Below are 72,089 nucleotides of genomic sequence, written 5' to 3' on the forward strand. Positions count from 1 at the left end.
TGATAAGGCTACAAAGGAAACGGGAGTGCCGCTCAAGAAGACATTAATTCTAAGGAAGGGAAGAGGAGTTTAGGAGGGAGAGTCGTTGGAGCCAGCGTTTGAAGGGTGATGTCCCTTCCAGCATGAAAGACCAGCACGAGCAGAAAGGACTGGACCGAGACAGACGGGGAGATTGGCGGCACGGCCCCAGGATGTCGGGAAGGCTGTTGTGGTTTGGAAGTGGCTTGGGAGAGTTGCAGAGAAAGATAAAGGGCGGCCTATGAAGAGCAGGCTAAGAGATCTGATGTTTATTTTAGAAAATGGGGCAGCATGGGCAAATTTTGGAACACAACGATTACATGATGACATACGCAATTTAGGATCATAACGCTGGCCCACGGTGGGCTTATGAGTCGGCTTTTCGTAACTAGGGTGAAATGCTCGAGGGAGCTGGCGTGTAAAGAGAGGAGGTTTCTTGAGCTCCGTGTGGGAAGTTTGCAGGTCAAGAGCAGGTGGCCACACTGGGTTGGCCTCTGGTGAGGGCAGGGGGCGGTGGGACATCATGGAGACAGTGCTTGTGTGTGTGTGTGTGTGTGTGTGTGTGTAAGAGTTTATATCACAAACAGAGAAGGGGGGGAGGCAAGGCCCCATAATCTCTTCTGAGGGCATGTCCCCAGTGACCTAAAAACTTCCTACCGGGCCCCATCTTCCAAAGTTCCATATCCCAACAGCAGCACCCTAGGGTTCACACATGGACCAATGGGCAAACCATAGCAGCATGGGGAATAAATGAGAAGAATACATTTGGGACCAATGATGAGGACATGGCAAGAATCTGGGTAAAACTAAAAATGCCTGATTTAAGACAACTACAGAGGACACAGGGCAGAAAGGAGAGAGGGTTCAGCTTCTGGGCAAGACGGGTGGATCAAGATCTCATCCACGCTGGAGAGGGAGAGACCAAGGCAAGGCCATTGCCAAGGCTAAGGCCAGCGCTCCTACTTCAGGGCCCAGAGGGTGCTTTTACCGCCAGCTGTGACTCCTGAAATAACTCAGGCTTCTAAGGGGAAGCTTAGAAGACTTGAAAATAAGCTTTAAGAAATACCGTAGGCCTTTCAACGTCTTACCGGAGCGTTAGCTGCCCATATTGGACTCCCCAGGGAATATCTGCTGTTGCCAAGGTCCGGACTCAGTCAAGTGTTGTGAACTTGGAGACCTCTAGAAGTTGTAGATGAGTTTGGGTGACAGAGATAGAAACGATGTCCAGGAGAAGTGAGAAACCCAAGGGCAGTGGTGACAGTGGCCTGAGGGTCACCAGGCAATTCTCCGTCCGAGTCAGCCATCTTGGGTCAGCATTCTTTGTGCGTGTCCTCCCTGAGCCTGCTTTTCTATGATGCTGGTGACACCACTAAGGATTGAGATAAATACTTGGTGCACATATTGATTCTTTTTATAAATGTGTTTTTAACTTGCTGGTAACTATGTGTTGATAGGGCCTAAAGCCTGCGATATGGAAGTACCACGGCTTCTCTGCATTAATAGGCAAATCAATAAATTTGAAATTGTCGCTCCCCCTCTTCGTGGAGGAACGACACAGGACCCTGCGCTGTTCTTTTGTCTGCTCGGCCCTCCCCGGGTTTGCTGCTGGTTCTTCCCGGGTTGGCTACTGTCCCTTCCACCTCCGTGGAAGGGCAGTTCCCCCTGGCCGCATTCCCCACTTCCGCAGGGGAGCGGCACACCGCCGGCCGGCTCTCTCGGGGGCTGCACAGGTGTTCCCCTTAGATGTTCCTCTTAGATGTTCCTGGTGCATGCCGTCTCTCTCCTCCTTTATAGTCCTCCTCCGCCAATCCCAACTCGGCTGCCCACACGCCGAGTACGCTGCTCTCCTCCAATCAGGAGCAAGTCCTACAGTTTATTGGCTGAACTGGAGGCAGCTGTGTAGAAGCTGTTTTCTTCTCTCCCAGCGCCATATTGTGGGAGAGCAGATGCATAGAATAAGTCTTAATTCCAGTAACTTAGTCTAGTCCGAGTTGCTCCCCACAGAAATGACCCCCAGTGAGGATTTTAATAAACAGGAAACGGGCAAGTGTTTTTTAGTTGGGAGAACAGTGTATCCTAAATACTGTTGTTGTCCAGAACCCTACACTTGGCTCACTTGCAAATGTGTCCTGTTAGTGCAATTTTCCACCCTCCACTAATACTACAATAATGGAAGCTACATCTTTGTTCATATCGTTATTATTTATGTAAATAGTTAGCCAAAATTACCGGGATACAACCACCTGTGCTAGGGGTACATGCACGTTTCTAAGGCTTCTGATATGAATTGTCTAATTGTACAGCAATTTACATTTCTACCAAATGGGGTGTGTGGATATTCGTATCTTTTGAGCAACTGGCAACAATGCTTAGGCCCCCAAATGACTGCTTTTGCTTATTTAGACCCAAAGAAAGCACTGAGGAGATATGTATAAAAACTCCCTCTACTAATATATTTATCTGAATATTCCCTATATTACCCGCTTCATTAAAAAAGTATCTTCCCATTTAATGTTCTGTTCCATATTGAATTTTGTGTTATGTGACTTCCAGATCCCTCTGAGTTTTGATGCCTGGACATTCGGAGTGACGCTGTTGAGTCGCCTGTGTGGGACTTGAAAAGGGTCAGAAACAACCGGCCGGCGCCGCAGCTCACTAGGCTAATCCTTCACTTGCGGCGCCGGCACCCTGGGTTCTAGTCCCGGTTGGGGTGCCAGGTTCTGTCCCGGTTGCCCCTTTCCAGTCCATCTCTCTGCTGTGGCCCGGGAAGGCAGTGGGGGATGGCCCAAGTCCTTGGGCCCTGCACCTGCATGGGAGACCAGGAGGAAGCACCTGGCTCCTGGCTTCAGATTGGCACAGCGCACCGGCTGTAGCAGCCATCTGGGGGGTGAGCCAACTCTCTCTCTCTCTCACTATCTAACTCTACCTGTCAAAAAAAGAAAGAAAGAAAGAAAGAAAGAAAGAAAGAAAGAAAGCAAGCAAGCAAGCAAAAAAAGAAAAGGGTCAGAAACAACCGATTCTGCCCACGTGTGCCTCCGCCCCACCTCCAGGCTCCTGATACAGGGGCGGCTCTCACTCTGGCCCTGCACCAGGACCCTGCAGGCTGCGATCTCCCAGCAGAGTGTTTGAGTGGCTCGGCAGTATGGCCTGGGGAGGTATAGTTTCACTAAGTTTCCTGTTGACGCTGGCCCAAGAGCCAGTCTTGCGGACCCCTGTCGTGTGAGAAAGGGCTAAGCCCCCCCCATCTGCACCTGGCAGGGATGGCGCCCTGGCCGCGTCTGAGCCGGCTTGGAGGTCCTTGGACCACCCTCGACCCTCGACCCTGGGACAGTGCCCCTTTCTTTATCTCAGAAATCAACCAGCTCCCCCGTCCCCTGAGGGCCTGGAAGAATTCTCACTGACCCTCAGAAAGCGGGGAACAGAGCTCCGGGTTGCAGGGGCTCTCTGTCTCCCCCACCCCCAGACTAAGTCCAGCCCGGCCTCCTTCAAATCAGAGAGGTGGCGGGGACTCCCGGGCAGCAGTGTGGCCCCCTGTGCCCAGCAGCAGCCCGGGAAGCCGGCCACACGTCCCGGCGCCTGTGCCCTCCGGGCGGATCCCTCCCTCTGCCCTCCCCTTCGTGTTTTCCATGTTTACTCCACACGCCCACCATGCAGAGTCACTCCAGCAACGCTCGCTCCTCTGTCCACGGGTGTTCCTGAGGTTTTCTTCCATGGCCACTTGTTCACCATCTTTTGGGCATTTCTAGTCCCATACCAAAGCAAAACCCAAGCAGATCATGAATTGGAATTAGCTTGCGTCTCATCCACCCAACTTCCCTTTCTTCCTTCCACTGAACTGGGACCCAGGGCCTGTGTTTAAACACTGGGGATAACTTTTTTTTTTTTTTTTTTTTTTTACAAGCCTCTAGCACTTAAGACTTCCACGTTCAACTTTAATATACCTGCTTTTAGCCGGCGCTGTGGCTCACTAGGCTAATCCTCTGCCTTGCGGCGCCGGCACACCGGGTTCTAGTCCTGGTCGGGCGCCGGATTCTGTCCCAGTTGCTCCTCTTCCAGGCCAGCTCTCTGCTGTGGCCAGGGAGTGCAGTGGAGGATGGCCCAGGTCCTTGGGCCCTGCACCCCATGGGAGACCAGGAGAAGCACCTGGCTCCTGCCTTCAGATCAGCGCGGTGTGCCGGCCACAGCGCGCCGGCCAAGGCAGCCATTGGAGGGTGAAACAACGGCAAAAGGAAGACCTTTCTCTCTGTCTCTCTCTCTCTCACTGTCCACGTTGCCTGTAAAAAATAAATATATACCTGCTTTTAAAAAACACCATGACCGCACCTGAAAACAAGGAGGTTTTGATTTCATGAAATACCCAGTCAGCATTCACATTCTCAGAAATAAAATAAAATAAATAAACCCCTGAGGGATGATAGGAATGAAGCCAAAAGCTTAGCTGAGGGGAGACATAAATGCGCATGTAACTGAAAGGCCTCCTGTTCCATTCTGTAAGAGAGATGTAGAAAGAGCCGCGGATTGTTCTGGAAGGAGACGTTCGTGCTGTTGGACTAGCAAGGAAACGTTAAGAACTTTTTAAGGGGGATCTGAGAAGAACTGGACATTATTGAGTCCTTGCAATGTGCCAGGCACTATTTTATGGACTTTAAATTTGTTGTCACCTTTAATGCTCAAACACACTCATGAGACATTGTTAACCCTTTCAGCAGCCAAGGAAGCCCAGGCTTAGGGAGGGGAGTAGTTGAGTCCCCGCTGGTTAATTACAGAGGAGGTTTCACTCCAAGGCCTGAAATCGTCCATCCTGGACGACGAGAGTTTTCCAGGAGAGCTCGGGTGTACGTGTACAGGTGAGCATGCGTGCTAGCGTGCATGGAGGGGTGGCTATAAACACCTGAGGTTTTCCTCTTCCAGGTAATATGCAGCCTTTATGTTCAGGGACAATGCAGACTTGTGAATTTCATATTATTTTAGAAATGAATGATTAAGTCAATACCATCCCTTTAAGGCACTGATTATTTACAAATTTTTGATGCATTCAGCACCCCTGGGTTAAGAGGCTGGGTTATATTGTTGTCTGGAGAATTGAAATGCCTACAAAATTGTTAGAAGACTGAATCCCAGATCTTTCCCATTAGAGGGACCTAAAGACAGTCCCTGGCCCCGCCCCCAGATTTCACAGGGATTGATGGCCCAAGTGATTGATGGCCCAAGTAATAAATGCTTGTCTTCAGAATCCTGAGCTAGGCATGGCCCCTTTTTTTCATGAATGAATTTCAAATTAATTTCTATAAAAAGATTAACAACTCAAATTTAATTAAATGTTATATTTTAAGTCTGTGAATAATATTGTTCAAGAAACACTTAATCATTTTATTTTGTTGTTTTGGATTAGCTATTTAAAGACAAAAGACTCCAGGCTCCAATTAGCGGCGGCCAAAAATTAATTTAAGTAACCTAATTGACTACTTGCTGTAAGCTACATACTGTCTTGGTGCTTAAATCATTTAATTCCTTGCAAAAACGTGTGTGAATTTCATACGCTCTTCTCAAACACTGCTAGATCCGTCTATTACCGGATACTCACTCAGCATCTCCCAGTGAGGCTTTGCCTTCGCACCTGCTGTGCCCACAGCACACACCCTCGGTGCTCGTGGTAACAGGCACCCAAGAAATGCTTGCTTTTGGTTTCTGGGGAATCCAAGCAAAACCAAGACCTGATTTTGTCCTTGAGAAGTTAATACTTGGGAATATTGACAATATGAACAAGACTCAGTGGAGAAGTGAAAGGTAATATATTTGATTAAAAATCAAATGAATGACTTAAGCCATGAGTGCAGAGGAGAGAATGAGGTCACTATTGATGCAAAAGTCGGGAAACTTCTTGGAAAAGAAGCAAATTGATCAGGCTGAATACCCTTGGCTTTGAAGGAAGGAGAAATGAGAAAGGAATGTGCAGAGAAGAAAGTGAAAAAAAATGGAGAGAAGAAGTCATGTGACATTTGATGCTTAGTACACATCCTATTGCTTCTGTGGGTGTTAGGTTTGTGTTTGCTTGTTTGTGTTTTGAGAGAGAGACACACAGACAGACAGAGCTCCGTCCTCTGGTTCATTCTCTAAATTCTCACAACAGTGGAGCTGGTCTGCAGCCAGGAGCCAGGAACTCCACCCAGGTCTCCCACATAGGTGTCAGGAACCCAATCATTATGGCCTCCGGGTTGGGTAGGGAGCCAGAGCGGGGTGTTGGACCTACATGTTCCAATTTGGGATGCTAGTGTCTTACTCCCTGGGGCAAATGCTCACTTCTATTGTTAGCTTGTACGTGGCCACGACTTGACTCTAATGCGGAGGAAGAATTGCGCCTGATGAGGATGACGGTGGTGATGGCAGTGTTCATCGCCCAGGTAACACCTGCTGACCTCTTCCTGTGACCCGGGAAGCCAGGCAAGCACTTACATGCATTAACTCATCTGCTCTTCATACAACTCCAGGAGGAAGCATACAGAGATACCCAGAGGCTGGGCAGCCCACGCTGTTCACTGCTCTCGTTGGCTGAGTGGGTCTTCTTCGCACTTCTCAAGTTGTTAATATGGGGTCTTTACAAACGAGCTGCCTGGTGCATTTCCAACTGTAGAGGTACTGATCCCTGACACTAAGGGTGTTTAACAGAGAGCGATACAGGGGAGAGGAGGAGTCAGATAAGAGTGGATTCTAGGGGGCCCCTGAAATAAAGTGGAGGGGTTAGGAAATGGGCCATCCTGAGAGATTCTGGAACCAAGTTTGCACAAAAGACCATCTGCCAGGAAGGACCTGACTTCTGCGTGAGTTGTCCAAGCTACTGACCACTCTCGGCCGCCGTAGGAAGGAGGAGAGTGCAACCAAGAATCCTAACAGCTGCTTTGTATGGGGCACCCCCCAGGTGTCAAAGCCTGGCACCGCCCTGCTTTGAGCAGCCCCATTTCCAGCTTCTAACACTGTGTTTGTTCCCCAGAGCCAATTTCTTGAAAGATGACACTCTGTTTCTCTTTTGCAATAATATAATCACCCTCTGAGTTTACCTGGTTTGTCTAAGTTGTGTTTTGCCCAAATAATTCATAAGTATATGTCAATCATTGGAGTCATTTATTTATTCAACAAATATTTACTGAAGATCTACTAGGTATTAGTACTTCTCTCACTAAACAAGAGAGACATAGCCCCTGCTCTTGTGGTATTCTTGATCTTACTGGGAGAACAAGCGTTCACCAAGGAATTAAAATCAAGAGTGGGGGATGCTTGGAAGAAGATATGCAAGGGCACTGGGGTAGCTTATGGTAGGCGGGAGGCCAAAGAAGTTAGGGGAGAACTGACTTCCTGCAGGTGATGCCATTTAAAACAAAACATGGAGGAGAACCAAGAATTAGGCAGGCTAAGGAGGTGAGTGTGTGTGTGTGTGTGTGTGTGTGTGAGAGAGAGAGAGAGAGAGAGAGAGAGAGAGAGAGAGAAAGAAAGAGAGAGAGAGAGAATGTGGAGGTATGAGAGAGGCTATGTGGAGGCGAGAGCACTGGCAAATGAAGGGAGGGAAAGGGGAGGTGGTGTTCTGGCCAGGAGAAAATTTATACAAAGGCCAAGGCAAGAGGTAAAGCCCAGTGCTCTCGAAGAACTGAGATGAGCCCAGCCCTGTAGCTGGGAAGAGCTTAGAAGCCACAGAACAGGAAGAGGAGCTGTGGCCGCAGGCCTTACACAGCACACGGAAGAGTGTGGACTTGATTCTCGGGGGTGGGAAGTGCTGGGGCTTTCGGCTGATAGGATGGGTTCACGTGTGCTTTTCTGAGCAGCCCTGACCGTGGGAGAGAGCCTGGGCTGCAGGAAGGCGGGCGTGAATGGAAGCACAGACATTGGATGGGAAGTTGTGGCAGCCATTCCTGGGAGAGAGACTGGGGGCAGGAGGGTGTGGGGCAGAGGCAGAGGAGAGGCAAGAGGAAGTGAGGAGGACGATCACCCCTGCGCGGGTCCCTGCCTTGTGCCAGGGCTCTGGCCCCAGCACCGCGTGGATCTCATGGCTCGTGTTATCTCTCCATCTTCTCTCTGTGAGCTACCCGGAAATACGGAGCAGGGAGATGGGTCATTGGCCAAAGAATTCATATTTGCTGTAACATTAACTCCCTAAATAGGTTCCTCAGGCAATCCCTAAAAAGTTTCACTCAGGAATTTATTATCCAAGAAATGAGAAGATTCTTTCCTTCCAAAAGACCCTACATCAGTAGGGACTAAAAATAAGCTCCATACATTCCTGGTGTCCATCCACCATTGAGATCAAAGTCCCCAAGGGTCAAGGGCTTGGATGATAACGACCATTCAGAGCCTGGGCAAACATTAACAGAGCACAGGTTCTGGTTCCGTGTAAGAAAGGACTTTTTAAGGAGGAAATGAGCTATTCTGGGGCCAAGCACTGCTGAATGCCAAGGACACAGCTCCAACGTCACCCTTACAATGGCAGCCCAGAGTCCACTCCATCCTCGCTCCCCCAGTACTGGGCCACGGTCAGCCACCTCCTCCTAGTCCATCTGACTACAAGAGCCCCGTGCCTGGTCAGATCTGTTCTTGTGGCCAGGCCCATGGAAGGCGCTCAAATATGGAACACCTGAATGCCCAAAGGAGAGAAGGAATGGCGAGATTTAGAGGTCGAGCAGCGACAGGACTGGGCTGTGGAGGAAATTCTAGCGATGGCTAAGCAGTTGCATGAGACCGAGGATCCTGTCTGTAGAAGCTGGGGCCCTGCTCAGCCATGAGCAAACCCTCGCCTACCCAGAAGCCCTCAGTGCTCTCCACCCTGGGCCTGGGCCTCCGTGATCTCTTTCCACACTGCAGACCCTGAGCCTCTGCTGCCCCACTGGCGGGGCGCCCACTTCCTCACCAGTTTTCCTCTCCAATCTTGATTTGGCAATCGGAGCAGCTGGTGGTTGTCTTGCAAGGGAGGCCCTGGGCGCTGTTTCACTCCTTCTCGCTCTGGGCTTTCCCATCAAGGACCAGCTGCCCCTCACACCCAGCCCTAAGCCAAGTCACAGTGGAGAAAGCAGGGTGTGAGGCCAGGGCCCCAGCCCTCTTCCAAAAACAGAGCATCAGTGTGTTTGGCGCCCCAGTCTGTGAGCTGTGTGCGTGCTGACGCGAGTCAAGGCTCTAGGTCAAGTCACAGGGGTCCTCCCTGAACGTCCTCCTACCAGCGTCACAGCAGCACTCAGCAGAAGACAGGTTTCAGGTGTAACCGGCTCTATTAGCTTCCTGTGGCGGCTGTGAACAAGATCACAGACGAGGTGCCTTGTAGGAACAGAACTGCATTCCGCCGCCGTCCCGGAGGCCGAAAGTCTGCACTTGGCTGTTGGCCGGCCACGGTCGCTCTGCAGGCTCCCTTGCCTTGTCCAGCTTCTGCCAGCTACAGGGCTTCCTGGGCTTGTGGCCACTTCACCCCCATCTCTACCTCTGTGATCACATTGCCTCCTTGTCTTCTGTCTCAATACTTCCTTTGCTGTGGCGCAGTGGGCAAAGCCGCTACCTGCAGTGCAGGCATCCCACCTCTGGGGAGTGAACCAGCAGATGGGAGACCTCTCTCTCTGCCTCTCTTTTACTCTGCCTTGCAAATAAATAATAAATAAATAAATAAATAAATAAATAAATCTCTTTTTTTAAAAAAAATAAAGAATAAGCATCCTCAACTTTTCAAACTTCCAATCCTCAACCTTTAACCGTCTTCAACTTCACTGATGATTTTCCAATGTTTAGGTCATTACAATTTGTAGAATGGATGTCCTCAAAAATCCTACCAGCTCCTAGAACATTCTTTTTATTGCTATTCAAATACAGTGACTCCACCCCAACCCCCCACACAAATGCCAGGCTCTTGGGAATCAAGTGTTTATATTTCAATATTTTCATGCGTTCAACAAACATGTGCAAGGCATCTTCAAAAAGTTCACAGAAAATGCATATTTTGAAAGAAAAAACTATGCATGGATTTCGAAAAGTTTTGGGGGCCAGTGCTTTGGCATAGTGGGTTAAGCAGTGCTGGCATCCCATACGGGCGCTGGTTCAAGAACTGGCTGCTCCACTTCTGATCCAGCTCTCTGCTATGGCCTGGGAAAGCAGTAGAAGGTGACCCAAGTCCTTGGGCCCCTGTACCCACATGGGAGACCTAGAAGAAGCTCCTGGTTTTGGATGGGCGCAGCTCCAGCTGCTGCGGCCAACTGGGGAGTGAATCAGCGGATGGAAGACCTCTCTCTCTCTCTCTCTCTGCTTCTCTCTCTGTATAACTCTGACTTTAAAATAAATAAATAAATAAATAAATCTATCTATCTTTAAAAAAAGTTTTGGCACCAAAATGAACTATCATTTCAGACCATTTTCCACTAACTTTTTTTTTTTTTTTAATTTGACAGGTAGAGTTATAGACAGTGAAAGAGAGAGACAGAAGGAAAGGTCTTCCTTCCATTGGTTCACCACCCAAATGGTTGCTACGGACAGAGCTATGCCGATCCAAAGCCAGGAGCCAGGTGCTTCTCCTGGTCTCCCATGCGGGTGCAGGGCCCAAGTACTCGGGCCATCCTCTACTGCACTCCCGGGCCACAGCAGAGAGCTGGACTGGAAGAGGAATGACCGGGACTAGAACCTGGCACCCATATGGGATGCCAGCACTGCAGGTAGAGAATTAGCCAAGTGAGCCACGGCACTGGCCCCTCCACAAACTTTTTGAAGTCTCCTCGTATTGACGCTGTATAACGACGCTGTACTAGGCTTTCACTCCAGATTCCTGCTCCCACTGAATCCCCACCTTACTTCCACTGGCTGCTGTCTTCTGTCTGTCTGTCTGACCTCTTGCAGGGTCGCTGTCCCTTCTCCTTTCTCCTATGCACCATAAACGCACAGCCGCTCAGTATGTAGACATTTACAGGAGACTGATGGTTTCAGAGTGGACGCAGTCCCCTGCATGAGACACAGCTTCTGATGAAAGGCAGTCACGGCTCCTTAAAAGTCCCTGTGCCTGGAACCATCTCCCTGGCCATCTTCCTCCCCAGAACCCGCTGTCTGCCTGGCCTGACGCGGGTCCCTCTGCTCCCCTCGTCCCGATTAGAGAAGTCACTCCAGAGCGCCCTGGCTTTCTGGCTGCCGAGGACGTCTCCTCGTCGTTGTTTTTGTAAACGTTTTCAGCTTCTTGGGCCTTCTGCACCAACCATCTCCCAAACGCTGAGCTACAAAAGAAAGCCGATAAAAGTTTTTTCCTACGCAAACCATCCTACATCCTTCACAAGCGCAAATATTAACCGAAATTTGCTAATTTTACTGTCCAGTTCATATTGTTAAGCAGAGTTCTTGCCCAATCCATCAATCTCCATACATAGAGGAAAGTCAGTCATCAAATATTTTATTCTTCCCTGGTCCTGTGCAAAGGTCCAGGGGTAACTTTAAAAAGATTCCCATTGCATTATTAACTGAGTGTAATCATTTCTCCCCCTATTTTTGTCCCCAAACACAAATAAATTATTTGTACCAATTATACAAAGGAAATACATGGAGCTGCACCTCAGGTCAACTGAGTTTTTCCTTTTAATATGAATTTTCCTGGAAGGGGGAGTTATAATGAATGGGTCAAAGATGAGAGTGTGAATATCTATCTATCTATCTATCCATCCATCCATCCATCTAACCATTTATCTATCTATCTGCCTGTCTATCTATCTACTTCTGTGTAGGTAGAAAATAAATATATGAATGAGTCCAGCGAGGAGTGCATTAACTCCTTGCTGTCTCCAGCAGGCACCAAGGCATGTGCACAAAGCAGGGATGTAAGTAAGTCACAACGTGCGTGTGCGTGATCAAAGTGGACGCCCTGGTGCTGCAGTGGGTCGAGCCGCTGCTTGCATCCCATATGAGAGTTCTAGATCAACTCCCGGCTGCTCCACTTCCGATCCAGCTCCCTGCTAATGTGCCTGGGAAGGCGGCCCAAGTGCCTTGATCCCTGCCACCCGTGTGGGAGGCCGGGCTGGAGTTGCTGGCTCTTGGACTCCACCCAATCCAGTCTTGGCTATTGCACCCATTTGAGGAGTGAATCAGCAGATACAAGATTTCTCTGTGTGTGTGTGCGTCTCACCCTTTCTCTGTTACTCTGTTTTTCAAATAAATAAACCTTTCTTTAAACAAGTGAATATTGTTCTTTACTTAAACACCATATTATGTATTGGTGCTGGGTTTCTTTTAATGAACCAATTCTGCTCCTAGTGCCAATTTTTAGAAACAGATAGTATTTATTGAAAATGTACTACAGACCCAATACTCAGTAGGCCTAATCCACAGCACAGCTTTTGTCTTCACAACAATCCTATGAAGCATTCTTTTTTTTTTAAGATTTATTTATTTATTTGAAAGTCAGAGTTACAAACAGAGAGAGGAGAGGCAGAGAGAGAGAGAGGTCTTCCATCCACTGGTTCACTCCCCAGTTGGCGGTAACAGCTGGAGCTGAGTGAGCCGATCTGAAGCCAGGAGCCAGGAGACTCTTCCGGGTCTCCCACGCAGGTGCAGGGGCCCAAGGACTTGGGCCATCCTCCACTGTTTTCCGAGGCCACAGCAGAGAGCTGGATTGGCAGTGGAGCATCTGGGACAAGAATTGGCGCCCATTTGGGATGCCGGCACTGCATGCAGCGGCTTTACCGGCTACACCGCAGTGCCGGTCCCAGAGGCGCTCACTCATTCTTATCCCCATTTATTGATGAGCACATTGAGGCTCTGGGAGAAGAACCTGGCCCGCAGCCTCCCCTGTGATGCCAGACAGATTCACCTCCCAGCCACACCCGACTTCCAAGCTGGCTTCTTGCTGTGCTACGTCCGCTCCCTTGACATGAATTCGCTTCCAGTTTTACTGTCTTGACTTTCTAACTTTATTTTGAAAACCAGATCATCTTTATTGCTTTCCTGGGGTGAGACATCTAGTGTTCCTGAACCTAAGATTCTGTGTCGCTCCCCCTCTTTGTGGAGGAGCGACACTGAACCCTGCCTAGGCTTCATATCCGAGTCACGGCACCATTATGTCGCTCCCCGTCTTCATGGAGGAACGACACAGGACCCTGAGCTGTTCTTTCGTCTGCTCGGCCCTTCCCGGGTTTGCTGCTGGTTCTTCCCGGGTTGGCTGCTGGTCCTTCCACCTCCGTGGAAGGGCGGTTCCCCCTGGCCGCTTTCCCCACTTCCGCGGGGGAGCGGCACACCGCCGGCCGGCTCTCTCGGGGGCTGCACAGGTGTTCCCCTTAGATGTTCCTGGTGCATGCCGTCTCTCTCCTCCTTTATAGTCCTCTTCCACCAATCCCAACTCTGCTACCCACACGCCGAGTATGCTGCTCTCCTCCAATCAGGATTAAGTCCTACAGTTTATTGGTTGAACTGGAGGCAGCTGTGTAGAAGCTGTTTCTCCCTTCTCAGCGCCATATTGTGGGAGAGCAGATGCATAGAATAAGTCTTAATTCCAGTAACTTAGTCTAGTCCGAGTTGCTCCCCACAATTCTGATCTGATCCTGTGGCTGTTTTTATTAAGCTCAGCGGGTCCTGCCCTATCCCGTTACAGGCAAAAGCAGAAAAGATGGCTTCCATGGCTGTCACGTGCTCTGTGATTGCATTAGCGTTGTTCTGTCCTGAAATGAGACGTGTGGGTACACTCTGAACCTCACTTATTTGCTCAGCTAGTTCTTTGCCCTCGATAGAATGTGAAGGTTGGCAGTTGCAAGTCCCAGTATAATTGTTTGCACATGAAAATTTTCAACAAAGTTTGGTTGAAACAAATAGATGCATCACAATATTTTTGAAAGAATAAATATGGCTCAAGAGTTCTTAAGACCTGGGAAGTTTGAAAGTAATTTCAGTTCCAAAAATGGTCAGCCAAATTTTTATGATTTGGTAAAAAAAAAATAGCACGTTGAAATGAGTTTCCAAGTGTTTTCCCAAATCTGGCCTCGTCGCCTGACTTTTTCAGACAAACGCACATGACTTATTTACGATCATCACCCTGAGAATGCTAATAACATTAACACTGGTCCAGAGGCCCCATGTTCTAGCCATGGTGATTTGTGCTTTATGCATTAATCTTTTTAAAAACTAATTATTTGAGATGGAGATTTCTAGCTCCTGGTTCAATCCCCAAAAGTCCACTACAGCCCCAGGGCCAGGGGCAGGAGCCAGGAGCTGGAAACTTAAACCAGGAGTCCCACGTGGGTTGTATGAGCTCTGTTACTTAAGCCATCACCGCTGTCTTCCAAGGTGTCCATTAGCAGGAAACTGGTGTCAGGAGCACTGTCCTCTGTTATGGGATGTGGGCATCTTAAGTATAGCCACTAGGCTGAACACTCTGCCTGCTTTATGTGTTTTTGCTGCTTGCATCTGGCCACTTTCTTTTCTTTTAATTATTTATTTGAAAGGCAGAATTACAGAGAAGCAGAGGCAGAGGCAGGGAGGGAGATTTCCCATCTGCTGGTTCACTCTTCAGATGGCTGCAATGGCCAGAGCTGGGCCGATCTGAAGCCAGGAGCCAGGAGTTTCTTCTGGGTCTCCCACGTGGGTGCAGGGGCCCAAGGACTTGGGTCATCTTCTACTGCTTTCCCAGGCCATAGCAGAGAGCTGGATTGAAAGCAGCCGGAACTCGAACTGGTGCCCATATGGGATGCCGGCCCTGCAGGTGGCGGCTTTACCTGCTGTGCCACTGCGCCAGCCCGAATATGCTTCTTCTTGAGAGCTGTGCTTTGTATTCTTGCGTCTTGCTTCCGGCTTGCTGCGAAAGTGGCACGGGAGAATGTTCTTAGGTGTTTCTTTAAACTCTCAGTTCTATCTGCAACAGAGAGGTCCGCTTCCACTGGTGAGAATAAATGCCCAGTGATGTCTCATCTGTCTCAAATAGAAGTCAACTTGACGGGGGCCAGTGCTGTGGCTTAGCTGTTTAATGCCCTGGCCTGAAGTGCCTGCATTTCATATGGCTGCCAGTTTGAGACCCGGCTGCTCCACTTCCAATCCAGCTCTCTGCTGTGGCCTGGGAAACAGTGGAAGATGACCCAAGTCCTTGGGCCTCTGCACTCACGTGGGAGACATGCTGGCTCCTGGCTTCAGATCGGCACAGCTCTAGCTGTTGCAGCCAATAGGGGAGTGAACCATCATCGGATGGAAGACCTCTCTCTCTCTCTCTCTGTCTTTCCTTCTCTTTCTGTGTAACTCTGACTTTCAAATAAATAAATAAATCTTTAAAATCTTAAAAAAAAAAAAAAAAAAACTTGACCTAAAAAAGGAACCACATGGCACCCAGGGTGGGGTAGACAGGCATGAGAACCGGGCTGGGCATCTGACCCCTCACAAGGGCCTTTACTGGGACTGCCGGAAGGGGGAATACGTGGGAGAAACAGCTGACTCACCACTCCAGCTTCCTGCTGATGGCAGAATGTATGACGCTGCAGATCTGTTCTCTGTTCTCTGTCCTCAGACTGAGGCCAACCTCAGGCCAACAATTCAAGAGCGTAATGGCTGTATGTTCCTTGAGCCAATGAACTTGGCCTTCCCAAACTAGTCAACATGGTGTCCTCCACTGAAATTCCCTCAAAGCAAAGCACATGGAGAGTGAAATGACACTGACAGTATTAATTATTAAGTTCCTAGGTGCAGGCAACACAACTATTTTTATTTACCAAGCCACTTTGCACTTGCAGCGAGTCCATCAGAGGAACAAAACCACTTCGTTGGCCCTGTGGTCCTGGACGAGGGTGATCTCACCCTCCAGGTGCACTGGGTAGTGTCTGGAGGCATCTGTGGTTATCACACTTGACATGGAAGCTGCCAAGCGCACTGGGATGCACAGCCGGCCCCCACAACAGGGAACTGTCCAGCCCCAAACGCAGCCGTGCCCAGGCTGAGAAGCCCTGCCTTCGCCTTAAAGGCCTGTGCTACTTCTGAACCCTCTTCACCGTCAGCTCGCTGGTGCTTCCTGTGTGCCTAGGGTCCCCCAAGTTCTCTGAGCTCACAGTCCTGCCCCAGAAAACCTGGTGGTCATGGAAAATGGAATTAAAACCTAAGTTTGGTTTCATGCAAACATGATTTGAAATCCATGCCTGGCTTTGTCATAGCCTGCAGGTTCCATGAACATGAACATTTGCAAGCCCCCTCGCACGAACAGATTTCTCACCTTTTTTTGCACCAAAAGAACTTATCTGGCAACTCCGTTTTCCATGAACTTTTTGAAGTATGCTCACGTACATGTACAATGCACTTTGGCACCACAGAAGGAGGAGAGAGTAATTGGCCGTGAGAGGTAGTTACGTGTTCCCAAGGACTGAATGACTGGCGTTCACTGTCTATTCAACAAGAACTAACAAATGGCCTCGCTGTGGCCAGCTCCGTGCTGCGGGGAGATGACGTTCTCCGAGCCCCGGCCTTCCAATCTCAGTGGGGTGCAGCCAGGCCTCTGAACACTCGCGGTTGAAAACCTTCCTCTGTGCAGGGAAAGTGGCTTTCCTTGTGCAAAAGTAGTGCCATAATTGCAAAAAAACAATCTAAATGAAAGATCCTGGTGAACAAGACCCCAGCAGAAGGATCAGGCCATCAAGGAGAGAGGCGCATTTCTCTGAAGGGAGGAAGGAACCTCCACTGTGATACGGCCTTGACTAAACAAGTTCAGAGCTGGTGAACTCAAGGGGCTTCCACAGCCTCGACAGCTCATAGCAAGAGTCTCAGGTGATTGCTGACATCATAAATAAGAGTGCCAACTGTTAAATCAACAACGGGAGTCACTGGCTTCATGCTCCCCACGCAGGATCTCTGTCCTTAATGTGTTTAATTATGAAACTCAAAAACAACACTACTAGCCGAACAATACCCTATACCTGGTTCGGTTGTGTGAGTGCAACCTGTTGAAATCCCTGCTTAGTATATACTAAGTTGATCTTCAGTATATGAAGGTAATTGAAAATGAAATGTGATAAAGGGCAGGATGTGAGAGGGAGTGGGTGAGGGGAGGGCCATGGGAGGGAGGGAGGTTGTCGGGGGAAGCCACAACAATACAAAAGCATTTTATATTCTACTTAAAACTATTGGTTGAACTCTGTAATTAATACACAATTACTCTTAGGTGTTTAATTAATGCTATAACTAGTACTCAAATAGTATTTTACACTTTATGTTTCTGTGTGGGAGCAAAATGTGGAAATCTTTACTTAATATATGTTAAATTGATCTTCTGTATATAAAGATAATTGAAAATTAATCTTGATGTGAAGGGGAAGGGGAGAGGGAGTGGGAGAGGGGAGCGTTGTGGGTGGGAGGGAAGTTACGGGGGGGAGGAAGCTATTGTAATCCATAAGCTGTACTTTGGAAATTTATGCTCATTAAATAAAAATAAATAAATAAAATATAAAAAAGGCAAAAAAGAAACATGTAAAAAAATTTCAAATAAACAATGAATATTGTTTCAGTATAAGCATGTCCCATGCAATGTTTGGAATATTTTTATAATAAAAAAGATCCATTATTACCTGAAATTCAAATTTGAAAAAAAAAAAAGTAGTGCGATTGGAGACCATTTCCTGATCTCCTAGGTGCCCTGGGCGGCCTCAGGGCCTGCCTGGGGAGACTCAGGGTTGCTACCAAGCTGGGTTTCCAGTCTCCAAGCTCACCTCTGCCCTCTTCCATTCCGGGACAGCACTCAGTGTCTTGCCTGTCAATGTATCCATTCGAGAAGCCCTTTCTTAAAAGCTTAAAAAGCCCTGGTGTAAGGAATTCACATTGGCACCATGGAGACCAGGAAGCAGCACTTCTGTGGGTGTGACGGGCCGGTGCGGCGGAGTGAGGAGAATTTTACCCAAGCAGACGGGGAGCCTGAACCCTCATCCGGTTTTGCTCGTTCCCAGCAGAGTGGCCCTGGGCAAGGAGCTTCATCCCCCCAGGACTCCATTTCTTCACCTGCAGAAAGCAACGACCATTCTACGTTGTCTCCCCGGACGCTCTCGGCTGTGCGGGGCTTTTGTGAAATGATACGATAACACTAATGAAATGGACGGACCCAGTGGACAGACGGAGAAAGTGCCTGTGTTGCTTATGGCAAGAGTAAACAAAAATCCTCCATCAGAGGGCTGGCTGGGACCAGGATGGGAATCCTATTCTAAGAGAATGATAGCTTCGAATGTCCGTCCGTGCCGTCAGCTGCAACACAAGGGCTTAAGTCTTCCCAGGTGCCAGGGTCAAGGCCAGAGGCGCATCCTCAGATCTTTCACTGAACATGCAAATGAGAGAAGAGGTCATTACTCTCAAGGTTACACAGAACCGCAGAAGAGTGAGGGGAGGTAATGAAGGAGAACTGTGCATTCATAAGACAGAGAGGGCACGCTGGGTGCTGTGGTCAGGGTGCCCAGCAAAATACCAGTGGCATGACCTAACTGCCAGCTCCACCCCCTTTTAAAGATTTCATTTATTTATTTGAAAGGCAGAGTTATAGAGAGACAGGGAGAGATCTTCCATCCACTGGTTCACTCCCCAAGTGGCCATAATGGTCAGGGATGAGCCATGCCAAAACCAGCAGCCAGGAGCTTCTTCCAGGTCTCCCATGTGGGTGCAGGGGCCTAGGGATGTGGACCACCATCCGCTGCTTTCCCAGGTACGTTAGCAGGGAGCTGGATCGGAAGTGGAGCAGCCGGGACACAAACTGGCGCCCATATGGGATGCTGACCTCACAGGCGGCAGGAGGCTTTACCTGCTGTGCCACAGAGCTGGCCCCTAACTGGCCCTTTTTGATGAGTGATCTGTCCTACTCAGAAAAAGCTGTTAAATAGGAAAAAGGCATTCATTCATTCATTCATTCAGCAAAGAGCTGTGGAGCGTTTGCCCAGTGCCAGGTGGGTGGGTGCTCTCCTGTTCCTGCTCCCCCCAGTCAAGAGACAAGATGGCATTAGCACACAGAGCAGGGGGCCTTTGCACCCCCTGTGCTCTCCAGGAGCCAACTGTTTTCGGAACCATAGCATCGCAACTCTCCCAGCCTTTGCCCTTTTTGGGTTTTATGACTCCGTGAGGTCACAGCTCCCCCTGGGCTATTGGAACAACTTGTCTGAGCCCGAGATCCACAGGGAGAGAAGAAATTAGAAATTATGGGGGATGGAGGAGGGGAGTTAATGGCCAAAGCTATTCACGTGGCACCGCCCCCGCAGGTCCGGCAGGTTCTGTGACAGTCTTCCGAGGCTGCTTAGTGAGGCATGCCTCCCCCGGGGAAGTGCCGGGACTGCCAGGCCAAACTTCCTGGAGAAAAACCCACTGTCCATAAAACACAGTTTGAGCCACACCAAAGTGCACAGTGACCCTTAGCTTTCCCCTTCTGAACAAATTGTTTAAAGACCAAGATGTATTGGGAGATAATCGGGCACAGGGAATTAGCCGCAGGTGCTATTCCTAGGGCCGCTGCGCTCTGCCTAGGAAAAGCCATTCAACTTCTCCAGCCAAAGAAAGAAGTCGTAAACTTAATAATGACTTGGAGTAAAGGAGAGAGAACCGAGGCGAATACCAAAGTGGATCTAAGCCAAGAGATTAGTTTCTCCCCGCGGACAACAATGCACGCACACAGGCACACACAGGCACACTCACGCACACGCACACCCCCACTCAGCAGCGCAAGCCTCCTTCCCTGAAACTCACTGCGGATGCTTAGCTTAAAATAAATTAGGCAGTGCAATGGCATTTCATCTTCTGAGGCCAATCTACACGGGTGTGTAACTTGCACACTGCTACAAAGAATATTCTAGATATGCCACCCTTAAAACCAAGGCAGCCAAGGTTCCTTAAGCCTTCCAACGCTGCTGATGGCTACAAACCCTTACGCAGGCTGAAATGAATTAATTCCTGGTCAGTCCCCTCTATCAACAAAACAACAAGCCATATTTGAAAATATTCACATTTCAGTACCGTTGAATGCATGTTCTAACGTGAGGGCTCAGTAGGTTATAAGAAGCTAGAGAAAAAAACCTTCGATTTTTTATACACAAAAGAGAGCTTGCCAGGTAAATCAGCATTAAAAGGTCCCGTTCAATAAAAGGCCTTTTGAATTAAGAAATCCTTTTTCTTCAAGTTCTCATGAATTGCAAGCCAAAGTTATGAAGAGCAGAAGGAGCAAAAAAAGGATAACTTTTTGCCTCAAAAAGATGCATGAAAATAAATCTGCTTCCAAAGGAAGTGACGGTCCTCATTTGTGTCTTTCAAGTTGTCTGGGAGTGCCAGTCAGGGGAAGTATTTGCGTTGCAAACAATTCTGCCTTTTTAAATGTTAAGTATCCTTTATTCCTGGACACCAACCAGAGACAATGGAAAGAAAGGGAGACCTGGGCATCCAGGCAGAAAGCAGGCCTTGTCCCGCGGCCAAGATGAATTTAGGATTCTTGTGCAATACAATGTTAAGGCAGGAGTGTTGAGTAGCGATGTGTAATGAACTCCAAGTGGCTGCTTTTCAGATCTCAAGAGCTGAAACTGACTTGACGCCCGAGACGGCTGCTTCCCTGCTCAGGGCATTCAAGCGACGATGGCACCGGGGAATGACAATGAGAAGGACACAAAGACCCACCACTTCAGCGCCACGTCCACGGGTGGACGTGGGCCAAACCAGCAGGGGCAACAGACCCCTCGGGCAGTCTGTGCGTAACAGTTTTAAAAAGCTACTAGAGAGTAGACACAGAAAAGAACTTAGGCGTGGATGGCCATTGAGTAAGCTCAGGTTCCCTTGGGCTGCCAGGACGCTGGGTCTTTCGTATGAACATCACAAAGCGACCTAGGACACCACAGGACTTTATGGAGTGAAATTTCTCCTATCAGACAGCCAAATGTCATTCTGTTGACTAATTGATGGTTTTATGAGAAATAGCATCTCATAATTGATTTGCTAATAATGCCTATTATCTCCATTATTGTTCGCCGTGACAATCCCGTGAAGTGGCTGTGACAGGTATTAGTATCTCACTCTGCAAGCAGAAAACAGCGCCAGGTAGGGAACTGCTTGCTGCATGTGCAAGCCTTGGCAAGAGAAGCCAGGCCAGAACCTGGGGCTCCTGGTCTCTTTTCTGATCAGTACCCACTGCGAATCTCACAGGGAACGAGAGGTCTCCCCAGGACTCTGAAATGTTCCAACGTGGTCGCGGTGTCATCGGGTCACCGGGTTGGAACACGGTGCTAGCAAGGCAAGACGATGATAACTGCGGGGTGAACTGTGAAAAGGAACAACTAGTCTGGCCCCATTTCACGGCCCCCGATCGCACCCCAACTCCACTGAGCACCTCATGGAGGGAGTTGTATACCAGGGACACCACCTGTTTTATGTAAGGCAGGAGGACAGAGCGGGAGACGGTCCCTATCACAACTCAGGGGAGAAAAAACTCAACAGAGTTTGAATCATTTACAACTAACGATGGCTTTTCATGATCAAAGACTTCACGTTATTCTATGCTAGCAAAGGTATAACTGATGTGGAACCTCTCTATCCACAGGAGAGGCAAACCTCCCCACAAGGGCAGTCGCCACCTGCTGCCACCCAAAGGTTTACGTTTTTAATTACCCCAGTCCTTTGTGTCCTCCCTTCCCAAAGGACAGAAGTCAGTGAAGACAGAACTGTCTTTGGTCCAGGTTAGAACTTTCTCCTTCTAAGATTTTCAGAACGCCAAGGACCCATGACTCCCTGACCCACTCCCACAGCTCATGTTACAGACTCCATCCATGTCAGACCAGTACCCCTGGCATCCCGCTCCTTTTTTCCTGGACAGATCCTTCATTTTCTGTTTAATGACCAATGCCTTTAATGTGAAGTAACTCTGCTTTGGACTTGCCCACCAATTAGAAATGATCCATAAAGTAGTTAAAGACAGGTAAGAAGCATTTTTTAACTTCCTTTTCCCTTAAGCAGGGGTCTATGAGAGGTCCTCAAAAAATTCATGAAAATTTTTTTTAAAGATTTATATATTTATTTGAAAGGCAGAGTTACAGAGAGGCAGAGGGAGAGAGAGAGGTCTTCCATCCACTGGTTTACTCCCCAGATGGCCACAACAGCTGGAGCTGTGCTGACCGGAAGCCAGGAGCCAGGAGCTTCTTCCAGGTCTCCCAAGAGCTCCGCAGGGGCCCAAGGACTTGGGCCATCTTCTACTGCTTTCCCAGACCATAGCAGAGATCAGAAGTAGAGTAGTCAGGACTCGAACCGGCACCCATATGGGATGCTGGCACTGCAGGTGGCGGCTTTCCCCGCAACGCCACAACACCAGCCCCGTGGAAAATATTATCAAGAAATGCTGCATGGATTTCAAAATTTTTGCATCAAAACAATCTATTTTTTCATGTCATTTTTCCAAGAATGTTTTCAAGCACCCTTGTGTTATCAGGCACTAACTTCCAGGGAAGATACACAGCTGCACGGGCATTCTGCTACATACTGCTGTTACTGCTTCCGAGCGAGAAACCAAGGCTCCCTTTGTTGAAGGAAGCACAGCCTGGCCGTGGCAGAGCTGGGGTCAGGGCACAGGAAAACTCATTCATTCACTTTTTGAAACCCAGTTTTATATCTGAGGCGAAGCGTGGGATTTGATGAGCAGTTGGAACCTCAGAACGATCATTTCATGCAAAAGGCACAGCCACGAGTGTCTAAAGGAGCAAGCGACCCTTGCACAGAACTGGATGCCGCTATCTGGTGTGTCCTGTCGGTACCACTGGCTTTCGGTGTCTTTTGGAGTTAAGCGGCTTTAGTTGTGGGACATTGGGAGGGGGTAAGAACACCAGGAGTGAACTAAGGAGTTTGAAAACTGCTGTCTTTGAAATGCACATCTATATGAACACTTGCATATTAATTAAAGAGTAAATCAATATTTTTAAAAAAAAAATCAGTGTGACTTTCTGGTGATGGAAACATCAGCACAGAAGAATTTGGAACACTGTGTTCTGTGACTTGCGTGTATTAATACTCAGGAAGTAGTTGTCCGTAAGCCCGTTTTGGGGTACGGGTTTTGGCAAGTCTACACGATGCGTGCATTGCGCGGCGTGTGAGTCCAGCAGGCCAAGAGCAGAGCTCTAGTTCTTGGAACAGAACGGTGGCTGCCCACACAGATGTCCCCTTGTTCCAGCCCGGTGTCATGCCACACCTGGCTTCAGTTCTGCCCAACCAGGTCTGTGAGCTGCTGTTGGCGAATTTGCATATTGCAAATGCAACAGTTAAGAAAACTGAGCGGTAACATACTATTTTCATAGCAATACGGTATATGTGATAATAATATAAAATTGAAAGTTGTGCTGGAAAAGGAAAAATACCAGAAGTTACATGGACTTTCGACCTGGGTTAAAAGCCACCCTTAGAACCGCCGCCCCGGCCGTCCTGTGCATCCCGGCCAGTTTGGGCCCTTTAAGGGCACTTAGTCATTCTGGGATTGGGAGCCCCACAGAGCCTCGGCAACCATTGGCTGGAAAGGAAGGGTAAGAGTGTTCTGGCCAGGAGAGTTTGGCTCAGAATGGATAAATCTCATGAGCGACCTTGATTGGAAATTTAGAGTATCCAGCAATTAGCTTACCCAGTGCCTGAGGTGGCGGGGCGGGGGGGGTGGTCCCCGGAGCCCCAGTATAGTAAGACTGAATTTCTTAGAGGAAAAAAAAATCCTTAATTGTCTCTTGTCAGCCGACAAATAAACGGCAGGTGCTGGAGGGTAGATTTCCTCGCAGCCCTGTCACCTGGCCCTAACTGTGTGCGTCTTTCACAGAGAGCACGTGGTGACAAGTGCTGGTCAGAGGGTCCGATGCTGGGGACGGGGCTTTTCAAATGGCCTTGCCTTTACGTTGACTCATCTCTCACTGAAATCTGCATCGTCTTTAGCCCAGAGAGTGGCTCCTGGATGTGAAAGGCCATCCCTGTCGCTGTGACAGAACAACCGATCTCTCCCTCTGATACGGCTTTGCCTATCATCCCGACTTTTCTGCCCACACCCGTGAATACAAAATAATTTCTCTAGAGCCCCCACAGGAATCATTTATGAGCACACACACATAAATATATATACCAAATTGTTATGATGGAGACTACACAATAATAACCAGCATGTCATTATTAAGTTAGCTTGTTTATGGATGACAAGTTTTCCGCCTTATACTATGGGATGTGACACTTTTTATGCTGAAAAAAACAGAAACTTATGATCCCCTTGGGAACAATGGACACAGAGATGCGGATTCTCTATTTGATTTTTTTTCAATTGCACATTCAGGAAAATTATTGTTCTATTTTTTTTTTTTAATTAAAGAAGAACCCGGCTCTCAGAGCTCTCCCGCTCATCTTTCTGGGGGAGGCAGCACAACCCCGTTTGAGACGGAAAGAGGCCGCACAATGCGCTTATTAAGGAACTTTCCTGGCCAACCGCTGAAAAATATCCTAAAGTGTGACCATCACATCTGCATCAAGTTATGAAAAAGGGAGGCTTGTTAACCTGCTGTTTGGAAACCAGAACACTTTATCAGCTCCTATAATTGCTCACCCCTTATTCACTGCTCGAAGCTGGCGAGTCCTTTACCTCCTAAGACCCCACTAATTGCTGACAGATTTGATTTCTCCGTGACAGCAGGAGTCCTGGTTCTGGCCTTTACATCAAGTAATTGCTTTATTTTTCTCCCTCTGCTCTAAAAAACGGAATTCCCTTCTCCCCTGCTTGAACTCCTTTAATGGCTTCTTTCTCTGTTATTAAATCCTTGCCATTTAAATCACATTTAGCGATGTTTTGAATAACTGATTCCAATTACTAAGGCTCTTACCAAGAAGCAGCTGAAAACGCGAGTCCTCACTTGCCCACAGCCAAGCGCTGCACCTTACAGCCAGGTCTCCGGTGAAGTGGATGGTGTTTTTCCTCCGTACGGGGCAATTTGTGCTCACGGGAGGCTGATTTCTGCAAATACACAGCCGCCCGAGCTCCCCAGCACCAGCGTTTGTACATAATAGATATTAGATTTTTATATTTATTTTATAAATAGCCCAACTCCTTAAAGAAACCATCGCCTTCTTCCCCGAGCGGCCGGGGAGGCCACTTGCAACAACAGCACCGTGAACAGCTGACCGCTCCGTGACCCACCGAGGCCGCCCTTCCAAGGTCTAATAAAACGGCCGGCGGGCCCAGACGCACAGCGCCACGGAGCCACCACGGCTGCCCCGGCCAGCACTTGGCCTTGTCAGATGGTGGGTGGACAGTCCACCATCTTTTTTCTTTCCTCCCTTGGTAGTGCAGGGTTTCAGCAGAATACTACTACTACTACTAGTAATCGAACAGAATAATCCCTGCTTTCTTGTCGCCCTTCTTGCCACGCTGTGGGATGTCGCTGCCTTGCTGGGGTTTCTTTCCTCGGCAAAGGACGCATCTGGGGAATTTCACGGCCTGGCCGTGTCCCGGGTACCAGCTGTTTCTCAGTCTCATTGGACCTAAAGTGATCGAGGGGCCAGTGCAGTGGCACAGCAGGTTAAGTCCCTGCCTGTGAGGCCTGTATCCCCCGTGGGCACTGGTGTGAGTGGCATCAGTTTGAGCCCCGGCTGCTCCACTTCTGATCCAGCTCTCTGCTGTGGGCTGGGGAAAGCAGTAGAAGATGGCCCAAGTGCTTGGGCCCCTGCACCCGCGTGGGAGACCTGGAGGAAGCTGCTGGCTCCTGGCTTTGGACCGGCACAGCTCTGGCCATTGCAACCATCTGGGGAGTTGAGCCAGCGGATGGAAGACCTCCATCTCTCTCTGCTTCTCCTTCTCTCTCTGTGTAATTCTGACTTTCAACTAAATAAATCTTTAAAAAAAAAAACTTTCACTCTGATCAGTTTGGTGTAATCTGAAATCCTGTTTAGCCTTACCAACATGGTTAGTCTTCTTGCTGCATTTTCAGGATAAAACATGATTTTGGTATAGTGCATCCGTGAACGTTTATGATCCGCAAGGTATGGTGGAATTTTTATGTCTTTGGCTTTATTGTTATTCAAACTTATTGAGCGACCTCATATTATTATTTTACTTGAAAGGTGTGGAGACAGAGAAATAGAGAAAGAAAAAGATCTGCCATCACTGGTCCACACCCCAAATGCATGCAATTTCTAGTCCCGGAGCTGGGAACCCAATTCAGGTCTCCCATGGGGCTGGCAGAGTCCACCACCTGAGCAGTAGTGTGCATTAGCAGGAAGCTGGCAGTGGGAACGGGCCGGGGCGCAAACCCAGGGACTCTGCTACGGGATTTGGGCATCCCACAAGGCGTCTCACCTGCTACTCCGAGTTTGTTATTTTAAATAATGAATAACCAATGAACTGTTTAAACACACATAGCGTGCACCGGGTTTAGACAGTTCATCGGGTAATCTTGACATGGCCCAGCCACTGTGGCTGCCACACAGAGCCGGCGATCAGCTGGCAAACCTGAAGGCAGAGCTCATGTGTCTTAGCGCCGACTGGGGCTACGGACGGCTATCACTGATTTTAAACTTGAGGTTGTTCCTGACGTTGAAAGAGCTCCGGATTTTATATCCTACATCTACACATGATGAGAGCTTTGTGCGTGCAGTACTGTTTGATTCTGCTATCCATGGTGCTAGATTCTACTTTGGTGGGGGTCCGTCAGGGCACCAGAAAATTCTTATGAAATAGAGCGATGACTTCTCTTTCTATTTTTTTTTTTTTTTGACAGGCAGAGTGGACAGTGAGAGAGAGAGAGACAGAGAGAAAGGTCTTCCTTTGCCGTTGGTTCACCCTCCAATGGCCGCCGCGGCTGGCGCGCTGCGGCCGGCGCACCGCGCTGATCCGATGGCAGGAGCCAGGAGCCAGGTGCTTTTTCCTGGTCTCCCATGGGGTGCAGGGCCCAAGCACCTGGGCCATCCTCCACTGCACTCCCTGGCCACAGCAGAGGGCTGGCCTGGAAGAGGGGCAACCGGGACAGAATCCGGCGCCCCGACCGGGACTAGAACCCGGTGTGCCGGCGCCGCTAGGCGGAGGATTAGCCTAGTGAGCCGCGGCGCCGGCCTCTCTTTCTAAATTCACAGACATTTTGGGTTACATCTTTTTGTTAAGAAAAGGCATTTAAGAAAAACATGATTCTATTATTGATCCTCCTCAAAATGGTGACCAAAAAGCCCATACACACACCATATCTGAAAGAACTTAAAGGAGGTTTCAGAATAACAGAGTGTGTCATGCACCTGCCAGGGCCCCACGGAGCTCCGGGGGGCTCGGGGCGTGGAGATGGGGAGGTGAGCAGCGAATTCACCCGGGGTTTTGTATTTCCCATTTTTAAACATTGCCTCTTCAATTATTTACCTGTGATATTTGTGAAGAGAGCTACCTTGGATGGCCCAGAAACCCCAGTCTTCTATTTGTCTGTGGAGAGAGAGGCCGGAGTGGTAGCATTGCCCATCGCAGCGCCTGTATTATTCATGTACTTCCAACCTAAAGGCCAGTACCTCATTCCCTCCACACCGGGCTGGTGCTTATTCATCCACAGAGACAAAGCGCGTGATGACTCTGGGACTGAGTACATATCTGCGGAAATGGCTCAGCCTTTGCCAGCATCTATGATAAGCAGGCGGCCCTCCATTCCTGCCCAGCACCCAGCACCCAGCACCCAGCACCCTGCCTCTCTTCCGTCCACTCAGCTCTCTGTTGGGAAATCCACTCGCAAAGGGGCTGCCACAACCCCTGTGCTTCTCTGAGGAAGCTTCTCGAAGGAGCCCTGGTGAGATGCAGGGGGAGCAGTCAAGACCGCAGGGCACTGGGCTTTCAGGGACCAGTTCATCCCATGGCACCGATAGGGGGCAGTAGAGAGTCTTCAGAGAGCCATTTAAGAGGGGAGAAACAAAAGACAAACCAAACAGGCGTGACAATGATAAAATGGCACCGCGGACAAATGGGCACTCGAGTGGTGCAGGACTGGGACTCTGGACTCAGCCTGCCTGGGTTTGGAAACTGCTGCCTATGCTGTGGAATCCTGGGCAAACGACTACAGCTCTCTGATGGGGATGAGTATAACTGTCATAAGAAGAATTGCAAGGCTAGTTTCAGGGTCTTTAGGCGTTCAGATCCGACTCAGAGGAGCTCATGACCAGGGTTAGGGACAGTTGGCAAAAACCCTATTTGCTCTTCATGGCAGCGATTTGATAAATGTTGCAGCTTTCCATCTGGCAAAGATTGGTTTTGGCCCTGATGGTCTCCACAGAGTGGAATCAGCAAGTGTGGGGAAATGTGCTGCTCTCTGCAAGACACAGGAGGCGTTCGTGCAAGGAACTCTTCTGTCTGCGTGGTCTGGTACAGGTGCTATGGGCCAGGGGCCGTGAAGGGGCCAGTGACTCGCTGGGTCAAGGGAGCCAGCCGGCCCGGAGAAAGGCCCTGGACAATGACTCAGAGGACCAGGCCTCCAGTACTGGCCTGTCTGGCCTCAGCCACATCCCTTCCTCCTGCCCCACGTCTCCTTAGTCTTAGAGCTTGAAGGGAACTGAATGATCTTCACGTCTGTCCCATCTTTAACGTTTAGTGTTGTGAAATAAACCAGTCTGGGAGCTGGCACTGTGGCATAGCAGATAAAGCCGCCACCTGCAATGCTGGCATCCCATATGGGCGCCAGTTCGAGTCCCGGCTGCTCCACTTCGGATCCATCTCTCTGCTATGGCCTGGGAAAGAAGTGGAAGATGCCCCAAGTCCTTGGGCCCCTGCTCCTATGTGGAAGACCTGGAGGAAGCTGCTGGCTCTTGGCTTCGGATTGGCACAGCGCTGGCCATTGTGGCCAATTGGGGAGTGAACCAGCGGATAGAATATTTCTCTTTCCCTCTGTTTTTCCTTCTTTATCTGTATAACTCTGACTTTCAAATAAATAAATAAACCTTAGAAAAAAAAAGAAAGAAATCAGTCTGATTTCAGGGGTATAGCTTTTGGTTTCTTATCATATTTATGCCTAGACAGAAGCACAGTATTATGAAAGATACAATATGCAGATACCCAAGATACAAAATACAATATCATTTAAGAGCATACTAAATATTCCAAAGAATTTTATCAGTCGTGTGTGTGTGTGCATGCTGGTAGGAAGACATTTCAAAATGGGAGAAAAATATGTTCATTTTGGTGCAAAAAATTTGTTGGAACTCATGCATAGTTTTCCCCTTCTACACACTTTCCACAAATTTTTTGGGAGACCCCTCCTAGGGAGGTACATGTGTGTGTGTGCACATGGTCACCTGCAGTCCTACACACTAAAGTAGCCCTGGGGAAGGCATCATTGTTTGTCTGGTGCTTGTCCTCCAAGTCCTTAAGTGACTGCCACCTGTGACGGACGCCAAGCCTTTCAGGGCCAAGTGCTCAGGGCGCCGGGTGTCACTTGACCTTGCAGTCACTTTCCAGCAGGAGGGACCCGAAAGGATGGTGACACCGTTGTCTCTGGTCTCCAAGGAGCAGCCTTCGCCTTGAAAACAAGCCTTAGCATCCGTCAGGAAGGCAATTTTTCATCTTCAACAGTAAATCCTTCTTTTAAATGTCAGATAATTTTTATTTATTTGAAAGGCAGAGGGATTTTTCATCTGCTGGCTCACTCCCCAAATACCTGTAGCAGCCTGGGCTGGGCTTGGCAGAACCAGGAGCCAGGAGCTCAGCCGGGGTCTCCCAGATGGGTGGCAGGGGCCATCACTTGCTGCCTCCCTGTGTGAGCATTAACAGGAAGCTGGGAGTGGAAGTGGAGCCGGGACTCGAACCCAGGCACCCTGACACGGGGTGTGGGCCTCCGGAGCAGCACCTTAGCTCCTGTGCTAAACTCCTGCCCCAACAGTAAATATTTGTTTCCTTGCTTTAAACAGAGACCAGAAACACAGTTTAGCATTAATGACTATTAATGACTATGACATACTATTTGTGATGTATACAATACAGACCATAACACAGCCCCAGCGCGTGCGCCCAGGTGGTTGGGCACTTGAGCGTTTGTCAGTTCTTTAGAACCTGGTGAAACTACCGTGAAATTCATCTAGAGCATTCATTCGCCAGAGAACATCTGTGCCCTTAATGAACAGTAATTAAACGCACAGCGGCACGCCCGGGAGGTGACGGAGGGTGAGTAGACTCACTTTCTAAAATAGCTCGTCTTCAGACCTGCCGCCTGCCCTTCCACGTGGGTGTTGGCACTCGGGAGGAAATTGAGACTTAATTCCAATTTTTCCCATTTCCACAGGACCTGGGATTCTTCTCAAAATACCTGTTAAGTCTGAGAATCAAAGTCCTCACTAGGTCATTTTCCGATGCAGCCAGGGGTGGTGGAAAAGTACCAGTGACAGTTCCTAGAACACGCTGTTGCGTGAGGAACCTGAGATAAGACCTTGGTCCTCTCTGATCCCGCAGGAGAGGGCGCGTTCAACCCTGTCCAAGACCGTACTGGACTCCAGTGAGCAGGACTTCCTCCCTGCACCAGTGCACATCTGGCATCAGTCACGGTGGCCAGGGGCACGTCCTGCAGTCTCTGGGTGACCCGAGCGGCCCACCCCTTCTCCTGGGTGCTGCCCATGCTTCTTGCTAGGGGGCTGCAGGCCTGTCCTCCCCACCCCCACCCCACCTTGATCAGTCTTCGCTGCCTCTGTCATCCATGTCCCCTGGGTCCCCTCCGCTGTTGGGCAGCAGGCGCTGACCCGCGACTTGAAACGGACTTGTTAGTTACGGTGGCGCCGCATGCGTCAGAACGCCTTCACCTTCCCGGTCCTGTCTGTAGCTCCCCGGCCCTCGTTCTGCCCACAGGCATGGCTGTTCCCAAGCTGTGCAGCAACATGTGTCCAGATGGCTGCCTCCAGAAACGGACCCTGAAACACGGATTCAAACGAGGGAGTTTGTTTGGGAGACCAAGTAAACACGCATGGGCAAGTGAGGAAAGGAAACAGAGAGGGCACCCAGGCGGAAAAGGGAGCATTATCAAGCCAGCCAGAGCCCTGAGCCTTGTCACCTTCCTGCAAGGGGGTGGCTCTCGAGGGGGCGGAGCCGGGCTGCTCCGCCCCCACTGCCGTGGTCAGCCAGTGAGGACGAGCGTTCCAGTCCCGGGCACTCTGCCCAGCGGAGAAGACCCCCCTCCACGCCCCTACCCTACACCCCGGGCACAGGGGCGTCCCTGTGGGCGGTCAGGAGGCTTGCAAGCCGTGAGTTAGACGGGAAGGGGCCGGGTGGCTTCCAGCGCGCTGGGCACAAGCAGAGCCACTGGGACTCCTGGACCTCCAACGATCTGTGCATCGTGTAGAGAGAGAAGCTCGGACTGCAAGCCTGTCTCGTGGTCTCCCCACGCCAGCTTCTTCCGCGGCCCCATTCCCAGCTTCCTAGCCTCTCCGCCCTCGGCCACCTGCTTCCCTGCCGGGTCCTGATCGCTCCCGCTGCTGGCCCCTCACCTCTTTTTCCCACTCCTAACCAGTCTTTGTCCCAGGGCTGACTTTTTTCATCACCTCCATCGTGCTAGGTTCTCCTCTGGGGCTTTTCCCTGAACGGTTCTAGGCAAAGTCCAGGGGTTTTCCCAACTTTTCCTGACCTTGGCCTTAGCAGTTCAGGAGTGAGGTCAAAGGGGTCTGATGAGGCACCCCCTTGCACCTGCAGGGCGCTTGCCTTCGCAGTTCACGTGGAGCGCAGAGCCTGGGGGTTAGAATCGAGACGCTCAGTTGCTTCTCGGTGCTCTTATGGACCAACTCTGTCCCATCATGTTGGCCAAGTGGTTGTGCTGCCAAGTGTTGCTTTCCTGAGCTGTAAAACAAGAATAATCATGGTGCCCCCCCCCCAACACACACACACCTCACGAGCGTTTCTGCAAGGCTGAGCAAGGCAGCCGGTCCAGGAAGCATCACCAGTTGCTTTATGCGTCTGCCAGCTGATTTTCCACAATTTTTGGTGCTCCCAGAAGTCTTGAGGGAAGACAGGCAAGGTTATGTTTTCCTTGTTTGAAGGTCAAGGGAACAGAGAAGGTTTTCTGCCTCTCTGCCAGGATCGCCAGTTCTCGATTGCGTTCAAGGAATTATTGCAGCTTCAAACCCACTCACACACAGGACACATTTGTAATGCTCCGTTCTCCAAGAGTAAGGCAAACGCATGGCATTCTTTGCGTGAGTCCAGGCACAAATCTTGAGATCTTGGAACATGTCAAAGAGTAGGATACGTGGGTCATTTGGAGGAAGTTTTGCACTCCCTCTTAACATTAGCCGCAGAGTTACTGGGATAAGTCATTTGAGATCCTAGAATGTACTCGGAGGGTTGGGCTCAGAAACCAAGAACTATGTACTTATCTGTTATTTCTCTTTTTTAAAAATTCTTCCCAGTGACTTTTAATTTCCTAGATAGGGGGCAGCCAGCTTTTTTGAAGAAACTCATTTATTTCGGCATCTCGCCCAGTTCCTAATGTAAACCTCTTTAGGGGCTGATTTAGAGGAACTAGGACAAGACATACAAGACAGTTCCCCTGTTCCTGGGAGGCAATTTGCATCTCTTAAAGATGAAGAGGCAGAGGTTAAACATAAGCTGAAACTCATCAGGACTTATAGACCATGCGAATTTTTCTATATATCATTTCACACAAATCCATTTTTAAAAGTTGAATATGTGATTTTTAAAGTCAAATGTCTACAAAGGCGATTGGACTGACCCGAATCTGCCTTCAGTGTTTAATGGGAAGGATGCTGTGAAATTTGAAGCAATTTTGTTGTCCGCGCACACATTCTTTTTTAGGAAGAAAAATCTTTCTTTGCTCCACATTCCTCTTTGTGCCCACAGAAATGCTTGATTTGGTTTGGTATGAGTCAAACAAACTATTCTCATCACAAGTGGAGCAAAGAAAAAAAGATCTTTTCATTCAAGTTATGGGTTCTGGAAAAATCTGCGTAAAAGCAGCCTATGTGGCTGTAGTTGTCGGCCACTCTTTTGTGAGTGCTCTGTGGAACAGTTATTTTCCTCCTGTACCCAACAGGGAAAATAATGGCGCACAAAAAAATCCACGTATTAAAGTAGAGCAGATCTAGCAAGTGCTTGTGGGCGCCTCTGCTTTCTCTCTCAGGAACGCTCACGCGTCTCGACAGAGACTTCTCCCTTCTCCCTCCGCGTCTTCCCCACATCGTGTGCTTCCAGCCTGGCGGGTGTCGGGGTGATCTGCATGGCAGGACTCACGCTGACTGCCACGTGACGGTGGGGCACGTCTACGCAGCCACAGCTGCCCCCTGTGCTGCACTTTGGTCAGCGCATTTCATAGAAATAACTGTGGCTCTGAGACCACAACGTGTCAAGGTGGACCTGTATCGAGGCGGAAGTGAACATGAGCCAGAGAGAGAAGTCCACCGTTAGCCCTGTCCACTAAGGCGAAGCGCTTCTGAACAAATGAAAAGGTGAAGTGGCATTGTTGATCTCGGGGGGATGGAGGTAAAACCTCCACAAACCCTGGTGCTGCTGGATTCACTGGAGGACTCCGTACAATAACTGGGAGATAATAGAATAACTTCCCCAGTGCACTAGGACATAGCTATGGCCCCCTTGAGGATATCTCGTGTAGCGGGCAAGGCTGGGAGAGTAAAACCCGAACAGGCCTGAGGAGTCCAGAGAGGTTGGAACTGTGAGGAAGCCTGTGGCTTTTGGCAGGCTCCCGGACTTCATGAGCTCCAGGAAATGGCTTGGGAAAACCTCTGAGTTTCCTGGATGTGAGAAGCTGGAATACTGTCCAGTCTGCCCACCTGACTCCACGCCAGGACACAGCAAAATTTCTAAAAGCCTCGTGGAATGCCCATATTGCAGTTGGCAGCACTGGTGTCTAAGAAATCTAGTAGCATTGGTGTGTAAGAAACCTTGAAAAGAAGATCAATTTGTTTTCCCTTCTGAAAAACCAACATCAACCTCAAAAGCTTGAAACAGCTCTAAAATTGTTGCTGATTCTCCCATAAAATATTGGACAGAAGTGCCAGGCCCCATTCTCTGTAGTGCTACCCACTTTTCTAATAAGCTTTGGAGACACTTAAGTCTCAGAGGTTTTGTCATTCTGGTTTGAGATCTTGGATGACATAAGAACACTAAACCAACAAGTAAATGTCAAAAGATGAAAAACCTCTTCGACTGCATTCTGGTTTTCATAAAAAGTATAGATTTAATAAGTTTCCAAAGGAGAACAGAATGGCCGTGTTAGAACCCTGCCAAAGTCAGAAACTTTGACAGTCCCACATACTGAGATGAACAGGAAAATGCATTTCACAAGAAATAAAATACAGTTTTCGTCTTCTGGATTCATTGAAGAAGAAGAAAAAACACATCTGTCCCAAATTTGTCTGAAGGAACTCAATGGCGTTTGGTTTTCCTGAGTGAATAGGTTCGCTCTTTCTATGGGGGTACCTTAGATGATTTAAAAAAAATAACTTTAATGCTATAATCAAATAAAACCAACAGGAAAAATTGAAACATGTTTTTCTCTATTAACATCACAAGCTGGAAATAAAATTTTTCACAGATGTAGAAAGAAAACCAATATAAGTAATTAAATACTACAGGGTTGTTCACCACAGGGTTGTGTAAAATAAATAATTACAACACTTTGTGGTTGTCTGGTGTGATCTGAAACACGGAGGTAATCATAGGTTCCTGTGAAAATCGTATAGAATAATGTTTATAGCTACACAAACTTAGGGGGTATTTATTATCACTGAGTTGAACATTAACTTAGGGCAACGTAAAGAGATGGGGAACAGTATGGAGTCCTGGGTTCCAGTCTCAGCTGGGCTCCCCCTATCCAAATACCAACCAGGCCCCACCCTGCTGGGCTTCCGAAATCAGATGAGAATGGGCACATTCAGAAGGGTATGGCCGTAGACTATGCTTCTCCTTGGGCAAGTTTCTTAACCGCCTCGTGCCTCAGTTTCCTCATCTATAAAATGGGAGATAATAGTAGGATCTACTTCATGTGGTTGTTGTAGGACTCGAACGTGGTTCCAGATGGAAGTGCTTGGTGTCTGAGCCACAGTAAGTGGACTGCACGGTATTTCTGGTTCCGCTGTTGGTGTGGTTGCTGCTGTCACTGTTGTTGGTGGCAGCGGTGTTAACCCACTCTTGCGCTCTGGGGAAGAATGTCATTGGCCAAGGTGACAAGGATGTCTACACAGCAAATCCCAGGGCTCACTTTCTCTGGATTCCCAAGCTGGAGGAAAGATGGATGGGACTGGGTTACCAAGTTCAGAACGGCCATGGCTTGGGTGCAAGAAGCATGGGGAGCAGGTGGGAAGGTCCTCTCCGAGAGGCTTCCTGCCGCACACGGGCCAGCTGCATCTGTATCTGGGGGGGGGGGGGGGGGCCCTGAGGACCCCTGGCCCTGGCAGTGGATTTCCCAGGGTTTACCTTCTTCTGGAGGATTATAAGCATATTCCAGAAAATATGACAAAATAGCAAATATCGAAGAACGTTGTCAAGCAGTCCTCTGGGACGGCACTAAGCCCAAGTGCGGCGTTTGGATGAATACTGCGCCAGGTAGCAGTAGCCACAGGCAGCCTGCCTGGGCCAGGGTTAGCTTCTGGCCACCAGGAGACCTGCCCACCAGTGTTCAGTCCAGCAAGGCCTTTACCTACAAACGACTGCGTGTGCACCTGCTCAGTCAACGCAGGAAACATTGCGGGAATAGGTAGAAGGCATCAGTGAAATAAACTGGCATTTTGGCTCTTGGCAGACAAAGGTCTGAAGTGTTGTTTTCTTTCAGCTTTTTTTTTTTCTCTGTAGAAAGAAAATATGCTTTTCTTGTGCTTGAATATGGGCCTTTTCTTCTTTTAGGAGAAGATCACCTGAAGCCTGGTAGTGCTGTGATGTTTCTTTTTCTTTTACTTTTCTATTGAGAAAGAGTTAAGGAAAACAATTCCCTGAGACAGGGCCTCTCTGACTTCAGCTGGCAGCAGAACGGTCAGGGCGGTTTTAAAAATGTAGATTCCGTGACCCAGAAGAAGCTCAAGGCTTCTGGCTTCAGATCGGCCCAACCCCGGTCATTGTGGCCATCTGGGGAGTGAACCAGTGGATGGAAGACCTCTCTCTCTCTCTCTCCCTCTCTGTCTGTAACTCTACCTCTCACACTAAAAAAAAATCTTAAAAAAAAAAAGATCTTGACTCATTCATAGGACGGGTCTCAGAAATCTACATTTTTTAAAAATATTCATTTTATTTATTTGAAAGACAAAGTTACAGAGAGAGGTTGAGACAGACAGAGAAAGAAGTTTTCCATCCACTGGTTTACTCCCCAGATGGCCCCAACAGCCAAAGGTGAGCCAATCTGAAGCCAGGAGCCAGGAGCCAGGAGCCAGGAGCTTCCTCTGGGTCTCCCACATGGGTGAAGGGGCCCAAGGATTTGGGCCATCTTCTACTGCTTTCCCAGGCACATTAGCAGGGATCAAAGTGGAGCAGCCAAGACTTGAACTGGGGCCCATATGGGATGCCAGCACTGCAGGCCAGGGCTTTAACCCACTATGCCACAGTGCAGGACCCGAATCTGCATTTTTAAAAAAAAAAAGATTTTATTTATTTAGCAGGTAGAGTTACAGATAGCCAAAAGGGGAGACAGAGAGAGAGAGAGAGAGAGAGAGAGAGAAAGTTTTCCATCCATTGGTTCATTCCTCAGATGGCCCCAAAGGCCGGAGCTGTGCCAATCTGAAGCAGGGATCCAGGAGCGTCTTCCGGGTCTCCCACATGGGTGCAGGGGCCCAAGGACCTGGGTCATCTTCCACTGCTATCCCAGGCCATAACAGAGAGCTGGATGTGAAGAGGAGCAACCGGGACATGAACCAGCGGGATGCCAGTGCCGCAGGCGGAGGCTTAGCCTACTACACCACAGCACTACCCTGAAGTCGACATCTTTGGCATATGGGAAAAAAAGGAAGAAATCATAAACCTGTCAGGGTGAGAAGCGTCTGTCAGAGAAAGTGATGATGATGCAGATTGCCTCTTCCATCGTGAGACTTGGAGTCTCGTGCTGACATGCAGTCTAGATATTTTCTATCTAACTGTCTCCATGCCTTGTTCCCAACCAAAATCCACATAAGTCCTTTTTGTTTGTTTTATATATACATATAAAATATATATATATATTTGATTATACAAGTCTTGTTTTTCATATAATATAAATTCAATTTGTTTCCAAAGAAGAGCATAGCTTTATGGTAAGTTGCTCTTTTGGCATTAATAAGAATATAAATAAAGAACGAATGACTAGAAAAAATATAAGAAGCATGAGAGGGAAGCCATGAACTGGAAACGGGCTTTCCCTTCTTTTTAATGTGTGCGTTTAACGTCACAGGAAAGCCTCTGGCTTGTTTCTAGAAGGATGTAACACACGTGCTTAGAGACATAGTCATAATCCGCTCTTTCACACAGGAGCGCAGATAAGACCTAGTGAGATTCCTAAATACTTTCTGGAAATTTCCCAGGAATCACCAAGATGGCCTAGTATGAACAAAACTAACGCCATCCAAGAACAGAGCTACCAGGACGGTGCCGGATCACAGCTCGTTCTGTGGCTTGATGTTGCGGAAGGACTGAAGACCCCTTGCACCTAAAAGGCCCTTGGTAAGTAAGCCCAATCTATGTCTGTCAAGAATGGGGATTTGGGTGCCCCCAGGCGCTGACCTTTACCTTTGTGGCACACACTCAGTCTCCCCTCTAGTGTGTCCCCGAGTTTTCAGGATGGCCTCCCTCCCCTTCCCCTCGCATCCCCCAGCCCTGAAACGTTCATCAGCTCTCCATCTGCCTAGGGACCGTCAGACATGATTACAGTCAGAGCCACGGATGTGTTTTTACAAGAGTGGTGTGGATGAAGATGTGCCCTGTCTCTGTGACAGGACAGAGTAGAAGTGACACCAGTGCGTCATGGTGTCTGAGAACTGAACCATGTTAACAGCCATTATACTAAAAAGGCACTGCTTCTTTGCTTACAGAGGACTCTTCTAAGAAAGGGCTTGGTACCAGCACCGTGGCATAGCAGGTAAGCCTGCCGCCTGCAGTGCCAGCATCCCATATGGCACTGGTTCGAGTCTCGGCTGCTCTACTTCCCATCCAGCTCCCTGCTAAGGTGCCTGGGAAAGCAGTGGAAGTTTTCATATGTATGTATTATATATGTGTATCTTTACATACACACACACTTTTTTTTTCTATTTTTTTATTTATTTATTTTTTTTAACAGGCAGAGTGGACAGTGAGAGAGAGAGACAGAGAGAAAGGTCTTCCTTTGCCGTTGGTTCACCCTCCAATGGCCGCCATGGCCGGCGCGCTGCGACCGGCGCACCGCGCTGATCCGATGGCAGGAGCCAGGAGCCAGGTGCTTCTCCTGGTCTCCCATGGGGTGCAGGGCCCAAGCACCTGGGCCATCCTCCACTGCATTCCCTGGCCACAGCAGAGGGCTGGCCTGGAAGAGGGGCAACCGGGACAGAATCCGGCCCCCCAACCGGGACTAGAACCCGGTGTGCCGGCGCCGCTAGGCGGAGGATTAGCCTAGTGAGCCGCGGCGCGGCGCCGGCCACGCACACACATTTTTATGCATAAACTAAGACTTCTTCCTCTTACCATCTCTTTACAAAAAGTTCAGATAAAGGTCTTTTCTCCAAGAGTAACAATAAAACCAACCAACACAAAGGAGTTTCAATTTGCCCATAACAGTTTCAATTTGCCCAACTGAAGAAGCAACAAAACTCAGAGCACACACTGTCCCAGAGAAAGGCCTCCAGCCTACGAGGTATAGACGTAGAACGGAGCAACGCCGGGTCTTTGTCTCTCAGCCAAACCAAACCCATCCACAAAACGAGACTGACGTAATGAGGGGATCTTGGGGCTCCCAGTTCCCAAGTCCTGGCAGGAAGGGGAGAGAGAGCTCTGTGCCTTCCCCCGAGGGGCCTTTGCAGCAATCATGGACAGTTTTCCTTGAAAAATTACTTTTCTGCTTCCAAGGTAGCTTATATAACCCAGTGAAAATATGCAGAAGTGCTTTGGCTACGAAGTGAAATCAAATCAGTGAGCAGACATGGTGGATGTTTGACTCACTCTGATTGGCATCTTACACTGAATGACCCACAAATCATTTTTTAAAAATAGAGATTTCTATTTGTTCATTTGAAAGGCAGAGCTATAGAGAGGGAGAGAGAGAGATCTCCATCCGCTGGTTCACTCCTCAAATGATGGTGATGTGCCAGACCTAAGCCAGGAGCCAGGAGCTTCCCCGGGATCGCCCATGAGGAAGCAGGGGCCCAATCACTCGGACCATCTGCTGCTGCCTTCCCGGGTGCATCAGCAGGGAGACGGACTGGCAGTGGAGCAGTCGGGACACAAACAGCAATGCCAGCATGGTAGCTGGCAGCTTAACCTACACCACAATGCCAGCCCCGATCCACGAGTTTTATTCATCACTACAAAAGGAAGGTTTCTTCATTCCTTAGGCCTTGGAAAAAGTAAAGAGGATCATACCAGCCAAAATTAATATTGTAAATGGCAGTGAATTTTCCTTTTGAACTACAGGTACATGAGAACTTGCTCAACACACAGCTACTGCTGTAATAACTTACATTCAGTGCCCTGAAGATGATGACATGTGTCTCTTACTATTGTAGAAACATCAGAAGTTTACACATAATGCTTGGTCTTTCCTATTCTCCTGCAACCCAGAGTCAGCTAAAGGCCTCAGAAGCTTCTACTGTGATGGTTTAACTGGAAGGTGCCAGATTAACCCTAGGGCTAGGGAACTCTAGTCTATATCCACCTGTCTTTCAGGTCTTGAGAAGAGGCGGGCGGAAGGGAAAATGCAGGAAACCTTCCCAGCCCAGAATCCACTGACACACTGAGTTAAATGAGAGGGGGTTGGGGAGTAGGGAGGGCCTTTGTCAGAAACTCACTGTGGTAGGCAGGCAGTCACAGCCTCTCCAGCCTTCCTCACTAGTCCTGCCAAGTCTGAGGTTCCCCCTTGCCCTGGCCCCTTGACTTCAGGTCCCTGGGGGAAAGGACTTGGGGGCTATTGATCACTGCATATAGTGTCGTGACATGAAAGGGACCCTCCCCAGAGCTGTTTCCCCACAGTGACACTACTGACATTTGAGGCTGAAGACCTTTCTCTCTGTCTCTCCCTCTCACTGTCTGTAACTCTATCTCTAAAATAAATAAATAAGTAAATAGATGTCTCCCTACATTGTAAAATATCCTCTGTGGTTCTTTCCTTCCTCTCTTGTTCACTATCCATGTCCCTTACTCTTACCTCTTGGGGAATCCTATGCCAAGATAAATCACCTAACTACAGACCTTTGTTTTGGGCTCTCCTTCCAAGGAGCCCAGGCTGAGAGTCTTGGTGTCAAGAGTGACCCTAGGATGGCTGGCGCCGTGGCTCTCTAGGCTAATCCTCCGCCTGCGGTGCCGCACACCGGATTCTGTCCTGGTTGCTCCTCTTCCAGTCCAGCTGTCTGCTGTGGCCCAGGAGTGCAGTGGAGGATGGCCCAGGTCCTTGGGCCCTGCACCCGCATGGGAGACCAGGAGAGGCACCTGGCTCCTGGCTTCGGATCAGCACCTTGCGCCAACTGCAGCATGCCTGCTGTGGTGGCCACTGGGGGGTGAACCAACAGCAAAGGAAGACCTTTCTCTCTGTCTCTCTCTCTCACTGTTCTCTCTGCCTGTCAAAAAAAAAAAAAAAAAAAAAAAAGAGTGACCCCAGGAAGCAGATCTCATGGGAGGACCATCCACCAGCCATATGACAATAAGGAGTCTATTGCTGGTGGGAAGTGGGGTGGTGGCAACCCCTGGCATGTAGACACAGGTGAAAGGTGTCTGCAGAACTTGAGCATAATGGGGGAAATCATAACTGTGTTATACATAATAACTCCATGGGGGCTGCAGTGACCAGACCTCTGTTAACTGCTTCTAGAAATCTTTGGTTGGGCGGAACAACACAAGCTCTGCCAACGAATGATCAGCTTAAAGCAGGTACCGAGATGCTACAGGACTCTCTGGCTTGTTAAGGATTCCTGCCTCTTCATAGCAAGAAAGAAACTGCTGAGGACTGGACTCAGGGTCTCTCTGTGAAGGGACAGAAACACAAAGCAATCGCTTTAGGCTGTGACTCCGGCCCAGTTCTTACAGCTCCACCCAGGGTCCATAATCTTGGCCTAGCTCCCCTTCAGAAGAGAGCAAAGCAAAGCAGAGACTGCCGAGGTGTTGGTGGCTAATTTTGGGACGTGTGCCAGGAAGCAGGAGTCAGGGATAAGGACAGTAAATGAGAGGAGTAGGAAAAAGCCACGAGGGATGACTCGATCCTGTAGGGCTTTCACAGAAACCTTACGAAATGTGTTTCCAAACAGCCACTCAGGAAAGAATGGAAAACGCATTTAACCACCGGCTCCTCTCCCTGGTGAGTGAAGGAATGCTCCAAGGAATGTTAACTCCCTGCATTTCTGGACCTGCATGTTAGTTCCACCTGGTTTCTGGAGAGTATCCCACTTCATCATGTCCGAGAAGGCCCAGAGCAGGAAGCAAGAGCAAGCTTGCGCATGCTCAGTGCTGGCTGAAGCCTTGATGTGACCGTGCACCAGAGCAATGGCTGCAAGAAGCGGGGCCCAGAACATTGGAAGTAAACATGAAATATCTTTCTCACAGCTAGATCAACCATGCTTCGGGGAACAGGAAGTGACCCACGGTGCCACGTGCTGCAAAGATGAGGGCTGAGAATTGACCAGCACGTTGAAGGTCATGGTGACCTTGACAGGAACCGTTCTAATGGGGTGATGGTGGCCAAAGGCTGAATCATCCACCTAGACTCACTCCTCCTCCACATGGCAATGAAAACACAACCCATGAGAAGGTGACCCCCTCAACTCGTGCCGTGCAACCTGCAAATCGACCTTGGCAGTCATCCTTGGCTTTTCTCTGTAGTCGTAAGGGAGGAAGCGGTCATCTTCCTGTCTAGAGATTATCCTGTTGTTTTCCAGCTGCTCAGGGTCTCAGCCTCGTCCTGATTCCCTGTGAGATAGTCACTTTCTCCTCCGTTGCATTTTGCCATCCTGAAGCTAGCACAGGTGTTTCCCCAGCTCCTGAATGGGCCTGGAATGGCGGGAGCGCAGGAAGCATTTCAACGGGCTCACGTCTTCCCCAGTGCACATTCCCTGCTAGGTACACATTTCCTTCCCTTCACTGTCGCTTTGTTCTCGCCTCCCCCTCACTTCTTGCTCTCTGACTTCTACCACTCAGTGCACTTGCTCTTGTCAAGTTCGTTGATGACCTCATTGTTGTTTGAAGCAGAGAGTGCTTCTCGCCTTCTCTTTCCGGACCTCTCCACAGAGTCCCGACTCCTTTGGCCCTCTTCTCCTCCCTCACACACTTTCTTCCACTTGCGTCTCCGACACTGAACGTTTCTGGCTTTTGCCCCTCCTCCCTGTCTCCGCCCCCCCCCCCCCCGGGCCTATGTGGCCGGTGTTTCTATCCCTGGTCTACTTCATGCCAGGCTGTTTTCCCTCTCTGGATCTCGTTCACCCTCTGGGCTTTTATTCATCACCATTTCTGTGTGATGATGACTCACAAAACCAGCCCTCCAGCCCAGGCCTCCCGATGGCCTGGTGATGGCTGTACTTGGTAACTCAAAGGCACCTTAAATTCAGTTCATTCCAAGTTGAATTTTTTTTTTTGACAGGCAGAGTGGACAGTGAGAGAGAGACAGAGAGAAAGGTCTTCCTTTGCCGTTGGTTCACCCTCCAATGGCCGCTGCAGCCGGCGCACCGCGCTGATCCGATGGCAGGAGCCAGGTACTTATCCTGGTCTCCCATGGGGTGCAGGGCCCAAGCACCTGGGCCATCCTCCACTGCACTCCTGGGCCACAGCAGAGAGCTGGCCTGGAAGAGAGGCAACCAGGACAGCATCCGGTGCCCCGACCGGGACTAGAACCCGGTGTGCCGGTGCCACTAGGCGGAGGATTAGCCTAGTGAGCTGCGGCACTGGCCCCAAGTTGAATTTAAAACTTGGTTCACTCCCATTCACAAAACCAGCTCTTCACGCTGAGTTCTTTACCTTATTAATCGTCACCAAGTATCCACTGGTGCCATCTTTGTCCCTTCTCTCCCTCTTTCATTTCTGTTATTCAATCAATGAGCGTATCTTGTCAACTGTAACCTCTAAATGGCTCCAGAATCTATCCAGTCTTTGCTGAGTACGCAAGGATAGCATATTCACTGCTGTGTTCTGGTGCAGTTACAGCAGTTCGTAGAGTCTTGTGTCCACTTGGATCATCCAATCACCCTGGAGCTCTGCTGATTATTGTTAGTATCACTGTGGTCTACGATCTCTTTCTCAGCGCAGGCTGCCACCAGCTACTGCCAGGACTGGAACAACACCCTTGTGTTGCCGGACTTCAGTGTCTGACGCATTCTGTCCGCACTGCCAGAACCACATTTCTGAAAGCAGCTGTGTTTCTATCTCTGTCCTACTTAAAACCTGTTGGCGGCTCCTTATGTCCCATATGCTTAGGAAACTCTCCATCTCTCTCTCTCTCTCTCTCTCTCTCTCTCTCTCTCTCTCTCTCTCTCTCTCTCCGTCTCTCTCTCTCCCTGTCTCTCTCTCTCTCTCCGTCTCTCTCTCTCTCTCTAAGTAGGTTAACTGGTACTCAGCCTGTAGGTCTCCTTTAGATGTCAATGCCCCTGGAATCATTCTTTGACCCTTCCCACCTGAGTCGTGGTTGCCCTCTCTCTTCCTCTTAGCAGACGATACCTCCTGGGCTGAGACCGTGGTCATGACACTCTCACCTTGTTTGCTGTGTGTTCTTGGTGAATGCATGTTCTGAAGCCTTTCATGCCTGCCACTCCTGTGACGTCACCTTCATTAAGGTCATCGTGTTTCCCGGCGGTGCATCTGCTGTCGCGGTTTTCCTGAGATTCTCAGCGATGTCTGGTGCTGCCGCCACAAATTCCGCTCGCCTGGCTTTCCGCACACTCCACAGTCTCTGCTCTCTTCGTCCCTCGCAGGTGGCTCCTTCTTGGCCAACCAAGGAGACCTCTCAGACATCCCATGCCTGCCGTGGACTGAATGTTGTGGTCCCCAAGAAGATGCCCCCATGTCCTAACCCTCAGAATCTGTGAAGGCTACCTCATTCGGAAAAAGGATCTTAGCAGGTATAATCAAGGATCTCGAGATGTAGTCATTCTGGCTTGTTTGGGTGGGCGCTAAATCCAATGACTGATGCTCTTGAGGAAGGAAGAGAGGAGGAGAAGAGGAGAGAAGAGGAGAGGAGAGGAGAGGAGAGGAGAGGAGAGGAGAGGAGAGGAGGGGAAAGGAGGGGAGAGAGGGGAGGGGAGAGGAAGGGAGAGGGGGGAGGAGAGGGGAGGAGAGAGGAAGGAAAGGGAGGGAGGGAAGGGGAGAAGAGAGGAAGGGAAGGGAGAGGAGGGGAGTGGAGGGGAGGAGAGGGGAGGGGAGGGGAGGGAAAGCAGAGCAGAGGGCCATGTAAAGACAGATGCAGAGACTGAAGTGATGCAGCCACAAACCAAGGGGTACCTGGAGCCACTAGAAGCCGGGAGAGGCAAGGAATGTCTTCTCCCCTAAAGTTTCCAGAAGGAGACCCTGCTGATACCTCGATGTCTGACTTCTGGCCTCCAGAATTGCAAGAGAAGAAACTTCCTTTGCTTTAAGTTACCAAGTTCATGGTCATTTATCATAGTGGTTTGAGGAAGCTAATATAATGTCCAAATAGAATTCTTGATCCTTTTCTCCCACTTCTTCTCTCCAGTCTTCCTTATATCAATAAATGTGCCAAAATCCATCCAGCTCCTCTAGTCCAAAACCATAATAATTATCTTTTCTTTCTCTCTTCTCTCCTACTTCACATAAAAAAATTATTGAAAACTTGATCACTTCCCATCAAATTCATGGTTACTACAAAGTTCAAACTGCCACCATCTTTCCTCTAGACCATTGCTTTGACTTCCTAAATAGCTTCCTTGCTTTGTCCATTCTTGAACCATATGGGTAACTCTTCTACTAAGAGCCTATCTCAACTTCAGGTGGCTTCCCAAACCCTTGCATTGACCATAGACTCTGACATGAATGACATGGCTCCTACTACTGCCCAGCTTCGTCCCCACCACTCTTCCCCTTGGTCTCTTCCCCAGGCTCTTCCCAAAGGGTCCTGCACTGCCAACTTCCTCGTCCATTAGGAACCGTCTCCTCCAGTGACTTTCCCTGGCCATCCTACCTGGAACGACCTCCCACGTCTTCCCATTATCTTCCTTGCTAAACTGGTGCTTTTTTTTCATCACATGGCTAACTATCTAAAATTATATTACCATATATCTACTTATTGAATGATTATGTTCCCTGCTAGAAAATAAGATCCTTGAGAGAAAGAGCTGCTCATCAAACAGCCTCCAGGATCCAGAACAGCGCTTGGCATGCAGGAGACCCTCGAAGCGCATGGTTCAGCCGATCACAGAGGGATGAACCTTCACTTCCTGCCTACCTGGTCTTCTTCACTGTTGTGTACTCAGTCTCGACCACACCCCCTGACTGTGCATGTGTGTTAAGACAATGAATGCATGAATAAGAGAAAGTTTTCTTGACCACCCCTGCTGGAAGGAATTTCTCCTTCCTTCAAGCCTATACATAACATCACCTTACGTGTTGACATACTATTCTGCCTTCGAGTCAAATCATTTCTATATGCCGTCTTTATTACCAAGTATAAACTCTGTAAGCTCAAGATCTGGACTTCTCTCATTATCATTTCCCATACAACGTATTTTGCCAAGTATTACAGAGAGTGCTACTTCCAAAGGTATTTGGTGACTGGCTGAATGAAGGAATACACAAATGAACAAGTAAAAAGGATATTATCTAGCAACCTGCAAGCTTCCACACGCTTAAGAGTGTTGAATCCATCCCTACTTGTCCTCTGTCTGCGACAGCTCTCCACCAAATCCACCTCTTGAGGAATCAGCGAATGAGAAAACTTTCTCTCTTCCCTGGGAGCGGTGAGCACAAGAGGCCGCAAGTAGCAGTACACTCACGATACCCCTGGGCCCACTGCGCTCTTTTTTGGCCACTAACTCACTTAATTTGGTGTAGTTTAGCACATTACAAGATCGTTCAAGAGTACTATAAATGATGTCAGACACCATCAGAAACCACTTCAGAAAATCACTGCCTGTAGCCGGATCAAAAGGTGAACACCTGGAAGCTGGCAGTGCTAGCAAAACAGAAGAAATCACGTTTTCTTCTCTGCCTCTTAGAGATCTGCACCTTTCTGCCCAAAGAAAATCCTTATTTTCTTACATTCGAGGCGACTGTAATACACTGAAAAGTGATCTGTACGATAACAGAACATTCTGATACCTGGTTCAAAAGGAATTATTCTGAATCCTCTCACTCCTCTTTGCAATTTTTCTCCTCTACTTTCAGGAATTTTTGCTTATTCTGGTCTGTTACCCAGGCTATTTTAGTGTGGTACTATTTTCAACATGTTCACTAGACAAAGACAAATTAATATTATTTAAGTAATAGTAATGATCGAATGGTGAAGAGATAGCCTGAATGTAACTTGTTGAACAAATATTTTGACTGTAAAAAGCAAAGTGACAATTAGTGCCTTAGTTTAGACAGTGCAAGGGGTACAGCAGTCATTTTGCATCTTTGTTTTTTTCTCTCTCTCAGAGTAAGCTGCAAAAAAAAGAGGTTAGTAGGACAGTTCTTACATGAGTGATAGCTAATGCACCCCAACTTTAATGCACTCATTGATCTCTTTGCAAGTTCAGTCCCCAATGCCTGCTGTGTGCCTGACCACATGGTAGCTGTGGTCAAATAGACTCTGCCTTTGGCCATCAGGGCACCCAGGAAAAAATGACTTACATGAAGCTGTGGGTGGATTGAGCCAGTGTGTGACAGCCCATGTGTCTGTAGCAGCTCTCTCTACCAAAGAGATAGCCACGCTGGGCTTTCTTAGACGGGAGTAGGAAAAGGAAATGAGATGTGGGGAAAATTAAGACTTGTTTCTCAGTCATTTTTATAGCTTGAACGTGGTTTATCTGAAATTGTGTGAACTTGATATGCTATTGTGTTAATGCTTCAAGTCTGCAAAGTTCAAAAAGAGATGGTTTGTTTGAAATTACGGTACCCAAATGTGTTTCCACTTAGCGTTTTACAAAACAAATGCTTTGGAGATTTGGAGAAGGGGACAGCATGCGAAGAAAGAACTTTCAAATTTTATCTTAGCATTCAGCTCTTGGCACCCAGAATAATTTGGTCTCAGTGCGCTATGACAATCACGTTTGTCAAGCCCCTTTGGACTTATCTTTGTCGTGAATATTCACAGACGCCCAGGAGGGCTTTGTTCCCCTAAAAAGTGAACCTGCTTTATTCTGAGGATACCTCTTGAAAGACTGTTACTTCCTTGAGCTGTTACTGGACTAAGGTATTTATGAAGATACCTTGAGTTCTGTTTAAAAGCAATGGAAACCTGTGCACTTGGCCTTGGCACTGTAGATGGTTAGGCTGCCTGAGTCCCACACTGCAGGGCCTGGCTTTCCACTCCCGACTCCAGCTCCCTGCTCACGCAGACCTGGGGAGGTGGCAGTGAGGGCTCAAGTACGTGGGTTCCCGCCACCCACGTGGGAGACCCAGATTGAGTTCCTGGTCTTGTCGTCAGCCTCCTGGCTCTTGCGGGCATTTGGAGTGAGCCAGCAGGTAGGAGCATTCTCTGTCTCCCACTCTGCTTCTCAAATAAATAATAGCAATTTATTTTTAACAAAAGAGCAAAAATACAGAATTTATTAACAGAACAAAAACGTGTTTCTGAGTAGACACTTTTGTCTTACTATCCTTTCTCCTACTTTACATTGAATGACTTGCAGTATCACAAAGAAACTCTATGTGTGTGTATGCGTGTGTATATGTATGTGTGTACGTGTGTATAAGTATGTGTTTGTGTATGTGTGTATATATGTATGTGTGTAAATGTATATATGTATGTGTGTATTTGTGTTTGTGTGTATGTGTATATAAGTATGTGTGTATGTGTATATATGTATGTGTTTGTGAATATGTGTATGTGTGTGTTTGCGTTTGTGTGTGTGTATATGTATGCCTATGTGTGCATGTGTGTACGTGTTTGTATGTATATGTATATGTGTGTGTGTTTGTCTGTGTGTGTGTGTGTCACGGGGGCTGCTTTGTTGTGGTTGGTTTTCCCCTACCTCTCTTGGACCTGAATGAAGGAGCAATGCCTTCTAGTGGTTAGTCGTCCTCAACCTCCTACAATGCCTCCACACGACCCACAGAAGGAGTAGGGCAGGAAGAGAAACCTGTTGGAATGTGAGGGGAAGGAGAGCTCGCACTTTTAAAAAGTCAGCTACCCTAAGAACACACCTCCGCCTCCATGCACTTGCAAGTCATGCTCTACACGGGTGAAGTTGGAAGGTGGGCTGGTGTTTGGCACGGTGGTTAAGCTGCTGCTCAGATCACCTGCATCCTGTAGCAGTCCTGGCTCCTTTGCTTCCAGTCCAGCTTCCGCGCATGTGCGCCCTGGGTAACAAGTGAAAGCTCAAGTGCTTGGGTGTCCGCCACACAATGGGAGACCTGAATGAAGTCTGGGCCTCCTGCCCTTAGCTTGGCCCAGCTCTGGCTTTTGTGGGCATTTGAAGAGTGACCCAGTGGATGGAAGATCTGTGTGTGTGTGTGTGTGTGTGTGTGTGTCTTTTTCTCTCTGTATCACTCTGCTTTTCAAATAAAATGAAAATCAGTCGACAAGTTAATTAAAAGGCTGAAAGATAAGCATTAACAGGAGCTCTTCAAAGAGACATATTTCCCAAACTTGTCATTTACATATGATCTTCAGATTTAAAAAAGGACATTACCTACTTAATTACTGGAGAGGCAGAGAGAAAGGAGAGAGAGAGAGAGAGAGAGAAAGGAGAGTGAGCAAGCTCTCATCCATTGGTTCACTCCTCAGTGACCAAACGATCATGACTGGGTGCAGCTGGAGCCAGGAGCCGGGGCCCCAATCCAGGCCTCCCACGTGGGTGGCAGGAACCCAGTCACTGGAGCCGTCATCTCTGCCTCCCGGGGTCTGAACCAGTAGGAGCCCAGAGTCAGGAGCCCGACTGAGCATCAGACCAGGCACTGTGCTGTGAGGCGCAGCTGGCTCAATCACCAGGACAAATGCCGCCCCCCGTCAGGATTTCTGACATGTTCAGGTATCACTGTCCTACTAGCTGCTTCGTCCTCACTAATGATTTTGACTCTTCAAAACAATTAATTTTCTTAGTACCTCGTGTGGTGTTCTGTTTACCCGTGTGGTTGGCCTTTCGCATCTGAGGGGGATCCTTGCCTCTCACGGATACCAAGCTCCACAGAGGCTCACGTCCCTTATTTAAAGAGTGTAGTGTTTGCATAACGCGTCCTCCCCTTCTCCCGCATGCTTGAAGTCACTAACAGAGGGCTTAGACCACCTAATACAACGGAAACGCTATGTCCGTAGTTACACAGCACTGCCTGGGGAAGAAGAGCAAACAGTCTGGAGGCTTTCAGTAACGAGAGAGCATGGGATTTTCTGAGTATTTTCGGTCTGCGGTTGGTGGCAGAACCTGAGGATCTGGAGGGTTGACTGTGTGTGTCTATATTTTTGTAATGCATGTTATAATAGACATGTTTAATATATGCATTATATGAACATGTAATCTCACCCATTTGTTCATTAAATTGATATCCAGCATACTTTATGAAAAGGTAAACCCAGGACTATCCTAGTTCAGTGTCATTTTTATGCTTGTAATTAAAAACAAGACAACCAGGGAACGCATCCGGCCCAGCAGTTAAGGCACCCCGGGGTGCCTACGTTCATTTCGGAGGGCCTGGGTTTGAGCCCAGCTTCCTGCTAACGTGCACTCTGGAAGGCAGCAGGTGTCGGCTCAAGGACCTGGGTCCCCTGGACCCGTGTGGGAGACCCTGGCTGAGTTCCAGGCTCCTGGCTTCAGCCTGGCCCAGCTCTAGCTGAGGGCATTTAGAGAGCGAACCGGTGGATGGAAGATTCTCTCTTTCTCTCTCCTTTTCAAATAAATAAAACTAAATGAATTTTTAAAGAACTGCAACCGTTCAACATTATGATGTCCAAAACCGCATACCATGAACAAAAAACTGGTGAGTTAATTGTGGCCATTCCATATCTTATTCAGGGCTTGATTGCAGTCTGAGACAGAGGCACACGTGGCTGTGTACCCTTAAAAAACATTTAAAAAGTTAAAAATGTCTTTGATTTGATTTAAGGCTTTAATGTTGATATACTGTTTAATATCCTCTTTAAGTAAAAAAACTAGTCCAAATAGAAAAACTGTATGTTAAGATGTTCTCACTGAGTGACACCTGAGAGGGAAAGAGGTTCACTACGAAACTGAAAAGCAAAGGCAGATTAGCTGAAGAATCCTGACAAGGCTGGGGTGGGGGGAGGTAGGCATGGGTGCTGGGGACACCCCTCGGGGCCTTCTGTGGCTCAACAGGGGCCTCAATTTTTCACTTTTGAATTGATTTTTTTAAAATAAATTCAATTCCTGTTATTCTATTTATTTTATAAGTACTAGCTTGGAAAATAAAATTATTTGAAATATACTAAGAGTCAATTTCCAATTACTGTTTGTTCACGTCGTAGTGCATCCTGAAGCCTTGAGAGGTGTAACTGGCTTGCTTGTGAGTCCGGCCTAGTGGCCCCACAGGAGTCCCTGAATCCAAGCACAGGAGTGCTGGGAGGCTGCTTTATTTTGGTCACCATTGTGGACACTCACACAGTGTTTGGTAAATAAGCCAGGGAATAAAGGATTGAGTGTATTTGTGAGTTGGTATTCCCAGCATGTCCATTCAAGAGAGGGAAAGAGAAGGCTTTGGGGAAACCTGTAGGAATTAACCGATACGCAACGTAATCTCGTGGCCTTTCTGGAAGGTACCCCTCCAACGGTATTCTGGTCACTTCTTTAAAACAAGTGAAGAGTGCATTAGTGAAGCCAGGCACAGTAGCAGATGCAGCGCCCGCACAAAGGAAGGCACTCTCCCCCCTGCTCAAGTTTACCAAGTACCTGTCAACCTCTGGTTCCAAGTCTTGCGTCCTGGGCAGAAGAGACTTGGGGAATGGCTGAGCAAGCCAGGCTGGGCAGGCTGTGTTCCCTCGCTTTGGCAGAGATGGAAAACAGAGCAGCACTAGTGTGCGTTTTGTGCTGGGCTCTGGGCAAAGGACCTGCTGCTGGTCAGCTCCAGTCATTCTCACAGCAGCCCCGGGAGCGCGGAGGAGGGACCGAGGGTCAGAGCTCCTCGGGGACGCGCCCAAGCCCGCGGGCCTCGTCGCCCGCCTGACCTCTCTGGTTTGCTGCCTCTTCTACCCTCTGGGAGCGTCCCCAAACTTACCTGACCACACTCTGTGTCTCTGGAAGGCAATTTGGCATAGCCAGAGCACAATATTTCTTTGATCCCTTATCGGTCAAAATGCATGACCTTGGAAACAGGAAAATGGGTGACAATCAGAAATACGCTCCTAACTTGAGGAGACAGCTTACGTGAGCAGAGTCTGAATTCTTCTTCTTCTTCTTCTTTTTTTTTTTTTTAAGATTTACTCATGTATTTGAGAGGCAGAGTTGCAGAGAGAGACAGAGACGGAGAACTTCTGTCCACTGGCTCATTCCCCAAATGGCCAAAATGGCTGGAGCTGCACCGATATGAAGTCAGGAGCCAGGAGCTTCTTTTAGGTCTCCACAGAGACTTAGGCCATCTACCACTGCTTTCCCAGAGCATTAGCAGAGAGTTGGACTGGAAGAGGAGCAGCCGGGACAGGATCCGGCAGCCATATGGGATGCGGGCGCCACAGGTGGAGGCTTTATCTGATATGCCACAGCGCCGGTCCCCAGAGTCTGAATTCTCAGCTTCTGCATGTCACATAAGTCACCTGTCATATGAGGGAAGGAAGCAAGATACTTCTTGCCTTTTCTTAAATTCAGACTTAACCAGATTGACGTGTGTGAGTTAATAACCAAATAAAACTCAAAATGTGCATTGCTGGTAATGATGCCCAGGAGTTCACAAAGAACAACAACAACAACAACAAAATGCAAGAATTCTCCAGGTCTCCAAAGTAACTGAAACTTAGGCCTCGCCACCCACCCATGAGCCATTCCAGGGAGAGAATCCTTCTCGCAGCCACGAGCTGGCCCTAAGGGGACGCCGCTGCGGAGTGTAGCGGACGGCACCACATTCTGCATAGCTCGGCCGTGACCTGAAGGAGCGAAGGCCGGCTCAGCCAGGGCAGGGGAGAGGCCTGCTTGGCCTCTGAGGGGCACACAGTCCAGGGCTGCCCACAGCACAAGGAGCGCTCAGCTCCCTCAGCTGCCCTGTGGTTCTTGTTCCTGTCCTCCAAGGTCAAGTCTAAGGTGGGGAAGGATGGCAGGCGGGAATGACCCAAGAGCAAGCCCGCAGGTAGGAAAAGCAGCAGCCAAGTCAACTGCACTGTCAGCCCCTGTCACGAGGGGAGGCCATCCATGCCCTCTTTGTCCTGAACAAAAGCAAAGGCCCCTTGGGACACCCTGACAGCTTCGGTTTCGTGTTCCCACTCCTGGGGCAGAGTGGACTGTGAACTCGGTACACTCTGGCAAGCAAGGGGCTTGGGGAGCTGAGCTGTCCGGGGCTTCCATTTTTATGAACACGCTGGTGACTGCTGGTGTACACACCGGGGGAACAGAAGCCAGAGCAGATGACCAGGCCGGGAATGGGCGGCGTGAGATCTGGCCTGCAAACCACACTTCTGAGTCGCGGCACCAGGGAAACTGGCTCTTCACTCCACTATTAAGCTGAAGCTGATTTTATTCACCATCACTTCTGACGTTGTGAGCTGGCAGAACTTTGGAACAAAGAAAATACCCTCCGTGGACGACTGTAACGAATCACACGCATATCCAGTCTCATAGTCTTCCAAACTTAAAGGTACAGTTTGAGATATATCATTCGAATGCATAATGGAATCCTTGAGTGGCTCAATGGATGGCTTGAATTAATAAAAACATAGGGAAATTATTCTTTAAAACCATGAATTCACAACTACAAAGCCTATTTTTGCTTTGCTATTATTAATACAATAAGAGGTTTGACTTTGACCCTGGAATCATAAACGTGGAAAACATTAACGGTATTATATTGACATGTCTGAACCTCTCCTCTTCTGTATTAAACGGAGGCTTCTGATAACTTTGGAGGAGTCCCTGTGGCACCAAATAAAGCTAAACAATTCATACAGACCGAGATCAAGGGAGCCTGGTGAAGCAAAAGATGCCAGCGCCTCACTAAAAGGAAGATTGTTTGAAACCACGGCAATTATTAATGTTTTCAAACTAGAATTTAAGAAATCATTCATTTTAAAAATAAATAGTAAGCTCTTGGAAAATCTGTCCTTTATAATCAGCTGTGTAGCAGGGTTTTCAAAAACATTTCAGACTCATGTTGATAAAAAAATGTCTTCATAATACTAACCTAGCCTTTTCCCTTGAACCACAATACTTTTGAACTAAGAACAAATTAGAAGGCCGCAGTTGTCTTTAATGTGCTAGGACTTCCATTATAATAAGACAAGATGTCTTTTAGAGTGTGAGTTTGTTTCTCTAGAAGTATTTAAGACTGAAGCTTGGGTTTTGGCAACACAAAATAAGATGGGATTTTGACTCCTGGATTGACGAATCTCCACTGAAACGAACAGAGGGCCGGGTGTTGCAACCTGTGTTTTGCGGATGCGCTCTGTCCCACTGCACCAGGAAAACTGGCCGCAGTGTCACAGATTGCAGTGGAAGACACAGTGCCAGCTTTCGCATGCTTTTCAGCCTGCGTAGATGGGTCGCTCTGAGTCGGGCTTGGGATGGAACGCAGTTCGGGGGTAACCCTGCAGCAAGGAGGAGCAGCGAGGGAACAAGCAGCCCTGTCGTCTGATCATGATGCCTCAAGCAAGATTCACACCAGCTTTTCCCCAGCGGGGCAGCAGCTTGGAGATTTGGGCTGAAGCCTTTCACAGCCTGAAAAGAGCTTGCGGTGAATCTGGGTGCCGGGAAATATTGCTACTGCAGCCCTGTGGTTCTTTAGATAACACGTTTTCTTAGATTTTCGGCTAAAATCATGACTTTGGTAAAACTTGCAGGATGAATGAACCTCATTTCTTTCCAGGGATAATTTTTGTCAGAGTGATCCTAAGAGGATGGCTTCCTTGAAGCTTAGTTAAACTATATGCAATTGCAAATAGTCAACAGTAGTGGTTTTCGCAAATTATTATTATTATTTATTTATTTGACAGAGTTAGACAGTGAGCAAGAGAGACAGAGAGAAAGGTCTTCCTTCCGTTGGTTCACCCCACAAATGGCTGTTACGGCCAGTGCTGCGCCGATCTAAAGCCAGGAGCCAGGTGCTTCTTCCTGGTCTCTCATGTGGGTGCAGGGCCCAAGCACTTGGGCAATCCTCCACTGCCTTCCCGGGCCACAGCAGAGAGCTGGCCTGGAAGAGGAGCAACCGGGACTAGAACCTGGCGCCCATATGGGATGCAGGCATCGCAGGTGGAGGATTAACCAAGTGAGCCACGGCGCTGGCCCCCTTTGCAAATTATTATTATTATTTTTAGACAGGCAGAGTGGACAGTAAGAGAGAGAGACAGAGAGAAAAGTCTTCCTTTTGCGTTGGTTCACCCTCCAATGGCCGTGGCGCGCTGCGGCCGGCGCACTGCGCTGATCCGATGGCAGGAGCCAGGTGCTTCTCCTGGTCTCCCATGGGGTGCAGGGCCCAAGCACTTGGGCCATCCTCCACTGTACTCCCTGGCCACAGCAGAGAGCTGGCCTGGAAGAGGGGCAACCGGGACAGAATCCGGCGCCCCGACCGGGACTAGAACCCGGTGTGCCGGCGCCGCAGGCGGAGGATTAGCCTTGTGAGCCGCGGCGCCGGCCCCCCCTTTGCAAATTATTAAAATGGGCTCCCATCCTGCTTCACTCGGGCTGAACTACACAGGCAGAGCTCCCTTCGGAGAAGGTAAGGACAGAGCCCATTTCGCAGGTGAAAATGTGGGGAGGTACTGGTGTCTTGATGGCTAAGGTAAGCTGTCTCCTCTACACACACCAACTGGGATTACTCCCCAACATCTCCTCGTGAGTGCGTTTTCACTCCAAACATGGCAACGGGCACGTCCTGTTGATTTCCCTGACAACTGCTGAGGTCCCCATGTTGCTGTGGGCCTGGGCGTAGTCTGATCTTTTCCAGGTCCTCATCTCACATAAAGATAAGCATTCTAAGCTGCGACATGCATAAGGCGCACAGAGTGCTAACAAGATTTATTCAGGAGGCGAGAACGTGAACACACAGACCGACACGTGTGAGCGTGGCTGGCTCCACACGGAGAAATACCCATTGAGAAGGGGCCAGAGGATTGCCCGGTGTGGGGGAGGGAGCACCTCTGACGGTGACAGAGGGGCCCTCCCTGCTTGTTGGCCTCTTTTATGAGCTAGGGGGTGGTGCCTCTACGTGCATGAAGCCACTGGAGAATTTCCTGATACTCCTATAAATTCTGTGTGCAGCTTAATATTTTCATGGTGTCCCCCTCTTCCAGGGCTGAGATGGGACAGGTGCATTCTGGGAAGGGAGCAGGGGGTTGGTGTACAGATAAAGGGATAACATTCAGACCCACCTAGCTGCCTGCCTATTCCTCCTCCATCCATGTTACTAGGATGACATGACTCCTTAGGAACTCCCTGAATGGAAATTTTCAAACATCTTGAGCTGTCTGTGTGTCCCAAGGGCTGTCCCTCAGCTCATTTTGGTTTAAACAACTGGTGTTTCACTTCCCTGAGGAACACTTTAAAGAAGATTTTCATCTTCTGGAGTGATACTCTCGATTTCAGCTCACAGATCTATTTATATATGTAAGTATGACAAATGTTAATCATTATTTTTAAGGCGGCTTTAAGTAATGTTTGGTCACATGAAACATTGTCAAACATTTAAAATTTGTTCATAAATTCAATATAATTATATTTCTATTTTTAAGTACCTAAGTATCTTAATTATAGAAACCCCAACAGACACTAAAATAACACACACACATACACACATATATATATACACATACATATATATACATATATATATATACACACACACACATCTGGTACCTTAAACTTAAATGACACCAAAATTCTCTTAAATGGTCCAATGTTGTACATGAGTTTAGTAAGATTTGAATTTAAAATCTCAAGTCTGAATATAATGACAAACCTTCCCAAATTGAGGTCTATCTGGAATGTAGAACTTTCAATTTTAAAACAAAGACAGCCCTGAGCAAATTGAGGAAAGTCGGTCACACGGAGCCAAAATCACATGATGGAAAATGTTCAACTGAAGTTATGAGCCTGCCATCCCAGCAGGACAAGCTCCCAAAACTACAGACCCAGATAGCTTGCTTTCAACGCTCAAATACAGCACTACATTTGTAATAATCACAATGCTTTCTAGACTTAATGCCTAATCTTCCCAGGGCTAAAAGCTTCTTACCCACTAAAGAAAGTCTGTTACCATCTCAGTTAATTTGAGTCACTTGTGCACTGAGATGTTGGTCTGTACTGGGGCTAGATTCTTATAAAAGGCCCTGCAAAGTCGCACTGAATCCTGTTTTACGGTTGAAATGTCAGGGGCTTCAAAACATGAAAGTGAGCTCAACCGTGCTAATCACTGGGAAAATGCAAATCACAAGGAGACAAGCATACCACCATTCCCAGAAAACCGGATCAAAGCAAAACAAGAAGCAGAAAGCAGTAAGTGTCGGCAAGGCTGTGGGGAAATGAGAACCTCCATGCAGTGTTGCTGGGAATGCAAAATGGTGTCTAAATGGAAAATGGTACACCAGTTCTTCCAACAGCCGAAACAAGATTTATAAGATCAGCAGTTTCACGTGTGGGCATATTTCCAAAGAAGTGAAGCCAAGAGCTTGACAAGATACCTGCACACCTTATGTTGACAGCAACGTTATTCACCATAGCTAAAAGGTGGAATCAATCTGTGTCCACCGAGGGATGAATGGATAGACAAAATGTGGTTTACGGGACCGGCACTGTGGCGTAGTGGGTAAAGCCGCTGCCTGCAGTGCTGGCACCCCAAATGGGCGATGGTTTGAGTTCCAGCTGCCCCACTTCTGATCCAGCTCTCTGCCATGGCCTGGGAAAGCAGTAAAAGATGGTCCAAGTCCTTGGGCCCCTGCACCCTTGTGGGAGACCCGGAAGAAGCTCCTGGCTCCTGGCTTCGGATAGGGCCGGCTCCAGCTGTTGTGGCCATTTGGGGAGTGAACCAGCGGATGGAAGACCTCTCTCTCTCTCTCTCTCTCTCTCTCTCTCTCTCCTCTCTGTATAACTCTGCCTTTCAAATAAATAAATAAATCTTTTTAAAAAATGTTGTCTACACATGAATACAATGGGATATTATTCCACCTTATAAAGGAAATGCTGATAGAAACTACAACATAGGTGAACATTGAAGACATCATCTTAAATAAAGTAATCCATTCATAAAAAGTCAAATATATATGCCACTTGGAGGAGGCAGGTTGGGCAGTCACATGCATAGACTGAAGGTGAACTAGTGCTTTCAGGGGGCTGTGTGTGATTCGTGTGCTAAGGCCTCTGGATAGTTTGAGTGTGGTTTGTCCTGTAAGGATCCATGTGATGGAAGCGAGGTCCCCAGGGTGGAGATATTAAGGAGTGACGCCGTCTCAGGAATCCAGTTGGTTCCCCTGAGAAGGGTTGTCATAAAGGAGCAAGACTGAGCCCCGAATCTCCCTGCTGCCTTTGTCACGGTGTGACGTCTCACTCTCGCACACACTTGCCTTCTGCAATGCTGTGATGCAGCCAAGGGGATGCTCACCAGAGGGCGCTGTGCTGTTTGAACTTGCAGCCTCCACAATTGGGAGCCAAATAAACCTCTTTACAAGCGACCGAGCCACAAGTGATTTGTTACAGTAAAGGAAATAGACCAATGCAGGCTCTAATGGAAAGTTAATGACATGCAAATTCTGAGAAAGTATACAAAAGAAATGTTGGAGATCAGAACACCATAGAAATCAAGAATGTCCTTTATAGGCACATTAGTACAATGGATACAGTGAGGAAGAATCTCAGAGCTTAGCAATATGTCAACAGAAACTGCTAAAAAAAGCAAAGAGGAAGAAGATTCAAAGTAGTGGAACAGACTATCCAAGGATGTGGGGCAACTATCAAGAGTGTAACACATGCATAGTGGGAATACCAGAAGGAGAAGAAAGAGAGGAATGTACAGAGAAATATTTGAAGCAATAATGACCATGTATTTCCCCCAATCAATGTCAGACACCGAATCACAGATCCAGGCACTCCAGAAAACACGAAGGAGAATAAATGCCAAAAAAATTTGTTATCTATATAGCAGAAGAAAAATGAAGTGCTGATACATACCACAACATGGATGACCTCGCAAACAACCAAACGAAAGAAATCAGCCATTGAAGACCACATATTTTGTGACTCTATTCATCTGAAAGTCCATATGGGGAACACGTATAGAGATGGGAAGAGTCATGGGTACTCAGGGCTGGGTGGAGAACGATGAGGAAACACGGGTGACAGCTAAAGGCTGTAGGAGTTCTTGAGATGATGAGCGCATTCTAAAATTGACTGCAGCAAAATCTACATACGTATCTGTGAACACACCAAAAACCATGGAGCTGTACATTTCAAACAGGTGAATTGCATAGTCAGAGAACGATACATCAATGAAACTACAAAGCGTGTTTTAAATGTGACAGTGAGTTGGGCTGGGAAGTCACCTCTCATAGCCCCTTGTCTGCTTACAGAGGTCTGTAACTTCCAGCCAACTAAAATCTTTTTTGATTTTTGCATTTCTCTGACTGAATATGTGTTCTAAAATTCTAAAGAACTTTGGCTGAGACGAGTCTTAGATATGCAAATTCACTTTGTATTAACCTGATGGGATTTTCCACTGTTTCATCTTCTGAGAACCATCCAACCCTTGGAGTCTTTAAAATGATGTCCAGAGAATTCTGGAGACCTCTCCTAGCCCCCAACACGAGACCACTCCACTTCCGGCTGGGATGTTGGCAAGGCCACGATTATTCCTAGTGTATTTCTCTGTGGCTGGAGGAATTAACAGGAATTCTCAGAATCATCAATTTGCCCAATTTATAAAATTTACCAAAATTATTTAAACTTTGATGATTTCACCTGTCATAAAGTTTATATAGGTTAATAAGGGAGTTGATGATAAATCAGGAATGATTTCTATAGTATTAACAGGACTGTTAAGTTTGTCAAAAGCTAGAGATTGTAAAGCTATTAAGTCTTATGAACATACTCAAGAAAAGAATTGAAATTTTTAACAACTCATAGACACTGTAAATGGATACAGGTGCTGTGGGACTTACATCTTTTAATTCATACAGAAATTTTGTAGTTCATGCCAGTGTGAACTGAGTTGTGCCCCCTCCAAATTCCTATGTGGAAGCCCTAACTCCCAATGTGACACGTATGAAGATACGACCTTTATGGGTCACGAAGGTTAAGTGAGGTCCTATGGCTGGCTCTGTCACCTGGTAAAACGTGTGTCCTGATAGAGAGACACCAGGAGAGCTCACACAAAAGACAGGCAAGAGCTGCCGTCTGCAAGCCAGCAGGAGAGGCCTCGCTGGACATCCCCCCGCTGGGGCACCTTGTACTTGCACTTCCAGCCTCCAGAACTATGAGAAAATAAACTTCAGCTGTTGAAGCCACCTGACCTGTGGTCTCCTGCTATGGCATCCCAAGGGCATGTGGACAGGGCCAATTTCTAAAAGCCATTTTGATGCCATTTTCTATGTTAACAGAACTTTTAACATTTTAAAAATTATTTCACCAAGTTTCCAGGTTGCATAGCAACGTCAACTCATTATTTTTATCAGAGACTGGAATTTAATTTGCAATATGGTGGCTCCTGGATCGTCTCCGTTATTTTAGGTTTGTGTCTTGCTTTATTCATCCTTTTCCATTCTTTAGGGATTTGTAGCCATCTTACTCCTTCCTGAGTAATTCTCTTTCGGATCATGTATTTCGAGTTTCAGGTTCTACGCACAGTAAGTGAAGCAATGCCTTCTCAGCACCTGCAGTTCACTGCTGCACAGAGAACGTGCTACAGAGAGGCCACAACTCCTGTACAAAAGCGAGATTCCAGCGAGCCATGTGGCGGAACCATTCAACAGTCTACCAAAGTTTTTGTTTTAGCTTTACTTCTTCTGTACCCTCGTTTCCACAGTCATTTGCAGAGGACTTGTCGGTAAACTTGAATACGATGTCAAGTTCAACTGCATTCAATAGTTGAGACATTGAGCATTTCTCAGATGCTTAAAATGCTTGCAAAATATTCATATTTTATTGCGTTGACTTACTAATGGGCACATTAAGAAAAGTGAAGGAGATTAGATTGAAAATATGCTAGGCCGGCGCCACAGCTCACTAGGCTAATCCTCACCTGCAGCGCCAGCACTCCAGGTTCTAGTCCCGGTTGGGGCACCAGATTCTGTCCCGGTTGCCCTTCTTCCAGTCCAGCTCTCTGCTGTGGCCTGAGAAGGCAGTGGAGGATGGCCCAAGTGCTTGGGCCCTGTATCTGCATGGGAGACCAGGAGGAAGCACCTGGCTTCTGGCTTCGGATCAGTGCAGCACGCCGGTCATGGCAGCCATTTCGGGGGTGAACCAACAGAAGGAAGACCTTTCTCTCTGTCTCTCTCACTGTCTGACTCTGCCTGTCAAAAAAAAAAAAAAAAAAAGAAAGAAAGAAAAAGAAAGAAAGAATAAGAAAATATGCTGAAAAGAAGACTTCAGGGGCTGGCACAGTGGCACAGCAGGTTAAAGCCCCAGCCTGCAGCGCCAGCATCCTGTGTGGGTCCTGGTTCGAGTCCCGCTGCTCCACTTCTGATCCAGCTCCCTGCTAGTGGGCCTGAGAAGGCAGCAGAGGATGGTCCAAGTTCTTGGGCCCCTACATCCACGTGGGAGACCCAGAGAAGCTCCTGGCTCCTGGTTTCGGATTGACTCAGCTCTGGCTGTTGCGGCCATTTGGGGAGTGAACAAGCAGATGGAAGACTTCTCTCTGTCTCTGTCTCTACCTTTCTCGGTAACTCTGTCTTTCAAATAAATAAAAATAAATAACTTTTTTTTATTAAAAAAAGACTTCATCTCATTGTGTATAAATCATAAGACATGCAATACAATTACATTTAAAATTTGGAATATTCACCATATGTATTCAGGTTTGGCTCACCACTGCCATGGCAGAAAAACTAAAAGCTAAATAGAAGCTTTGAAACAAAGTATCTGAGAGTGTTGCAATCACCTTACGCGCATCCTGCTTACTGAGAACATCAGACCAAGTTAATGGAAACAATTTGATTTTCAGTAAAGTGCTCATTTGATAAATTGGTTTTCCAGCAAGTTGATTTTCTCCTCTCCCTTATCGAATATGTGTGTTGAGAATACACTTGCATGGAGAGTAGGGTAAATGCATTCAGCAATTGGGAGTCTTTACAGCACATCACCTTCCCAACAGAACAGAAGGGAATAACCTCTCCGTTAAATAAGATATGCACTTGACATCGGAAAAGACAACTTTCAAGTCTGGAAAGTTTTAGGCTTGACTGAGGTTGCCGGTGACAAACTTTATCTCAACGGAAACTTTTTTTTTTTTTTTGCACCGTGTGCTAACTAGAAAGATGGCTTTCTTCAACTGGACACTTTAAAGCACTCAGTAAAACAGCTACTTGACATTTAACATTTTTTCCTTCTTGAAAACAAATTTATCTTTATAAGGGTTTGAAGTGATAAATATACAAGATGTAAATGAACACTTTGCGGTGACTTCATGGGGTTATCCATCCTGCACCATTAACATGCACTAAATAGATGTTTTAAATATTTGCTCCTCGAGGTTCCTTCTTGAACTTAAGCGTAAGTTATCTAAACAGTTGAGAAAAGATTTATAGTTATGAAGAGGCCTATATGTCAAGGAAAGTTTTATGATATGTTCTATAATAAATTAGCAATAAATGGATACAGGTGACTGTGGAATTTATGACCTTTAATGCTTTAATACAGCACTAAAGAAAAACTAATTATTAAGGTCCTAAAGGGTAATATAAGAATATTATCTACAAATTGTCAAATTAAGCCATTCGCCCTGGGTATCAGGGGTAGGTGCTTTTTGTGCAGCCTGGCCAGGGAGGCAGATACAAATAAATTCAAGCAAACTCGAGGCCACCACGTAGTAGGAACCCAACGTGCAGCTAGTAGGAACCCAACGTGCAGCTTTCAAGCTCAAACAAAGCAATTGCAGCTCGGAGACTGAGTTCTCCTGCTTAGACAAACTCATCCTTCAGCGCTTCGCGGACTGTTACTCACACGCTGCCGAGAAACGACTGATTTCAGTAGATCCTCACATACCATCTAGTAACCATTTTCCCCCAAGTGCCCGCCAAGATGTTTGAACACAGGAGATCCTAGAAGAAGTGATCTGGCTGCAAAATCCGACCCAAGCCGCTCGCACGCTTGTGCAGGGCATCCCAATTAAAGCACTCGTGGAAGTGAGTCGTCTCCTGCTTTCATGTTGAGTTTTTCCTAAGGAAAAGGAACTCACCCTTTCATTCCTAATTTGAACCTCCCCGGGAGGTAGATGAGTGTGTTCCCTAGAGGGAAGAAGCGATTAAAAAAGTCAGTTTCTAGAATGATCTTCCAGTTTCCAGTCTCTCGCCTTCTTAATCCATTCTCCACACCAGCCCCAGAGTAGTCTTAATTTTTAGGGAAAAAAGGGATTGTATCTCCTCCCTGCTTCAGATCCTTTGACAATTCCAGCAGCTGGGCCCCAGCTCCAGCCAAGCACTCCGTGACCCTGATGACCCCACCCCAGCCCCAGCCCCAGCCCCTCTGGGAGCCCCCTGCTCTGGCCCAGCAGGCCACGGGCTACCCTCGGGGGGGGGGGGGCTGCTCCTGGCTCCCAGTGTGGACACCCTGAGTTCCTAGTCCTTGAATTCTCTTTCTCCTTATTCTTCCTCTCTGGCAAGGACCAGTGCCGATGTCCCTTCAAGTGAAACGGTTTCCTGCCGGAATCAGTTGCCTATGGATGGTTCTGCACCTTGGAGTCCCTTTCCTTGCCTGCTGTCAGCTGGGGGAGGCAGGGACCTGACCTGTCATCATGTCTAGCGCCCTGGGCTATAACTGCTCAATGAAGTTTTATTGAATGTAACACTTGAGGCAAGGATCTGAAAAGGGCGACGCGCTGGGAGAGGGAGTGTGGCTCCAAGAGGCACATTGCAAATCTTTCCTCCTCTTCAGTCCAGAGCTAAGGGGAGGACTTGAACCTGAATCTCCCTCCGGATATGTTTCACTGTTTCCTTAAGAGGCTAGTAAGTAGGACACTGGAAAGTGCCTGTATTGTCTGCAATTGGGAAGCATTTGTGCATGGGCAAAAATTAAGATGGAAATTAGACCAATAAGGAAAAGGAGGAGCTTAGATCTCCCACCGGAGGGACTGCCAGGGCACAGGGGACGGACGTAAAGCTGGCACTGGAAGGGGAAGAGGAAGCGTCCATCTCTGGTCCCATGGAGAGTGCGTCTCTCTTCCCTCACTTCTACTCCTGAGAATGAAGACAGTAGCAGCTGCTTCGCAATGTTGTCCCGTGGACTATGTGAGACAAGAGCCACGAAACGAAGCCACCAGCACCCACCACATCCTGAAGACTGACGCCACGAGAGGCCGTGGGCTTTCTGCACTGTTAGACACTGCCGTAATTTCTAGAAGTGTCGTTTGTAAGCCTTGTCCTCGTCACACGGATGTTCCCACTCTTTTCTAAACGGCCACTGAGGAGCTTGGGCTGGCAGAGTCTTAGTCCAGAGACCAGCTCCGGGGTGGATGCCTGACACCGAAGCATCTTGCAGATGTCCGGGGTGTGTGCAAATGGCTAACACCGGGCGTATTATCCACGTACCTCCCCCACTCGGGGCCGGCTGTGCCAACACAGTGAAACAGGCACGGGTTCCTGTCCCCTCTGTAGTTAGGTCCTTCTCTACCCTGCCCCTGCTGCAAAGACTGTCGTGTTTGGACCCCAGGAGTCATGTTTGGACCCCAGGAGTCCTGGTGACCGGTACAAGAACTTCACATCTGCGGCTTGGAAAGGGCCTTTTCTCCTTCTCCTAACCCGGCAAAGAATCCAAAGCCGCTGCTGAACGAGTCACCATCCCAAAAAAACTGTAAGACGTCCTTGCTGAAGACAGCGAGGTAAAGGATATATGGGATAGGGAGTAGGAGATGGGATGGTTTGCGGGTGGGAGGGTGGTTATGGGGGGAAGAACTGCTATAATCCAAAAGTTGTACTTTCAAAATGTATATTTATTTATTTATTTTTGACAGGCAGAGTGGACAGTGAGAGAGAGAGAGACAGAGAGAAAGATCTTCCTTTGCTGTTGGTTCACCCTCCAATGGCCGCCATGGCTGGCGCGCTGCAGCCGGCGCACCGCGCTGATCCGATGGCAGGAGCCAGGTACTTATCCTGGTCTCCCATGGGGTGCAGGGCCCAAGGACTTGGGCCATCCTCCACTGCACTTCTGGGCCACAGCAGAGAGCTGGCCTGGAAGAGGAGCAACCGGGACAGAATCCGGTGCCCCGACCAGGACTAGAACCCGGTGTGCCAGCACCACAAGGAGGAGGATTAGCCTAGTGAGCCGCGGCGCTGGCCCGAAATGTATATTTGTTAAATAATTTTTTTAAAGAAAACCGAATGTATGGAAATTCTCTGTACTGTATTTTGCAACTTCTTAGGATTTTTATTTCAAAATGAAAGGTTAAAAATATGTAAGGGTTATTCATAAACTCAACTGAACAACCTTGCTCAGGTTGGGGACTTAGTTGGCAGTATAGGCAGAAACCACCTTCAAGACCCCAGTGCTGTGGCATAGTGGGCAAAGCTGCTGCCTGCAGTGCCAGCATCCCGTATCGGCATTGGTTCAAGTCCCCGCTGCTCCACCACCAAACCAGTTCCCTACTAATTCACCTGGGAAAGCAGTGGAAGATGGTCCAAGTCCTTGGTCCCCTTCACCCACGTGGGAGACCAGGAAGAAGCTCCTGGCTCCTGATTTCTGCCCGGCCCAGTCCTGGCTGTTGTAGCCATTTGGGGAGTGAACCAGTGACTGAAAGACTCTCTCTCTCTCTCTCTCTCTCTCTCTCTCTCTGTTTCTCTCTGCCTCTAACTCTCCCCATTTGTAACTCTGACTTTCAAATGCATAAATAACTTTTTTTAAAAAAAAAAAAAGACCCCAAATCGTTTTACCAGAGATGCTACCTTTTTCCAAAAACGGAAGCAGAGACAACAGAGAATGTAAAGCAGTGTCTTGTATCCCCGTGCAGCACACAAAGTCCTTCTGTCTTTACCACATGTGCCTTTTGCTAAGTGCCAGAAAGGCAGGAGGCAGACACTGGGTGTGGGGTGGGGGTGGGGGTGGGGGGCTCCTGCTGCCATGCTCTTCCCACTGCCCACGAATCACCTGCGGGGTCGGGCAGCTTCCTGCAGACGGGTGTGGAACAAGCGGGCCCTGCCTGTGCTCATTGAGGGCAGGACTGCTTCCGTGATTTCCAAAGGACACGGACTGTGCTGGGATGAGATGAAATCCATTGCTGAAGGAGAAAGGCACGGCTGCCCAAGGACCTGAGTCATTTTGAAGGTGACTGATCCATTTGGCAATGACCGATCTTTCCTTCTGACATCGTGGTCCTCGGATTTTGTGCACGGATGTCAAACTTTCTTTATGAGCCCTGCGTTCTTCTACACTGGGTTTTGAGAATGATGATGGTAACAGGTAATTGTTTGAACTTAGCAAAATAGACACTGTCAATTCTAGGTGACCCTCCTAATTTTCTTTTTCCTTGTATAATATCATAGATAGGTGACATCCCAAATCCAAGAATTACTAGATTAAATACCTTTGCATAAAGTCTAATAATTATTCATTCACTTGGTCATTTTTCAGGGTCTATTATGGGCAAAGCACAGTCATAAGCATTATGGGATTCTGCCCTCCAGAAATGACTCTAAGACAGGTGCAGAAATAATAATGCAAGGTAGAGGGTGAAAAGTGCTGGGTGAAGTTTGGAAAATAAACTGGAAATTTATTCTGACCACAGGCAAAGCTGAGGAAGGTGAGCATGGAGATATCAAGTGATGAAAGAGGAAAGTCACCAGCTAGAACTTTCTAGAAAAGGAGTCTGATGTCAAAGTTGACAAGAGGAAAGTTTGGAGAAAAGCAAAGATTCTTTTTAAAAATGATTATTTATTTATTTATTTACTTGAGAGGCAGAGTTACACAGAGGGAAGAGAGGCAGAGAGACAGAGAGGTCTCCCATTTGCTGGTTTACTCCCCAATTGGCCACAACGGTCGGAGCTGTGCCCATCAGAAGCCAGGAGCCAGGAACTTCTTCTGTGTCTCCCACGTGGGTGCAGGAGCCCAAGGACTTGGGCCATCCTATATGGCTTTCCCAGGCCACTGGCAGAGAGCTGGATCGGAAGAGGAACAGCTGGGACATGAACCGGCACCCACATGGGATGCCAGCACTGCAGGCTGAAGCCTAATCTACTATGCCACAGCGCCGGCCCCACAGAGATTCTTACGGCTGACATAAACGTGCCCTACTCTCCAGCAAGTATAACGAGACGCAGTCAGGAACCAGAACACTCGTCTCAGGGGGAACCTCATAGCACAGTGAAAATGAAGTCATTTAGCCCTCCTTTTGAGTAGGCTAGCAGTGAAACATTTTCCAGGATGAATCTAAAAATTATTGAGCCTCATCACAGACTTATTTGATACCGAATTTTTTAATAGCTGAATCCTTAAATTTTTTTTCAAACTGGTATCTTGGGGAGGGCATTTGGGCCCAGCGGTTAAGCCACTGGTGCCTTAGGACCCCTTTATCCCGTGTCTCAGTGATCCCAAGTTCCTGCTACTTCACACCTGCAGAGGCAGCAGACGGCTCAAACACCGGGGCCCTGCCACTCACATGGGAGACCTGGGTCGAGTTGCAGGCTCCTGGCTTTGGCCTGGCCCAGCTCTGGCTATTGTGGGCATTTGGAGGAGTGAAGCGGTGGATGGGATCTCTCTCTCTCTCTCTCTCTCTCTCTCTGTGTGTGTGTGTGTGTGTGTGACTCTATCTGTGACTTGCAAACAAATAAATAATTTAAAAGTAGTATCTCAATACAAGGATTATACAGGTGATTAACAAAAGGATGAAACGAAATAAATATGCAAGAGGAAAACAAAAAAGACAAATCACAGAAGTTACCCTGGCAGGAGTCGGGGAGGGGAGGACATAGGGACCGGTGCTGTGTGGTGCCACAGATTAAGCCACCTGCTGTGAGGCTGCCAGCGTCCTCTCTCTGAGCACTGGTTACAGTCCTGGCTGCCCCAGCTCTGAGTCAGCTCCCTGCTGCTGGGCCTGGCAAGGCAGCAGGAGAGGACCCAACTACTTGGGCCCCTGCCACCCATATAGGGGCCCAGATGGAGTAATGGACTCCTAGCGTCTGCCTGGCCCAGACCCGGCTGTTGCGGCCATCTGGGGAGTGAACCAGTGGATGGAAGACCGCTCTTTCTCTGCCACTCTACCTTTCAAATAATTAAACAAATAAATCCTTTTAAAAAAGTAACAAACAGGTGATAGGAAAAGCAGAGAAGGGATGGTGATGGATGAATAAAATATCCCCCCACTGAGCAGGAAGCTTGGTTTTCTCTCTCCTTATTGTCACACCTTTGCTCACAAAATATAAATGGCTGTGGTTGGAAGCCTCCAGGGTGGTGGCTCCATTTGCTTCAGTGTCTGCACAGCTGGAATACCAGTAATCAAACTCATCATTGCTTATGCGAGCCATTTTATCCAACACATTTCCAGGAATTTTAGAGGTTAATCTATTAGTTCTCCCCAGTTTCTAATAGCTTGCCTTATCACATTAATAATATAATCGTAAAGTTTTGAAATTGCATTGTCATGGCTAATAAAACATGGCTATTTCCTGTATCATAAAGTATTTTATCATAAAGCACATTTTGATACTATGTTAGAAATATTGTTTGTAGTGCTAATGTAGTCATCACTCAATTCTGTAATCCTTACTACCTTTCTCCCTAAAGGTGTCTGGGTATATTTCAAATGTGGGTGGTATATTAGTTAGGTATTGATGAGTAACAAATTACTATGCATTTAGAATCTTAAAACAGTAGAAATTATTGTCCTGCAGTTTCTGTCGTCCCAGGTTCTGGGCACAGGTTCCCTAGGGTCTCTAAGAGCTTAAACAGGGTTGCAGTCCAGGCATTGGCTAGGCTGTGATGGAGACTCACGTAGGGAGGAGCCCACCAGTGTGCAGGATCATTCAGGTGGAGGCTCCCACGAGTCCCTGCCACACGACTCCTCCGTGGCGAAGTCGCAACCCCAACACGGCCGCTCACTTCTTCAAGAGCCGCACGAGGGTGAGAGCCAGCAAGTTGGAGACTAATATAATATGGTGTAATCCTGAGAGGGACGTCTCTTGGCCTTTGTCCCATTCTGATGGTCAGGTGCAGACCACAGGTCCTGCCCACACACAAAAGACGGGTTTACGCACAACGGTGTCAGCGCCAGGAACAGGGATCACCAGAGGTCACCGTAGGGTATATCTGAGCCAGGTACCAAGGTAGATTTTTTTTTAAGATTTATATATTTACTTGAAAGGCAAAGTTACAGAGAGGCAGAGGCAGAGAGAGAGACAGAGAGAGAGAGAGAGAGAGAGGAAGTCTTTCATCCGCTGGTTCACTCCCCAGATGGCCACAACAGCCGGAGCTGCACCGATCTGAAGCCAGGAGCCAGGAGCTTTTTCCAAGTCTCTCTCATGGGTGCAGGGGCCCAAGGATTTGGACCATCCTATATGGCTCTCCCAGTCCACTGGCAAAGAGCTTGATCAGAAGTGGAACAGCCGGGAATAGAACCGGCACCCATATGGGATGCCGGCACTATGTAGGCAGCGGCTACACCACGGCATCATCTCCCCAAGGTAAATTTTTCATGCTTCAGATTTCAGATGTCTTTTTATATGTCAAAAATAGACATAATTTAAACAGCAAAGCGATAATGTGTGATAGTGTTTTAGTTTTTTTTTTTTTTTTTTTTAAACAGGCAGAGTGGTCAGTGAGAGAGAGAAAGAGAGACAGAGAGAAAAGTCTTCCTTTTGCCGTTGGTTCACCCTCCAATGGCCATTGCGGCCGGCGTGCTGCGGCCGGCACACCACGCTGATCCGAAGGCAGGAGCCAGGTGCTTCTCCTGGTCTCCCATGCGGGTGCAGGGCCCAAGCACTTGGGCCATCCTCCACTGCACTCCCAGGCCACAGCAGAGAGCTGGCCTGGAAGAGGGGCAACCGGGACAGAATCCGGTGCCCCGACCGGGACTAGAACCCAGTGTGCCGGCGCCACAAGGCAGAGGATTAGCCTATTCAGCCACGGCGCCAGCCGATAGTGTTTTAATAGAGACTGGAATATTGACAATAAAGAAGAAAAAACTTAAAAAGACATTTTAATAAACTTTCAGAATATAATAAATAAAATTCAAACTTCCATTTTAAATTTATCTAAATAATTAATATGGAACTGAAAAAGTATGTTAGCCAGCTGATTTCTTGAACTCTTAAGTGCTGCAATGTTTTTCCATGCTGAAACAGGATCCAGAAATAAACAAAGGTTACAAAAAAAGCAACAGGGGCTGGCGCTGTGGTGCAGTAGGTTAATCCTCTGTCTGCAGTGCCGGCATCCCATATGGGTGCCAGTTTGAGTCCCGGCTGTTCCACTTCTGATCCAGCTTTCTGCTATGGCCTGGGAAAGCAGAAGATGGCCCAAGTGCTTGAGCCCCTGAACCCACATGGGAGACCTGGAAAAAGCTCCTGGTTCCTGGCTTTGGTTTGGCTCAGCTCCAGCCATTGGGGCCATTTGGAGAGTGAACTAGTGGATAGAAGACCTCTCTCTCTGTCTTTCCCTGTCATTGTCTGTAACTCTAACTCTCATATAAAAATTTTTTTTAAAAAAAGCAACAAATGGGAGAAAATATTTGCAACATATTTAACAGAGAGAGGATTAATAGTCAAAAATACATAAAAAGCTACCACAAGTTACAAAAGAAAAAAACAATCACAAAGAATAATGGACAAATATAGAATAGGCCATTCAGAAAGAACATACATAGTAGATAAAGAAAAAATACAGAATCACACTTGTAAGTAAGCAAATATCAAAGCAATAATGAATAATGAAATATACATTCACTCATAATCAGAAAGGTAGAAGAAGATCTGTGATGCCACATGCTTTCAAGGACTCGAGACAGTAGAGGTTTACAGATGTGCTGAGAAGGATAGACAAGCCTTTGAAAGTTAATGTGGCAAAACCCCAACATAGTAAAAAGATTTACTATTTGATCCAGCAATTTCATTTCTGGTAAGTGGTTATAAAAATTACTCCCACTTTTTAAAAAAGTAATACGTGAGGATATCCACTGTATCACTTTTTGTAACAGTGAAACACTGGAAATAAATGTGTTACAATAGAGAACTGAAATAGGACATAACCACGCCATGAGATTCTATGTGGTCAGCAAGTAGGAAGAAGAGGAAGTTGACGCACGGAGAAACTGACTTAAGAAGCATATTTGCTTCAGAACAACATCACGGCCCCACTACCAGAGAAGAGTCAAGAGCGACAAGCAAATTATGATCTCTTTATGGAAACAAGAGAGGCATGGGTCCGCACACGTTTGTGGGAAGGACTGAGAGCACACGGCCGACTCTGAGCCCCTCCCAGCTTCGGTGAGACGTGGGCACAGGGGACCAGAGAGAGCATCCCGCTCCCCATTGTGCAACTCCACCTGTTTACTTGTGGACCCTGAGAATAGGAGCAACAAATCCATACCACCTTTCACTTACTGCTCTCAATGGAGGAAGGAAGGAAGGAAGGAAGGAAGGAAGGAAGGAAGGAAGGAAGGATCCAAAACAAAACACTTTAGTAATAAAAATAATGACTTTTTAAAAAAAAAAAAGAGATTTATCTATTTATGTATTTGAAAGCTCAAGTTACAGAGAGGAAAGGAAAGACAAGAGTGGTAGGGCTTCCATCTGCTGATTCACTCCCCAGATGCCCACGACAGCTGGGGCTGGGCCAGAAAGAAGCCAGGAGCCAGGCACTCCATCCGGGTCTCCCACATAGGTGGCAGGGGCCCAAAGACTTGGGCCATCTTCTGCTGCTTTCCCAGGCACACTAACAGGAAATTGGATCAGAAACGGAGCAGCAGGGACTCGAACCAGCGCCCATATGGGAAGCTGGCATCACAGGTGGCAGCTTAGCTCGCTGTGCCACAAGGCCAGGCCCGTGAATTTTTTTTAAACCACCTACATTTAATTATGTCCTTCTTTGCGATCTGCTTGCCTACTGGGTCAGCTAAGTTTCTGTCTTATGAGAAATGTAAGCAAGAGATTGAACAGCAAGGAGCACTTCCATGTTTGTCACCTGCTCTCTGTCATCCGTATGTCTATTTGCCTATCTGACAACTCTCGGTCCTTGCTTTTCTACTTTCTATTTGTCCTTGATAATTTATACTACTCTTAATTCCAATCCTAAAATGTCTACTTCTTCTTCCTCAGACGGTTTAGTTTTCAAGATCCATGAGATAACAAGAAAGAGCAGATTTGTGTCAAAATAGATCTTAGTAATCGAAAATGAATCTTGATGTGAATGGAAGGGGAGAGGGAGTGGGAAAGGGGAGGGTTGTGGGTGGGAGGGACGGTATGGGGGGGGAAGCCATTGTAACCCATGAGTCGTACTTTGGAAATTTATATTCATTAAATAAAAGATAAAAAAAAAAAGATTAAAGAACTGTCAACCCAGAAAAAAAAAATAGATCTTAGGAGTTTGGCATCATGGGGAAAGCTTTGGTTATTCACGTCTGGCTTCCCCTTGTAAAAGTTTCCAGTGGCTCTGTCTTCTCAGCA

Source organism: Oryctolagus cuniculus, chromosome 15, assembly GCF_051225735.1.
Source record: "Oryctolagus cuniculus isolate XC-2025 breed Fujian yellow rabbit chromosome 15, ASM5122573v1, whole genome shotgun sequence".
Classification (NCBI taxonomy): Eukaryota; Metazoa; Chordata; class Mammalia; order Lagomorpha; family Leporidae; genus Oryctolagus; species Oryctolagus cuniculus.